The sequence below is a fragment of the Abramis brama genome (assembly GCF_963993115.1).
Source record: "Abramis brama genome assembly, chromosome: 17".
NCBI classification, from domain to species: Eukaryota; Metazoa; Chordata; class Actinopteri; order Cypriniformes; family Leuciscidae; genus Abramis; species Abramis brama.
Window position 1 is genome coordinate 31,102,903 of NC_139979.1, and position 72,089 is coordinate 31,174,991.

The following is a 72,089-nucleotide window of genomic DNA, read 5'->3' on the forward strand; positions in this document are numbered from 1 at the left end:
CTTGTATTTACAGTGTCTATTTGTTATATCATAACTATATTTAGTTATTTAAATTAATGTACTCGTGGCGTGTTTATAGTTTGTTATGCCAAGAACGTTTTTATTTACTTGTAGCCTACATTCCCCCGAAAAGAATGTACCACCTGGCTGGAAAACTTCACAACTCTGCTGCTGGTAACGTGTGTGGTCCTCGACGCCCCCCGTTCGCGTGTAATGGTACAGTCCGGTGAATAGCGTTCAGTGTGGATTCAGGGAGCGGCGGGGGAGACTCATTTACCGCGAGCAGCGCGAGCGTTGCGGGACGCTGAGATGACGAGCCCCGAGAATAACTCAACAAACGCGGCGAAAACACGTTTATAGGTTTGTAGATCTACTGTGCCCTTTTTAACATATCAAGACCTTTAATAACAAATCGGTATTGTTTTGGACAGGAATCGCTCGCAGGATTGGGCACTACTTTTGGTGGAACTCATGAAAAGAAGAGAAACATATTTGGAACTTGAAGAAACGTGCGGTTTTGATGCACATGAACTAAACACATCTCATCTCTTTTGCTTTGTACTGGAACTGAGGAGGTAAGGAAGCTCATCCTGAATGAAAGAACAAAGAAAAATGTGAGACTTTACGTTCAACGGTCGTTTGAGAAGCGCGTTCGCGTTCCTTTCATCTCTGTGGAGAGAATTGCTTTCACGCAGTTTGATTTATATCGCTTCAAAATGTCCGATGTTGGATTATTGCGTTTGCTTCAACTTCAGGGGAAACAAAAGAATATGTGTAACCTGACTCTCTGTGTTTTACTCATCCTGACGTGTTCCTGCTCATCTTTATCTTTATCTTTATGTCCTGCCCATTGCTCGTGCGAAAGCACAGTGGTGAACTGTGTTAGCCAAAACTTGAGCTCCATCCCACAACCCCTTCCAGAAAACATCACCACACTTAACCTCAGTGGAAACAATATAAGGATTCTGAACAATGAATCTTTCCCCAAGCCTTTGGAGCATTTAACACACCTTTATGTGTCTGGAAGCCAAATGGAGCAATTGGACTCTATGGTGTTTAAAAACTTGCCAAGTCTGCGTTTACTAGACCTCAGCAACAACAGGATTTCAGAGTTTAACGATGGGGCTTTACCTCAAGACAACAAGATTGAGTTTTTAAACCTCAGCAAATCCTTATACAATCACTCCTACATGGGTGTGTTTGCAAATCTTTTCAAACGCAGCCTATCTAAAGTTTCCCATCTTGATTTGTCCAGTAATGACCTGGTGTTCCTTCCGGAGGGCATATTCACAGATTTGTCAGACTTAACTGTTTTAGATTTGAGGAACAACACCCTCGTTTCATTCGGGAATGATACATTTGTGAATCCTGCACTTAAAGAGTTGGACTTAAGAGACAACGCGTTAAAAGTCCTGTCAAACGTGACCCTGGCAGAGCTCAGTTTGATCCCTGATTTGCAAGTCAGTCTCTCAGGAAACCCCTGGCGCTGTGATTGCGACATCGAGGACATGCTGATTTGGTTAGAGAGACATGACTTTGTGGTGGACAAGTTAAACTTGACCTGTTCTTACCCAAAAGAACTGAAAAATGCACCACTTTTACATCTAGAACAACCACATATCCCGTGCTGGAGCAACAATGGAGATGTGGATCGTGCTCTGGAGCCCTCATATGTGTTTTTGGGGATGGTTCTTGCCCTCATTGGGGTCATTTTCCTCGTGGTCCTTTACCTTAACAGGAAAGGGATCAAGAAGTGGATTTACAATATCCGAGACGCGTGCAGAGATCATATGGAGGGATACCATTACAGATACGAGATCAACTCAGACCCACGGCTAGCCAACCTCAGCCTCAACTCCGATGTGTGACGAGACATTCTTGGGAAACTGGCTTGCACAACTGGCACGCAATGATCTGACTCTAGCTTTGCATGAATACATATATAACTGTAGAGGTTTGCTGTGACATGCATTCTTTTCTGTCGGATAGGACAGTAACTGGATTCTGCAAGGATCAACCCTGTTACGCTCGCCTTCAGCTCAATCATATATGCTGGTGTGTTGCTATAATGTTGTCCAGTGATGCATGAATCAAGAACATTTACAATTCATATTTCCCTTTTTTATACAATGGATGGGACTGTGGATGGGTTTGTCTTTTCTGATGAAATATGAAATTCTGATTACAGAGTAACCGGCAAAATGTCTGAACAAACTGTAATTGTTTAATGTTATTTTTATAGCTTAATTCATTTATTCTGCAAAAAAAAAAAAAAAAATACTGCCATGCATGTATTTAAGTATTTTTTCATTGATGTAAAATCATGGCAATATCCACTTTTTTATGATGAGTTATTTGGTTTTATATTTACATTTGTTGACTGGACATAGATCAACTTTTTTCTCGGGATGCCCTGTTGAATTAAAGGTCTTGCACTGATCTTTTTTCTCCAGTCCAGTGATTTTTAGGTTTAGAAAGGTGCGTAAAGCTAATAACACTTCATAACCACTACTTGATTACATTATCTGGTAAATTGATTATAGGTCTATCACATATACCCAGTTTCACATTGAAGACTGTTTTAAAGTATTTGCAAAACTGTTTATTATCCTTCAGGCCGTGAGGATAGACCACAGTAAAACAGGACCTTACATCTATTCAAGGTGCTGAAGCTGAAGAGATTTGCATAACAATCAAAAACATCTGTTTGTGAGAGGCCTGCGGATCCTCGCATTATATTAAAATGACAAACATTATTGCAACGGTATTACCGTCATTCATGCAACGGTAATCATGCCTGATCATTTCCAGAAACAGAACTAATAACCAGCATTTATTAGCTTGTTATTTGTGATGTTTATGCTTGTGAAGCACTGCACATGAATTAGCATGACATTAAAATGGACTTCTTAATGCACATACCCTGGTCTTGTTGGGCATGTTATTTTTGAAAAATTATTATTATTTTTGTCATTTTTATCAGTGTAATCATTTTGCCATCTCTGATACACAATTTTTATTCAGTCGACATCAGAAAACTATGAAGCCCCTTAGGGCTGTTTTTGTAACAAAAAAACAACAACATTATATATATATATATATATATATATATATATATATATATATATATATATATATATGAAGAGTTCAGATGCAAAAGCCTCTAAGTGCCATCTGAAATTTTCTTCTAGAATGATCATTTTTATAAAGCTTGTATATTTAAGTTAAGTAATTTCACTTAAATGACAATATGTAATTTGCATTGCCATTTAAGTGAAATTATTGAACTTAAACATACGAGCTTGATAAAAAATGATCATTCTTGAAGAAAATTTCAGATGGCACTTAGAGGCTTTTGCATCTGAACTCATATATATATATATATATATATATATATATATATATATATAAAAAATGAGATAGGATGCATCAAACATGTATATATATATATATATATATATATATATATATATATATATATATATATATATATGTTTGATGCATCCTATCTCATTTTTTTACCGTCACCTTGTCCCTCCCCTCGAAACCACCTCATTCCAATCTTTTAAACAATGTAAAAGTCAGGATTCAATTAATTTCTGATGGAAAAAAAAAAAATCTTATTTAATTAGTTGCATTTGCTAATATGTTGGACTACACAATTAAAAACAGCATTGCACATTGACTTGAGACACAAGCTATGTTGGAATCATTGGCTTTTCTGTCCATAACATGCAGGCAGTGGTTTGATATTCAACAATATGAAAATATGCTAAAGTATGTGACGCATTAATGTTTGAAGTACAAAAATACAACTGAAACTATGTAAACAGAACTAGCCTATAATGTGACAGATGGTGTGATTTCAGTGTATAACACTGGTAGCAGAACCTGAGCTGTGTGCCATATGAGCTACTTGTGTGGTCCACACAAACAACAGCAGAAATATACATTTTATTCCCATTCATCATTTTACCCAAACAATTCTCTGCTCTCACTTATCTTTGAATGATGGGGCGAGAAAATTCATTGTGATGTAGCTTGTGTTCAATAACATGAAATATTTATTAACAAAGTCCTTGTTTTGTCTAGTTTTATATTGATTCGAATTGTAACCATATTCCTGATTTGGATGTCGTGACATGAACTCTGATCAGGTCCATGAAGTTAACCGTCCAATACACATTTAGCATTCAAGGAATGCAGTGTATCAGTATGTGTGTTAACTGGCAATTGCACCATTGACCTTGGCATTGCAATTGCCATTTGATCTATGCAGGCAAACATCTTCCAGAGTAAGGTAAAGTTCATCTCTTTCAATGCCACATTTGAAAATAACTCCACTTGAAAGTACTTGCATAGTATGTTTGTGGCCTAGCGTAGCATTAATGACACTACCATACAACTTTCCAGCTGTTTGATGGATTGTTGACATCGTTTGTCTGAGCAAGAGCTTGATGGCTGCATCAAATGTGTCTCTTTGTGTTCAGTGTAATCTGGCAGCCGATGACACTCCAAGGATTCGTCTCTCTTTCCCCGGAGGAAAGGGCTTGGTCGCCCCTCTCCAGGGAAGGAACAGGTGCTTGCTATCTCACGTTTCCACGGTGACAATCTCGAACTTATGAACTCTCTGTGCGGCAGGTGACTCTCGGCAGACTTTTAATAACGAGTTTGAGTTACGTAGCTCAGACATGCTTGGTAGAGCAGGCGTAATTTGGATGGAGCCATAAAAGCTGGTGTACAAGAGAACCTTTCACTGCTTTCACTTTGCTATCCTCTTAATAACCCCTAGTAACTAGACTCCAAATAGATGAAAGTAGCATGGCATATATCAGCATTATTCCCCCTACTTTGTCTTTTGACACTGTAGTAGAATCTGCTTCTCTTCCCATCACTCCCAGCTGCTTTTGTCCTCACTGTGCTGTAATCTGTTTTCCAATCGATGCGCTTAATGTCCGTTTAGTTTGAATGTTTAACCAGGAATACATAGCCTACAGCACTTGATTCACATTCCCTTTTATTTTTCCATTCTAGGGCTTGCCTAGGCTCGCAAAGCGGGGACATGGCACAGAGTCTGGCCCATAGTGCAGCTTATTCATGCCCACTGGAAGAGGACGTCATCTGACTGATATGTAAAGTCTGGACCTATCAAAATACCCACTTTTTTGGGCTTGGCCACTTGAGTTCACGTGACCGGAAGTAAGGCTGCGCTTAAAAGCATTGCTAAGTTATGAAACGCATGCTGTTGCTGATGTAGAAAAGTTCATGCATTCACGCCTTCAAGACTAGATTACTGTAATGCATTACTGGTGGGATGTCCTGTAGGCTCCATAAACAAAATGCAGCTGTTAAACTCCTTGACACAAAATTTGAGCATATTACCCAAATTTTATCGTCACTTCATTAGCTACCTGCTTTGTTCTGAAGAATGATGTTGTTTTGGTTGTTTGCTGATATTTTATTGATCCTTTACAGGAAATTACATTGTCATGGCAGTTTCAACACACTCACACACGCACACAAAATCACAGCACCACACATAACAAACAAGTCATTTCTGGCTCTGTAATGATCTGCAACATAAAAATGAAAAAGAAATATATATAAAAATTAATGAGAAATGAGCTCTAACGTACTAAGATAAGAATGTCCAAATGATGTTATCATAGCACATTAAACTATCTGATAGCCGCCGAGAGAAAGGACTTCCTGCTGCGCTCAGACTTGCACTTTGGTGCGATCAGTGCGTGACTGAAGGTGCTGTTGGTAATCACCTGAGGGCCTGGAGTGGATGTGAGGAATCGTTCATTATTGATCTCCGCTTAGAGAGTATTCTTCGCTCCGCCACCTGCTGGACCGTGTTGAATTTAGTCCCTACAACAGAGACAGTCTTCTTAATCAGTTTGTTGATTCGGTTTCTATCTCCTGTACGGGCACACGGGCACACTCTCCCCAGCACACCACAGCACTGGCCACCACTGTCTGCTAGACGTTAGGGATGGGCATTTTCTTGCACTTAAATGCATTTCATGAATAAAGTGACTCCAGGCATCACTACAGTGCGTTTCAAATCCAGTTTCACTTTATTTCGCCGGTCTGGAAGGCGTGCTGTCTAATGCTAACCAATCAGACCTCAGGAACCACTCCAAATGCTGCAATAACCAATCAGAAAAAATGAGAAATGTATTTTTTAAAGTTAGGGCGATCATCGTTTTCATGATCGATCGTCACTGTCACGAACGAGCGAGTACTCGAGTACTCTTACCCATCCCTAGTAGATGTTGCATAGTAGGGGACGACAGATGTTGAATGACCTCAGCCTCTGTAAGAAATGAAGTCGGCTTTGACCCTTCTTGTACACCGTCTCCATGTGGCTCTTCCAGTCCAGCTTGTTGTCGAGCTGCACACCAAAGTGTGCTCACTGTGGCTGGAGACCATCTCCACCTCGGTGCCCTGGATGGTGATCGGAATTGATTGTCCTCCTCCTCCTAATATCCACAACCATCTCCTTAGTTTTTGAGATGTTAAGGTGGAGATGGTTGTGTGTTGCTCCAGACCATAAAGTCCTTAAAGAGCATCTTGCAGGTTAGAAGACCCAACAAGTCAATGTATAGAAAAATAATGTAGGAACTAGATTTTCTTTAAAAAAAAAAATTATAAATGCGCTACAGTGGCTTCTGGAGTCGTTTTTGTGAGAAAATTTTACTTCCGCATCTGAAAATGGGCGTGACGGGCGTGACGTAGCACGAGGGAGAGCGGTCGATTCAAACAACAGGGAAAAGTGGATCGCAATGACATTTCGGACGCTTGAGGAAATTGTTGACGGACCACAGCCATACAATTATGAGCCTGCTAGGCTGCCAAGAGAGCAGGGACAGGCCTGGATTAATGTTAGACAGAACATATTGGAACTTACAATAACAGAAACTAAGCTTTGATCAGGCGTTTGTCATGCTCATTAATATCCGCCCAGACTAACGTTAGGTGATATAACTTAGCGGTTTCTCATCGAGAGACAGAGATATTTATTCCGGATACATTTTTTGTTCCATAGGTGCTTGTGTTGGAAATGCGAGGCAATGTTTACAGCTGAGGAAAGTCAGTGTTGCAGGGAAGTGGATGCATACTGGGCCTTAGTGGAAAATGCCAAACTTCCATGGTTGCAGTTAGTGTTACTACAGTAAAGACATGGTGAATGTTGCTGATCTGTGGACACTGGATAGTTCGTTCATTCATTGCATGTTCATGTTTATTCCTGGTTTCCACGTCAGCGTTGTTTGATCCGTTAAAAATGGAGAAATGTGAATATTTCTCACTAGATCTTGCAGCGATGTTATTACTAATGTGGCGAATTCAAATGCTTTATTTACTGGATCTCGCAGTTACAGTGTTGCTTGATCAGGCTCGCGCTGCACTGGTCCAAACTGATAAACGGTCCACACAAACACAATAACGAGTAGCTCAGTTTCGTTCCGCTTACATTGCGTTTGCCAGTTGATGTTGTGCTCGCGCCTACATCCGGCGGGAGAACCCGAAGATGCGTGCACTGAAGGAACCGCACCAGCTCTGAGTCTCACCCGGTTCTTACTTCGGTATCCCATGCTGAACTCCATCATATCGCCGGGACGATAATCCTCCGATCTGAAGTGAACGCTACACACGACCGCGTTTTCCGAAGCCGACGCGGAAGAGAAATCCCGTCTCTTCACCTGCACAAACCCAGGCACGAAAGATAGCACCGTCCTTTTTCTTGTTAGGAAACCGGTGTACTCGATGTCCTGACAGGCTGGAGTTTTTGCAAGCTCCACAAACACATAAATTTACCATGACGATGATAAATTGAAATACAAAAACTAGTGAAAACACACTGACTCACGACCGCTCTTACTGAATACCAACCTATTCTGCACTGAGCTGCGGCAGAGCACAGCACACGTCTCCCTCGTGTGACGTAAAATGACGCGATGTTGAAAAAAAGCGGTTTGTACGAGCAGTCAACTTTATCTACTAAATTGGTGTCCTTATGTCGTTTTAAAAAATTTTAAATCCTGCATTATCTTTTCATATGGTATTTTCATACACGGTTATATATTCATTTAGATTTTTTTTTACCTGCAAGATGCTCTTTAATTGTTTTCCTGTACTCCTCCTCACCTCCCTTAATTACTGATGAATAGATTATAAAATACTATGAAGCACTTAGTAAGTCTAGCTTCTCACTGTTTGATCTTCTATCATGCCATAATCTGGCACACTCATTACGGTTGCAAAACCTCTGTGGATCTTCTCTGAAATAACCTGCCTAGAAATGTTTGTTACCCACTCTCTGTAACGATGCATGCAGGGAAGCTGAAGACAGAAGACTCAGGTTCTCACAAAACACTAATAAGTTTAATTCATACTCAAAAAGCAAGCAAACAGGCAGTGCAAACACATCTAAACATAACAGAGTGTGAAGGCAAGGGTGAGGCTTAAATGACAAACTGAAACGAGCTAATAAATGACACACAGCTGAAACCAATGAACTAATAATGACGGAAACCATGGAAACTGAACAAAGGAACATGAACAAAACAGGGAAACAGATCAAAAACAAACATAACCCTGACACTCTCACAGTTTATAGCGTAGACTAATGACTAGTATAGATTTAATAATATCATTCTAGCCTTTACTGACCACTGCCTGCGTCTTTAACTTTAAAGACGTTAAATTAATAATTTCCTTTGCATGTTTTGAGGGTTTTTGTTCTTTTCTTCATAGTTGCATTTGCTGTGTTTACTAGAGGTAGTAGTTGACATGTAGTTGAAAAGTTATAATTATTTTATTACTTATGATTACTACTTAGTTCGTATAATTATTAGAATGTCTAAAATCGAAATAAAGTGTAATCAGGGATTATTATTTAAGCTGCTTTGAAAATATATTGTGAAAAGCTTAAAAAAAATTTCATTGATTTGTCTCAAATGCATATTAGCATATATACTGACATACTCATAGAGCATCACTAGACCTAATTCTAGATCCCATGTCGCTAATTATGACATTAAGGGAAAAGCTCCTCCTGCTTAATGTGGAGTTATGATGCATTTTACAGTGCCAGTTCATCCCTCCCTGCTGAGTTTAATTAAATGACCATTACAATAAATGAATACAAATACGTGTCGACAGCCATGCCATTCTATTGAGGCAAGATTCCTGGGCTCCACAGGGATAACAGGAGAACAAAATGAGACATGTGCCTGCAGAAAGGAATGAATGGCCTTCATTTATTCTGGTGAAACACTGTTCTCAACCCTTAAAATAATATCTTGAAGTTTCCAGGAAAGGTCAGCCATTACTGTGAACAGAGGAGAACTGAAATTCCAATCTGAATGGGTTTGGGTCATAATTGGAAGGCATACTTACTTTTTCAGTCAAAGTGAGTGGTATGTCGTTACCATTTCCACTTTCTAGCCTTTTATACCTGCAGAAAATAAAGTCAGAGGACCTATTACCACTTAAAGATACTGTATGTATGTTTTTTTTTTTTTTTTTTTTTTACTGTACTAAAGGATAAAAATACCATACACTGAAAAAAATTATTCATTGAATTTAATAATTGTTTTTATGGTAAGTGGTTGCACACAATTGATTTTAGCTACATTTAAACAAATGCATTAAGTTGAACTAAAATTGATTAAGTTCAACTTAATGCATTTGTTTAAATGTAGTTAAAATCAATTGTGTGATCAATCAAGACAGTTTCAATCAATCAAAAGAATCAATAATTTTTTTTTTATTAAATTCAACAAATAATTTTTTTCAGTGTATGTTTGCAGATATTTAGGAAACATGTTAAGTTCACATACACGTTTCTCCAAAAACAATACTACAGCCAGATATTTTACTTCGATATGTGCGTTCTGTGTCGGGTTGTCTGTTTTTGTCAACGCTATCTCACGACCAATTCGTACGAGTGAGTAAAAGGTGGCTAATTCCTACGATTTGTCTAAACCCTGATAGGTAGGTTTAGGGGTGGGGTCAAGTGTAGGTCATTCGTACGAATTCATACGAATTGGGCAACTCGTAAAATATGTAAGATTTAGCAAAAATTTTATGAATTTGTACGAGTGAGAATTGCAGTGAGATCAGGTTGGGTCTGTGTGATCCCGCCCACTGCCAATTTACCCAATAGTATTTCGACACGCCAGTTGGCGAAAAACGCAACATCAAACTGGGCCACAGATCACAGATCACAGATTCTACCTGACCTTTTTTAAAAAGCCTCTGCATCCATCTAAAAATCTCTAGGAATGGGAGTATATTAAAACACGGCCAAATCAACTCATCAACTTACGTAAGTCCCTGTGCCTTCCTTTGTCAATTGTGGGGACGGGGTAAACAACCCTCAAATATTTTTGAATTTGGACTGCAGTACCCATTTCAACCGATAGCTGTCAATATTCCATAATGCACCTTTAAATATGTGTTTGGCTGCAAGTTAAAAATAAGGAGATATGGAGAGAAAACATTGAAATTGTGTTGCTCTAAATGTTGAAAATGTGTTATTTTATGGTAGCCTAGAAATCTAGACGCACCCTAGCGGCAGCAAAATGTATTTTGCAGCCAGGGTAGTCTAGCAACTCTCCATTGACTTTCGAGCTGCAAAAACCTAAATTGGGTCAGGCCAATCACGTCGTGTATAGAGTAGGCGGGGCGGGCTTAACATAATGACGACAGAGTTGCGACGGTTCCCTGCTACTTGAAAACAAAGAATGTTGGCTGCTGCTAGAGAACTGTCTTTCGAATCGGCTTTGGCCGCGACTCTGGAGGACTTGGAGTTAAGTTTTTCTTTGAGAAAAGAGCAAAGAACGGATTTGTGTCCTTAAATGCTTGTTTTTTGGGGTCGACAGATTATAAAAACTTATTTCTGGGTTTTTTAGCATTGTAAACACAGCAGCTTTTGCCCTCAAAGATGGCGTCTCCGGGGAGGTCACGTGACATTAATTGGCCTGTGGGAACTATGTATAAGCAGAGCTGAACTGTTGGCACAAGCCCAGCCCAGCTCATCGCACAAGAGCCCTCAACCCACTTTCAAGTACTGTGCTGATAGCGACATGCTGCAGCCACATTTCTGGGGGACGTCATGTTATGGTATTTAAGATTTCTATTTTTAATTGATCTCGATTACAAGATGCCTACATGTTAACCTTTAAAGTGTAGTTGTGCAGTGCATAAAGTTTCAGGGAGAAACAGTTTCCTTTGGAGGTGCATTCATACACAAACGCTACTGGATATCTTTAAGTATTATAAAGTATTATAACGGAAACAGCTATAATCGAACTGCAGTCTTTATCTGTCTTTCTAAATAGTCACTTTAACACAAATCATTTATCAATATGGATGTGAGCGATGGCTACATCAAATCTCACGTCAGGTTTCAGCTCATGTATGCAAGCTTTTGAGTTAGCGTGATTGCCTGCAGCATAGTAAATCTGGAGAGTTGTAATGAGCATTTTGTTAATTTAGATTGTTTTCCTGACCGGCAACCAACGCTTGTTTATCCGTTAAACAACAATACTAGAATGTCAAATGAAAATTAAATTCAATTAGAATAGAGGTGTCTGTGACCCATTAAAAAAAAAAACACAAAAACATTTTATTTAAACAACATGCTCCACAAACAAGTTCACAGAAACTGAGAAGGCAGAAAGTGCATTGTTTTCTTTATCTCTTTATATTATTAAATCTAACTGATCATGCAAGCGCCTCACACGTGCACACACAACATACCAGTTCTACCTTTGCTAACTTGACATTTCAGCGAGTTTATCATCAAACCAAATAGTCCAGTCATTTTATGAAAAAAGGTTGAACAAATTGCAACAGAAGCAAACTCAACTGATTTTGTATCCTCAATATGTCCTGAGTAAGGAAAAAAAGTCCCGAAGAATCCCGGGGGAAAGTTTAGAAAAAGACCCAAATATATCCTATTCATACGCCTATTCATTATTTTTCTTACGTGAATAGGGTAAAAATTTTAACCTTTAGATATCACCATGAAAATTACTGAGTTGATTACTTACATCAAGACAAACAAAAATGTATTACAAGTTTTTTGAAATTGTTTGTTAACATGGACAAACGGTGCATAATCTAATGACGTATGTGCCAATTTGCATAAATACCACAACAGATCTAAACATTGGGTCTAGCCAGGTGAAAATGTCTTGTTGAATCTTGTTGACAAATAACAGTAAAATACTTAATGTTAAGGTCTGAATGGAACCCATTTAGGCTACCCATGAACATTAATAAATAGAGGCAGGAAGAAGAACTTTAGAAACCAGCCTTTCAAGGTTGAAGGTTCAAGGTTGACCCCCATTTTGGCTTAAAATGACTGGACTAAAAATGCAGTTAACTAAACATAAATGTTACACTGCTCAAATTAAAAGGTAATTGTACAGGTTGCCCAACCAAACACATATTTTGGATGAATCACACAACAAGTCTATATTTGGGGAATATTTTGCTAACTTTGCTTTTGTCCAGTGTATGCGGTAGAATACTTTAAATTGAATAATTGTATGTCTATTGTGGCTATTATATTAATCAGCTCCATATTGGATTCTAGCAATCAAGGGATTAGTGCTTTCAGTTTAAACACATTGTAAGGGTTCTGCCAGTAGTGGGCGCTCGTGCAACGTAAACAATGACGTACATCCGAGTGAACGAGACATTGGGAAGTTTGCGAGGGAAGGGCATAAACAATTGGACGTGAATTTTTAGGGCATGACGATTTAAATGACGATTTAAATGATTTTTTTGAGCCGCCACATTTATCAACGTACAATCATTCAAGTTTCAAGTTAAATTATTTATATAGCACCATTAAAACAGCAACAGCTGACCAATGTGTTTTACAACATCAGATAAAATAAATAAAAGGCAAAGGGAAAAAAAAATTATTGATGAGAATTCTTTCAAATTTCTGAAAGAGAAAAAAAATCAAAAGACAATTAAATCAAATTTAAACATCATAAAAAAGAAAGAAAAAGGAAGTAAAACAATAAAATTCCCAAATAAAATCAGGGACAAAGTAGGCTATAACAAAAAATGGAAAATCAAAATGACCAACAAAAGTCAAATGTAAAAATGTATCATCAAGGGACATTAAAAGCAATAGAAAAATTTGTTTTAAGTAAAGATTCAAAAATCTGTAATGTAGGTGCAGACCTGATGTTAGCTGGCAAACTGTCCCAGAGATCATTCATACAATGGGATTGGCAACATACAAATGTTTCATGAATCACACGTGAACCCGTCGTAAGATGATTTCTGTGTTCGAATCTGCGCTTTTTACGTTAATTTGATAAATGAGGCCCATTGCATCACCCTCTTTTTGAGTAAACTCTAGTTTGAATAATGTGTATATGTACTGGATGAAGCTTCATTTTCTCTGTCTGTCCTACTTCGAAAAAAACAGACTGATGTGATTTCAGATAGACTAAAATGTTTACAGCTCAGAACTCGGAAGACTGGTGGAAATATTTTGCATGAGTCATATGGACTAATTAAAGTAAATATGGTCTCTTTGGAGTTTGACAATAAATTAGCATCCACTGTCTTTTATGAAAAAGAGCAGCTTGCGCATTCTGACTTGAAAAGAACATAATTTGCTATTGCAACAACATGAGGCAGAGTAAATATTAATTTTGGGGAAACCGTCTTTTTAATTAGTAAATGGGAAGTGAATACACAGCATCTTTACAGCCAGGGGGTATCTTTTTTAAGTTTGACATGGATCAGATAGTGTGACTAAGCATGGGTTTGTTCTCTGCTATATACAGCCCTATTTGGACAGGACTAGTTTTCCATGAGGAGATAAATCATCTACTGTTTTTTCTTTTTCTTTTTTCATATTTCCTTTTCACTTACTCCTCTGAGAAATCTAATCCTGTCCAGAAAGTGTCACGTATGCTCTCCGTCTGCCCGTCTTTAACAGTCCAGTCATCTCATACGAAACTACTTTCCCAGCATCCTTTCTGTCCCTCACTGTTACTCTGGTAAAAAGGAAAGAAACACTGTTATTCTATATTCGTCTGCTCATCATTACTCTGACTGCTCCATTACTTACCTGTTTAACCCTTTAGAACCTAAAGAAAACATAAGATGTTAGCAAAAATGTTCTTTTGCAAGTTCAATGAGTAATTTTTTCTCAAAACAAAACAAATGGCTTTCAATAAATGAGTTATTGACAATTACTGTGTGTGGTGAGTTTGTAAATATAACATTTTTAATATAATACATGTATACAAGTGGGGTTTTTTTTCATACACACACACACATAAATTGGCCCCCCTAAATTTGGAATCATATCGTTCCAAACTATTTTCTGAAACTGGGTGTAATGTGCAGTTTTTCCTGTGGTGGTAGTGATGAAAAGAGTAATTTATTGTGCTATAGCCTTTTAAACTCCGCGAAGAGGAATTACTCTGACCAATGAAGAGAAGCGAAACCACATAAAGAGGCTGCGGCACGGGAGTAGTAGTGATGGCCGTTCATGAATGATTCGTCACCCTGTCTGCGTTTCGTTCAGACTTTTAAAACACAGAATATTAAGCAAATGCACTTGATTATAGCCTACATTAATAAGCTCTCTTAGACAAGTTGTGTTGTGTGTAACTTTACTTATGCGCAGCAGTGATAGATCAGATAATTTTACTGACTTGATTTGATGACTGAATTTCGTTAAGCAAAACGAAATGGCTAATCTTTAAGTCATTTCGTTCATTTGAGCGGAGTTAAAATGCAATTTTTCAATAGCTAATTTCTCAGAACATGTCCTCATACATAATCTTTAATCATGTTACGAATTATGAAGTCATTGTAATGCAGCCAAAGATAAATTATGACTAACTGTTCATGAGTGACCCACCAATATCACAGAGACAGTGTTTCACATCTTCAGCATACCAAGGAGATACCGGAGAAAAGATACAGGTAAAATTAAATATTTAGTCATGTTCACGTATTGTGAGAAATAATATGAATCTATCCAATTGTACTTATGCTGTCACGGAGTCACTCACACCATCCACTCAGACATCAGCACCAGATCCGCCCACTCGTTCATCATCACCGGAATTCTAATCACCTGCACCTGTTCACCCTCATCAGCCTCACCATATCAAGCCTGCACTCCCTTCACTGTCTGGTCTCACGTTACATAGACTCGTCCTGCTCTCACCATAGATTACCAGCATTCCCGTACCTGATCTTCATCTATGTCTGTGTCTGCGGATCCTCATTACCTCCCTGTGTCTTTGTTCCCGGATCTACATCATCATCAACCTCACGTCCTTCATCTTCATTTTGCGTTACAGTCTGCTAAGTCCTACGTGTCTTCTAGTAATACCATCCTTCACCTGTTGTGTTCTGTTTTGCTCCTGCTCTGTCAATAAACTCTGTTTATTTTACATCCACCGTCTGTTCCCTTCTGTGTCGTGACAGAAGACCAGACCCACCATGCAGAGCACCGCGAGCACGAGCACGGATCCGTTTGCCGAACTGGTTCAAGCAGTTCAGCAATCACTGTCACCACCTTCTTCTGCTGCTGCCTCTGCCAGTCCCATGGCCCATCCAAAGACGTTCACCGGCGAGGCTGAGCATTGCAGCAGATTTCTCCTTCAATGCTCACTGTACTATGAAATGCAGCCACATCTCTACCCCACGGATCGCGCAAGGGTGTATACTGTAACCTTTCGTACATTGGCAGCCTCTAGTGGATGGAACGAAACCGCTCTTCTCACCGCCTTTCGACATGGCTTGAATGCTGACATTCGCCAACTGATGGTCATTTATGATGATGCCATAGGGATCGAGAATTTCATCCAAAAAACCATCCGGGTGTCACAACGACTGTCAGCCTGCTCACCGCACCAATCCACGCTGCATCCTCCGCCCGCTGCAACATCTGTCGCTCTTCCAGCACCTGAGCCGATGCAGCTCAACTCCAAGCATCTCACTCTTGCGGAGCGTCAGCGGAGGATTAACAACCATCTCTGTCTATACTTTGGGGGAGAAGGACACGTTCTACAGAACTGTCCCATCCGATCACCACGCCTAGTGGTGAGTACAGTCCATCTTCCACCTAAAATTGCTCCTCTAACCCGTACTACCGTATATGTTCTGATCCGTCAAACCTCTGTTTCAGCATAAGCCCTCATCGACTCCAGCTCAGCAGGGAACTTTATATCTCTCAACCTCCTCCATAGGCTCAACGTAGAGATTCTACGTAGAGAAAACCTAGAGATTAATTCCATTCTGGGGAAACCGCTGAGCCGTGGTCGCATCTGTCACTTCTCCCTCACTCTGACGCTCCGCATAGGATGTCTGCATACAGAGGAAATCTCGTTTATGGTGCTGGAAGGATCCACCGCTGACATCATCCTGGGATGCCCGTGGATGCAACAACATGAGCCACGTGTGGACTGGAATTCAGGGGAGATCCTCCAGTGGGGAGAATCCTGCTTCCAACATTGTCTGTCTGCAGTCGTCAAGAGCTGTTCTGTTCCTCTTCAACCTAGTTCCAATCCGAACCCTGTCATCTCACAATGTTCAACCTCCATCGAAAGCCCAGAGACAGAACGCAAAGTGGAGATCCTCCCTGAATACCGGGCATTCCAGGATGTGTTCAGCAAGCGATTGGTAACTCAACTACCACCACATCGGCCATGGGACTGCGACATCGACCTTTCCCAATGGCCAACAGCCATATCACCCTCTAGCCCAAGACTGGTTGCCCACTGAAGCTAAGCAGGGTTGAGCCTGGTCAGTACCTGGATGGGAGACCTCCTGAGAAAACTAGGTTGCTGCTGGAAGAGGTGTTAGTGAGGCCAGCAGGGGGCGCTCACCCTGTGGTCTGTGTGGGTCCTAACGCCCCAGTAGAGTGATGGTATAGTATACTGTCAAAGAGCACCGTCCTTCGGATGAGACATTAAACTGAGGTCCTGACTCTCTGTGTTCATTAAAAATCCCATGGCACTTCTCGTAAATGAGTAGGGGTGTATCCCCGGTGTCCTGGCCACATTCCCTCCAATGGCTCTTGCCAATCATGGCCTCCTAATAATCCCCATCCATTGAATTGGCTCTATCACTCTCTGTTGTGAGCGCACTGGCGCCATTGTACTATGGCTGTCGTTGCATCATCCAAGTGGATGCTGCACACTGGTGGTGGTTGAGGAGAGACCCGACATGATTGTAAAGCGCTTTAGGTGTACAGTAGTACATATGAAAAGCGCTATATAAATGCCTCATTCATTCATTCAAGGGAAGGGTGTACCCGCTGTCCATCCCGGAGCAGAAGGCCGTGGAGGAGTACATCAGAGAGGCTCTCCAACAGGAGTTCATTCATCCTTCGACATCCCCTGCCGCTTCCAGTTTTTTCTTCGTGGGCAAGAAGGACGGAGGCTTGCGGCCTGGTATCGATTGCCGGATCCTGAATTCACAAACCATCAAGTTTAGTTATCCCCTTCCTCTGGTCCCAGCAGCATTGGAACAGCTGCGTGGGGTTCGCATTTTCTCAAAGCTTGATCTTCAAAGTGCCTGTAACTTGATCCGCATCCACAAGGGAGACGAGTGGAAGACCACCTTCGTGACCCCCTCATGGCACTATGAATATCAGGTTTTGCCATATGGGCTGTCCAACTCACCTGCCGTCTTCCAGAACTACATGAACAAGGTATTTAGAGACTTCCTCAACCAGTTCGTCATCGTCTACTAAATCATCGTCTGATTTACTCCAAAACCCTGTCGGAACATCATCAACATGTGAAACAAGTTCTCCAGCGCCTTCAGGATCACCCACTTTACCTCAAGCTAGAGAAATGCGAGTTCCACACTTCCTCTGTCCACTTCCTGGGGTATATCATTGACCAACATGGTTTCCAAATGGACCAGAGGAAGGTAGAATCCATCCAGAACTGGCCACAACCCACCACCATTAAAGAGTTGCAGAGATTCCTGGGATTCGCCAATTTTTACCATTGTTTCATCAAGAATTACAGCTTAATCAGTTCACCTCTCACCTCTCTCCTGAAAAACCAGCCCAAGTCTCTGTCCTGGACACCTCTTGCCCTCCTTTCCTTCGAAGACCTTAAGACAGCATTTGTCTCTGCTCCAGTCCTCTGCCATCCTAACCCTGAGCTGCCATTTGTCGTCGAGGTCGATGCATTCACCACTCGGAGCAGTGCTGTCGTAGCGGCAGGGTGATCCCCTATGCCTCCATCCATGTACCTTCTACTCTAAGAAGCTGTCCCCGGCGGAGCAGAATTACGACATTGGGAATCGTGAGCTCCTCACCATAAAGCTCGCTCTAGAGGAATGGAGACACTGGCTGGAGGGAGCAACTCACTAATTTGAAGTCATTACTGACCACAGAAATCTTGAGTATTTAAGAGAAGCTAAACTACTCAACCCTCGTCAAGCCAGATGGGCTCTATTCTTCACGAGATTCGACTTTGTATCACCTACCGACCTGGAAGCAAGAACTGTAAGGCAGACACACTCTCTCGTCTTCATCATCCGGATCCTGAGCCCGCAACACCTGAACCCATTCTCCCTCCAGCCATGATTGTCAGCCCCATCCAATGGGCACTCGATGACCAAATCCATCAACTCACCTGCCGTCTTCCAGAACTACATGAACAAGGTATTTAGAGACTTCCTCAACCAGTTCGTCATCGTCTACTAAATCATCTTCTGATTTACTCCAAAACCCTGTCGGAACATCATCAACATGTGAAACAAGTTCTCCAGCGCCTTCAGGATCACCCACTTTACCTCAAGCTAGAGAAATGCGAGTTCCACACTTCCTCTGTCCACTTCCTGGGGTATATCATTGACCAACATGGTTTCCAAATGGACCAGAGGAAGGTAGAATCCATCCAGAACTGGCCACAACCCACCACCATTAAAGAGTTGCAGAGATTCCTGGGATTCGCCAATTTTTACCATTGTTTCATCAAGAATTACAGCTTAATCAGTTCACCTCTCACCTCTCTCCTGAAAAACCAGCCCAAGTCTCTGTCCTGGACACCTCTTGCCCTCCTTTCCTTCGAAGACCTTAAGACAGCATTTGTCTCCGCTCCAGTCCTCTGCCATCCTAACCCTGAGCTGCCATTTGTCGTCGAGGTCGATGCATTCACCACTCGGAGCAGTGCTGTCGTAGCGTCGTAGTGTCGTAGTGGTGAAATCAAGATGGCGCCGATGTCAATGGCATGCCGTCTGCCCGTGTATAGTCTGTTTTTTATCACTGTTTTCGTTCTACTTATGACTTTGTTTATACATGACTCTAGCACTGCACTGGTGTATGATCGTTCTACACTTTTAAATATCCGAAATATATTTGAGAAACATTCCAAAGAAGCTCAGCAGGAAATCCAGTCCTATGTTAAAAAACCGCCGCTAAGGATTCCTACGTGGTTGCAGCATGATCCCTGGTCCCCTTTGCCGAAAAAAAGACGCCGTCGCCGTGGAAAGCGAGGAGGAAGATTGATCAGACTAAAAGCATACCTGATCTCCTTCCCGGGAGGGCCGCGACTTGCGGATGTGCCACTGTGGGGCTGGAGCGGCAGTCGGGTGCTGTGGTGGCGTGTGGAGAGCGCGGTGTCTCGATGGATTCGGCCTGTTGTGCCGGAGGGGCCTGTGGCGAATCATCTTCGGCGTGCACGATATTTCCACTGGAATGGAATTGACGCGCAGAATCTTCGCCCGGTCCCATTTGGACGCGGACAGCCGTTGGAGATTATGGACGTTGAGAGATCAGCTATAAGGTTGGCTTTGATGAATGTACGCTCTCTGAAAAACAAGTCTTTTATCCTAAACGAGTTTATTAGAACTCGGGATCTAGATTTTGCTTTTATTACGGAAACTTGGATGAACACTGACAATACATACGTTTTGGGAGAAGCCGTACCAAATAACTTCTCAGTTTTTAATTCTCCTCGACAAATAGGAAGGGGTGGAGGACTGGCTTCTATTTTTAAGAACAAATTTATTTGTACCGTACTTCAATTTGAGCAGTTTTCAAGCTTCGAACTTCAAGCTTTTGAAATTCAATCAACGACACCTGTCCTTTGTGCGGTTATTTACCGACCACCGAGAGCAAATAAGGACTGTATTTCAGAACTGGCTGCTTTCTTATCTGACATTGTTTTAAAATACGATCATATTCTAGTAATGGGGGATTTGAATATTCATGTATGTTGTCCATCAAACCCTTTAGCAAAAGATTTCATAAATCTTATTGATTCCTTTGGGTTCCAACAAATGGTGAATGGCCCTACACACAATCATGGCCACACTTTGGACTTGATATTATCATTTGGCTTAGTTGTCAATGACATTATCATTGAGGATTTTGTGTTATCTGACCATAATCCGATTTTATGTACACTGTAAAGAGGTTGCTGTAAATTTTACAGTAAGTTACTGGCAGCTGGATGCCAGTAAGTTACTGTAAAATGTTTTACAGTATCATTACTGTATTTTCACTTACAGTATACTGTATCATTTACTGTACTTGCATTTACAGTATTATTACCGTATTTTCATTTACAGTATTAGTATTGAGTTTTTTTTTTCTTGTTTTTTTTTAAATTTTCATCATTTAAATTTTCTTTTTTTAATTTATGTTTACCCCACCCCCCAAAAAATCACAATAACTCACAAACATTTGTCCTTATAATATTCTTTTTAATCGTTGAACATTTTGTTTTAGAAGTACAAATTACAAATCTTGACCTTTAGGAGCCACTAGCTGAAGAAAAAAAAAAGGCAACATCTCCAAAGTCCATAGAATTAATCTCCTGGTGACCATTTGTATCTGTAGCATGGCAAAAACGTACACACACTGAAAAGCAAAACAGGCCTTAAAACAATAAAATACAGTCAAAGTCAGTGTTGTGTTGTTACATTTCAGTAATTTTGTCAGTCAAAGTTGACAAGCTCTCTGATGAGAAACACTGAGGGTTTCAGGCTGATGCAACCTGCAAACACAAGCAGCGAAAAATATATAATTTTTTCAGACCGGTGTTGGCAGAATTTTCCCTAACCCTCAAACTTGATGCTGCATGTACTTTGGCGTTAATAAAAGCACTACATCTGATTCTGAATCCACCTACAGTAGTGGTGGGGGAAAAATCGATTCTGTTCAGTGTCGCGATATTTTGCGCACGCAATTATATTGATACAGTAGCGCAAAGTATTCCAATAAAGGTTATAAGGCTGTGACGGTGGCAGTTTTTTTTACCACTGCAGTGGTTGGGGGTTATTATGAAAATTGAAATAAAAAAATGTAGTTTATTCGAGCAAAAAAGTCTTTATTTGAGCAATTCCGTCAAAGAAGCAACACAAAGCCTGTAAAGCATTCAAATACATATCAGTAAATATTAGAAACTTACATAATAGAAAAGATAAATCTATAAAAAAAAAAAACTTTCGTTTAATACTTCCACACAAAGACACGTGATTCCACATGAAGCCATACCGCTCTGTGCTTTGAGAGGGATGACACGAGGAGGAAAGAGACCATCGATCTATTTTCTGATATCTTCATGTTTTCTACTTGTTGTAAAAGGTATGAAAAGTGAATTTAATCTTCCACAAGGGCAAGACATTTAAGCTATGTTTGAAATTGCGCTGCCAGAGAGAGCGAAACTAAAAATCAAATAAACTTGACGCGCCGTACATGTCTAATAACAAGCAAAAACTGTGTTGAAATGAATCTGACGTGCAAGTAAAAATGTAGGCTATCTGTCCTACAACGTTTTTCTACTTTACCACAGTAAAGAATGTGAATGTAATAGGCCTAAATAAAAGCAAACCAAGGAAGAAACGTTTATAATCCCCTTCGAAAATCGAGACGTAAGTGAAGATTTTGGGAAAAAAACAAGGTATTACATGCAGGGATGAGTCACAATTTTTGGATATTCGATTAGTTTATTTAATTATAGAATTATAGTATATCGAATAGGTTGTGTAATTATTCTCTAAAATAAAATCTCCATGTTTTTGGTGCTAATGCGGTGGTGACGCGTTCATATAATTACGTTCTGTAATAAGGTCCTGTGTCCTGAATGTTCAAGGACAAAGTTTTTGCACTAGCCTCCAGTAAATGTGTAGAAGATGTTCACAGATTTAATGTGACATTTGAAGTGAGTTGAGCAGTCTTATTTTTTGTAATGTCTTTGAATAATATGGGGGACATGAATCGCAATATATCGCAGAATCGAATCGCAATACTTGCAGTATCGCAATGTTAGGAAGCGCAATAATATTGAATTGTGGCCCAAATATCGCAATACTATTGAATCATCAAATCTTTGCCAATTTCCACCCCTAACCTACAGGGATGGTTACCCCATAATACATTACATTAAAATCATTAAAGCTTCATTCTTTTTCAATACATTCCTGTAGCTTAGATTTCCAGGGAATGGATAATTTAAATTAAACTTAATACAATGTAAGTTGCTTTGGATAAAAGTGACTTCCAAATGCATGCATGTAAATGTAATGTAATGTAAAAAAAAAAAAATATATATATATATATATATATATATATATATTGGTTTACCTGATTCTGCATTCGACAAAATAGACAGCTAATGCTGAAGAGTCGTCTGTTAGCAGTTGTAACTGGATGATGATTCTGCCCTTCATTGTCAGCATCCATGTTTTTGCTTTGAGAACAGACTCTCCTGAAACAGACAAAGTCACAGCAGCATTTTAGTGTTATAGTTTACAGAAAAAAAATAAAATACAATAACAGAACTTATTACTAACAACAATAACATGTGGGGTGAAGATGAGGTAAGATATAATGTTGTATGGTGTTTATAGTTTTTAATCAATTAAACAACATTAAAAATATTAGTTAGCAAAACTTTGCTATATTGATAATGGTATATTGCTAACCCTTTCCTCCTCCTTCTCCTCTTCCTTCTCCAACGTCAACCCGTTCTGTGTATTAGTGGAGAGCGTCAGCAGTGATGTACAGTCCGGAGGGAATGGCCGCTGCAAATTCAAAATAAAGAACAGAAAAGAACATGTTTGCCTGCTTAACTAATGCATACTTCAGCTAATTTAGTTGATGTCATCTTACTCACCTGTAGATGTTATCACCATTACGAAGGCAATCACAAAAAAGACTCCAAAATACACCTCCGACATTTCAGACGACATAATTCAGACCACAAACTTGAAAATAAAACAAAATATGAAATTAACAATGGTGTTGGATAAAGGGTTAGTTTACTCAAAATTGTAAATTCTGTCACCATTTACTCACCCTCAACTTGTTCATAACTTCCATTAAATTATTTAATGTGCTGTATACAAAAGAAGATATTTTAAAGAACATGAGCAACCAAACAGTTACTGGTCCCCATTGACATCCAAAGTATTTTTTCTATTATAGAAGTCCATGCGGACCAGCCACTATTTACCAACATTATTCAAAAAAATCTTATTTTAAGTTCAGACGAAAGAACTTCATGCAGGTTTAGAACACATTGTGGGCGAGTAAATGATGACATACATAATTTTCTGTTTAAGGTGTACTACGTTATCCCTTTAACTTAGTTTTACTCAGTATTTACGTTGTACATCTGCCAAAAAGTTGTGAAAGAGGAGACAGAACATACCAAAGTTATTATGCTTCTCTGTTTAATAAGTTTACTTCGGCTAATTTAGGTGAAGTTGACCATAACGTTACATACCAGTTGATGTTATCACAATGAAAAGGCTCCAACACACTCCATCGTTGCAGATGGCATTATCCAGATCACAAACCTGAAAATAAATCATATAGGCCTACGTGAAAATATTGTTTAAAACCCGCACTTTAACAAGGGTTTCGTCTATCTCACTTTACCTCAGTATTTCACGTTGAGTTCGCTGTTAGCTCGGTTAACGTTACCGACGACTCCGCCCGCCTGATGAGCTAACTTGCGTTAAAGAGGCAGAGGAACACACAACCATTATTTTTTATAGTTTTAACTAAAGAATATTTCGGCTAATATAGGTGAACTTAACTTACTCACCAGTTAATATTATCACCGTGACAGCGACCCGGCCGACAGTCAGGAAAAAAGACAGTAATAAAGGCACCAAAAAACCATTCTGACGACAGTCAGGAAAAAAAGGCACTAAAACCATTCAGACGAAAACAAAACGATACATCATGTTAGTTTGCTGTTAACATAAGTAAAAACATTTGAAAATGTTTGTTTTACATAAAATAGAAATTATATAGGCTACTAACCTTTTTGGTGAGATACATGATCTTTTGTCTGTGCATTAACTGCCACTTCACTCCTCAAAAAAACACTTGAAAAGAAATCCCTCTTGCCATTGGTCAGTTTTTCGCGGGCAAGTTCACTACTGTAAATTGATTTACAGTAGTGAAGAATTACAGTAGTGACCCTATATTTTCCCATAATCCTTTGCTGTTTACAGTAACATACTGTATACATATTTTACAGTATCTTACTGTACATATTACAGTAAAATACTGTTCAAATTACAGAAATCCATTACAGTGTACTGTTTCTCTTCCTTGTCAGCCGAGAAAATTTTGTGCAGCTAAAAGATTGTATCGTCCTCTAATACCTAATTCACATGTTGATTTTAATGTGTCTTTTGTGGAGAAGCTGCAGTATAGGAAAGTGGACCTATTATCTCCACATCTTGGTGTAGAAGAAACTATTAATAGTTTTAATATTATATGCACAGAAACACTAGACTGTATTGCACCTTTGAGACAGGTGAGCAAAAAAAAAAAGTCTCCCCCTTGGTATAATGAACATGTTAAATCGGTGCGAAGAGAGTGTAGAAGATGTGAACGTAAATGGAAGAAAGACAAACTACAAATTTCGTATGAAATGTTAAGAGACTCCTTAGTTAAATTCCAACAGGCTGTGAAAACTGTTAGGTTCAGATTTTTCTCAGACATAATTGAGAAGAATCGTCAAAACCCAAGAGTCCTTTTTTCTACAATTGATGTATTTCTAAACCCTAGATTAGAGGTCCCTGGAGTTATACCTATGGATTTATGTGAGAATCTTTTGGAGTTCTTTGTCGGACGTATATCGGACATCCGAGGGAATATACAACAGTGTTCATATGAGCCTATGGATATACCTGTAACTCATGCTGTGTTGTCTGATTTTGAGCCTATTTCCTTATCCACACTTTTAGATATTGTTTGTAAATTAAAGCCGACAGTCTCTCCACAAGATATTGTTCCTACATTACTATTTAAGAAAGTTTTTGAACTGATTGGTCCATTTATATTATCAATAATTAATAAGAGTCTATTGTCTGGAATTGTTCCAACTTATTGTAAACATGCTATAGTGCATCCGTTGCTGAAAAATGCAAACTTAGATAAGAGTGTACTGTGCAATTATAGACCAATCTCAAAGCTTCCTTATCTAGCTAAGATCCTGGAGAAAACAGTCTTTATCCAACTTGAGTCTTTCCTTACTGACAATACTATCGGTGAAGTTTTTCAGTCGGGGTTCAAAAAACAACATAGTACAGAATCTGCATTATTAAAAGTATTTAATGACGTTTTTATGGCCACAGACAATGGGGATGTAACCTTACTTCTACTATTAGATCTTACAGCAGCGTTTGACACAATTGACCACAATATTTTAATTTCACGCTTAGAAAACTATGTAGGTATCCGAGGTATTGTCTTAAATTGGATTAAGTCCTACTTCCAAAATAGAAGTTTTTCAGTGCAAATGGGAGAATGTACATCAAGCTCAGCGCCTTTATCATGCGGTATTCCACAAGGATCTATTTTAGCACCAGTCTTCTTTTCTCTTTATATGCTTCCTTTAGGTCAGATCATGAGTAAATATGACGTCTCTTTTCACTGCTACGCAGATGATACTCAGTTGTATCTACCCTTAAAACCAACTGTCCCTGCTGCTGTTGAAAGGCTGGCAGAGTGTCTTGGGGAGATAAAAAGGTGGATGTCTGCAAATTTTTTGTGTCTAAATGAATCAAAAACTGAAATGATTTTATTTGGTCCCTCAGAGTCCACGGACACATCTAATATTAAATTAGGCACACTATCCCCTTATCTGAGGCATCAAGTAAAAAACTTGGGTATAATCTGCGATAGTGCACTGAAATTTGATAAACAGATAAATCAAGTAGTCAAAATGAGTTTTTTCCAGTTAAGATTAATCACTAAAATTAAGTCCTTTGTAACACGGAAGGACCTGGAAAAGATAGTTCAAGCATTTATTTTCTCAAGATTGGACTATGGTAATGCATTGTATTATGGTATTCAACACAAAAGTTTAAACAGACTGCAACTAGTCCAAAATGCGGCCGCAAGGTTATTAACAGGCACTCGGAAAAATGAGCATATTACCCCTGCATTAAGAGAACTACATTGGTTGCCGGTTTTCTATAGGATTCATTTTAAGATACTTTTATTTGTTTTTAAGGCCCTACATGGTAGTGCTCCGACATATATAGCTGATTTAATCCAGGTGAATAAACCAAAGAGAGCACTGCGCTCCGAGTCATTAAACCTCTTGGTAGTCCCGCGGACGTATAGGAAAATGAGAGGAGATCGCTCTTTTGCAGCCGCTGCTCCCAAGCTGTGGAATAGTTTACCTCCTTATATCAGAGAATGTTCCTCTCTTACAGAGTTCAAACGACATCTGAAAGCTTACTTTTTCACTTTGGCATTTGATCATTCATGAGTGCTGTGCTAGTGGTGTAATAGGTAATTATATCAGTGCCGCTTAGATTATGAGGTTGTCTATGGCAATATTTAGAATTTAAATGTGTTTTTATGATTGTTATCTTACTCTTTGTACAGCACTGTGGTCAACTTCTGTTGTATTATTGTGTGCTTTATAAATAAATTGAACATTGAACATTGAACACATCAAGCCACTTTGACCGAACCTGCTCCGCCGGGAGGCCCTGAGGGACGTATCTTTGTACCATCGACCTATCGTCTGTCCCTCATGGACTCAGAGCCAGCAAACCCTCTCGCTCCTCAGCCAATGCTACTGGTGGCCCTCTATGGCCCAGGATATCTCCCGATACGTCAGAGGATGCTCAGTCTGTTCCATCCGCAACACTCCCCGTCGACTCCCAGAAGGTAAACTCACACCATTACTTATACCCAACCGTCCCTGGTCCCATCTGGGCATCGATTTTATGACCGACCTTCCATCTTCAAACTCCCATACCTGCATCTTCGGCATAGTCGACCGGTTCTCCAAATACTGTAAGCTCATCCCCCTAAAAGGACTTCCTACCACCTTTGAAGCCGCAGAAATATTATTTCAACACATCTTTCGTCACTTTGGTCTCCCAGAAGATATTGTCTCCGACAGAGGCCCTCAGTTTATCTCCCGTGTCTGGCAAGCCTTCTTCAAACTTCTCGGTATCACCATCAGTCTCTCATCCAGTTATCATCCCCAAACCAACGACCAGACAGAGCGGAGGATCCAAGAAATCGGTAGGTACCTGAGGTCATACTTTATTGGCACTGATCCTCAACAAAGTCGTCTCCATACCGGCGTGATGTCTCCGTCTTCCAACCAGATGGAACTGGATAATATTCTGAATGTTCTGATCCAATCTGACTTCTGACCTGTAATGCTGCCTGAATCATAATCATACACCGTTCGCTCGTTGGCCAGAGGAGAACTGGCCCCCGCCTGACCCAGCATGAAATGCTTGAATGTAGACAGGTAGAATGTAGTCCATATTTGTGTAGCCTATTACTGTCTGAACAGGGTAGGTTTTAGTTAAAAAACTAAGCATAGCATTAAAACAATGTAAATCAATGTTCACGCATCTTCCCTGCTGCCGTAGCAGTTTCAAATTATATAAAACTAGTATGTTTGCATAGCGTTCTTCTTAAAATCTTTACACATTTTGACCTATGTGATGTCTGATTTTATGTTTATATTTGTCAAATCAGTTTTTTACGCATTTTGTTTACTATATGGTACACTTGAATGATCAGTAATGAGTAGTGTAGCTATCAGTGTACAACAAGTTTTGGTAATAACATAAAACATCCATCAGTGTGTCTAGATGGACCCCGCTTTTGTACTTTTACTCAAGTAAAATTAAAAAGGAATACTTCATATTTTTACTGGAGTAATATACTTATATTATAAATATACTTAAGTACTCAAATACTTAATTTGTGTACTTTGTCCACCACTGATATATATAAATGCATAATGGTGATTAGTGTTCCCTTTAGTTGTGCACTTGGCAATTGACACAGAAAAAAACAATAAGTAAAATTGACTTAATTCTATATGAAATTTACTTGACAAATCTTTGTGCAAAAATTTGCAAGAGAAAAATTAAGTAAACTCTCAACTAAGTAAAAAAAAAAAAAAAGTAACTTTAAATTGGCCAGTAAAAGGTTGTTGAGTAATTTGTACTTAGTTGAAGTTTCCTTTGCAATACTTTCAGTGCACCTTCATTATGGGCTTTGACCTTTTTGCCAACTCTCATGGGAAAAATAATCTGGAATCCCATCTGAGATTCCATAAGAGGAAAATTAAATCAAAGAGATTCTGATCCTGGAAACTGCGCAGAGCACTCACTGTATCATCATACAATAGCTTCACATTAATACATTTCTTTCTTGCTAACACTTTATTGGTCAATATGTTAGAATTGGCATGAAACAGAAGTTATAGTATTCTTTTCTTCCCTATTGTGACGTATATCTGAGTCAAACGGCTTCTCGAACCAGAAATAATGTAGGGCAGGGGTCATGGGACTTGATTTTGATGACTGTGGTTTGCTATTGCTGCAATGCAAAAGCACCTTTAGATAACCAGAGGCCCCTGGGCTACATCATTACAGTAAGGCAAGTTTATTTATATAGCACATTTCATACACAATGGTAATTCTAAGTGCTTTACACAGAAATGAAGTAAAATAATCACAACATAAAAGGAATTAAGTAGGCCGACCTACCCCGAATAAAAATGCTACTAGGCCATTATTCAATGCATAGACTTTTCAATTTGTGCTCATGCATGAACAAATTCAAATGACATAACTTTAGAAACTTTTTTTTCTTGTTTTTATAGCTTTGTTGTTGTTTTTTACTAAAGCCATTTTTGAGAATTTGAGTGTCAAAATATCCTGATATACTGTATGTATGAGCATTCAACTGGATCCATCAACTGTAACCAAAGTGTCAATGACTAAAGAATTATCAAAGATGGTGACGTAAATGAAACTGTAAGGTCTTATCACATTTGAAACGACAAAAAAGATGCGGAAGTTCATCCGTCAAATTAACCGACTGCAGCTTTGATACCTGAATAAAAGCGGAGCATTTTGAGTCATGTGCAGACCACAAGTCTGACAGGTGGAAGACAGGAACTTGATCTAAAACATTTAGGCCCTGTTTACACCTGGTATTAAGATGCATTTGGTTGATCGGATAACAAGTGTACAACACTAAACACAGGTGTAAACGGGGTCTACAATGTTTTGAGCTTCCAGAGGTAGACGAAAACATATTAGACCAGATTGCTTTTGTAGTGTAAACGCTCATGTGTTCGAACAGCCGTGAAAGACCATCTACTCTCCGTCTACTGACCTAATGCGTGAACATTATGGGAAGAACGCTAGCCAGATGGGATTTGAACTTTTGTCGGCTGAAGACCCAAGTTTGGTTTGAAGATGAAAAACGTGCCAAGCACAATATTCTCTCACCATTCCTGATTTCTAACACACACTCACAGCGTTCGGCTGGTCTTGCGGCTGTCAGAGCAGAAACAAAAGCAGCTGTCCTTTTTGTTTTCTTCCGTCGTCTCTGGGCACGTTCATATGTAAATTATGCAAACTTTTTTGTCCATTAGATCGAAAGACCTGAAAAAAAACATTTAACCCTCCCATAGACCCTATACAAAAATATTTTTTTATTCACATTAACCTATATTAATAAATTCAGTTTGCTGTTAGTCCATGATACTTAATACATTAACTAGTGATGAACTATTAACGGTAACACTTTATTTTAGTGTTTTAGTGTCATTATTACATGCAGTTATACTATAGTAATAACTATAAATTATGCATAATTACATGCAACTAACCCTAAAACAAACCAAAACCTAATCCTAAGCCTATAGTAAGTACATGTAATTACTTAATATTACTCAGTACTTACAGTTTTTCTCAATTAATTTGACACATTTCTCAAAATTAATGTAGTGCTCTCAAAACAATTAACACAGCAAACTAAACACACTTTTATGTTGGCAAAACATTTCAGTATTCAATGCATAATAAAGAACTGCACTTTATTCTAGTAATGCATTTAAAAACATAAATAGTAACATCAAAACTACAAGTGTGTAGTACTCTGTTGATTTGATCAATTCTGTTGTAGATAATAATACATGTTTTTCGTGTTCTTTAATCATGTTCTTCAAAGTTCTTTAATGACGAGTTTAGTTGTATAATGATGAGTCCCCCCCCCCCAAAAAAATAAATAAATAAATAAATAAATATACTGCAATCATTAAATTAATGACCTTTATAGATCTTGCCTCTCATTTACATCTGGTCAAAGACTTTCATCAATATCACAGCATATATTTTCATGAGTCGTGCATCGTGGGGAAAAAAAGCCATGAATTCTGGATCCATCCTTGTGCCTCAACTTCACCACAGGCCTCTTCCATCGCTTGAAGAAGACTTACTTGGTTGTAAGGGTTGTGATCATATACTTTCCATCTCCAATTGGAGAACATGCTGGAAGGAACATCATCCTGAAACGTGGGTGATGCTCAAACCACTCTGATGCTGAATGGTGAAATCGTAAACTCTTCCTCTAAAACCTCTCCAAAACCTCTCACTCTTACACCTCTTCCTTTTCCCATTCTTCTTTTTTTTTTGCCATTTTTCTTTTCCCTTTTTACAGTTTTTGTAATTGAGATAGCTGTGTAAACAATTAGGAAATTTGCATTTCCTGTGTCGTGATTATTACTAACTCAGCAGATATTTATTTGTGGCTAATTGAGAACATTCCAAGTGCAACTGAGAATTTAACAAATAACAGTTTTTGGTTTGTTGTGTTTGGAAAAATGGTGCACAAATTATTGTGATTTTTGTAAAACCAATAAAAAGAGCTGCAATTGTTTTTTCCTGACATATTAAAGTTTTGGTTGGCTGTATGAACTGGCTGTATGAGAAAATGATGCATGTGATTTGTAATTCACAGGAAATGAATGGAATTTTACAACCTGTTTAGGACAATTACGAAGTGTTCAGATTACTGTATTAACTGTTTTGAGAACAGTGACCAGTTTTGGAGAAATGAGTCAAATCGGTTGAGAAAAACTGTAAATGTATAATTACAGTGTATAGATACCTGAAAGATACCTTAAAATAAAGTGTAACCCTAATGAAAGTGTTAGCCTACCTCAATGCTTGATTATATACATAATGTAAAAGCGATTACATAATTATGTTTTTTTTTTCATGGGTTTTGTGTGCTGTGGTGCATATGCATCTATGACCTTCCATAACCCCTCATCCAGACAGTAGACACCATTTTAGTAAATTTACAGAGATCCTAATCCCGTCCCAAATCACTATGGAATAAGGAAATAACTGTAGCTCAAATGTTGAGTTGTGCTGCGACAGCTGTGCTGTTAAGTTTGACAATCTGAAGTGACTATGAGCTTGTGGAAAGAGAACATTGTCATCAATCTGTCCACTTACTGCTTGTAAAGGTAGCATCTGAGATAGAAAGCAGATTCATTAGGAGTATTGGAGGATATGTTTTCATTCTAAGGCTCTGATGATTCAAAATCACTATTAAAGGGGTGGTTCAGGATTTTCGACATCGGACCTCATTTTCAAGTGAGCCTGGTTGTTATTCATCAGTGGAGACAATTTTCAAAAAAATTAATCCAGTCCTTACTTTTGGATAGTTCGCCTATAGGCTAGCGCGAGTCAACAGTGCACGTTAGCCTGCCATTAAAAACAGTTTTACCCACTCCACAGTACACCAAAAGCAAATAAATGATAACGCCAGACTATCGATGTAAATGTCTATTGAGAGAATAATGTTAGAAATCAAACTACCCTTTCATCACATTGCATTAGTTATAATGTGTTCCCTGTATTTATACGCAGTCTACAGTAGCGGCGGAGTTGTATTTGGTTACCTCAGAAGTTTTGCATTTCAGCGCATTCCAAAGTTCAAGTTTGGTGAACTCTGTCCTGCGAATGCGTATCATGTAAAGTCGTGTGACCTCTTAGCTGAATAAAAAATTGTATGTTTTTTTTTTTTGCAGTAAAGTCCAGTAGATTTTATATTTTTACTATTTGGATATATTATTATTTGTCATATGTTGAATTTATGTTTATAAAAAAGGCTTCGCAGAGTGTGACTTGATCACAACCGTTGCAGTGTCCGTAGAAATTTTGCATCCTCAAAGTCTAGTGTGGCTCGGCATTAGATGATAAGGTTCTATATACAGTGGGGAGAACAAGTATTTGATACACTGCCGATTTTGCAGGTTTTCCTACTTACAAAGCATGTAGAAGTCTGTAATTTGTATCATAGGTACACTTCAACTGTGAGAGACGTAATCTAAAACAAAAATCCAGAAAATCACATTGTATGATTTTTAAATAATTAATTTGCATTTTATTGCATGACATAAGTATTTGATCACCTACCAACCAGTAAGAATTCCAGCTCTCACAGACCTGTTAGTTTTTCTTTAAGAAGCCCTCCTGTTCTCCACTCATTACCTGTATTAACTGCACCTGTTTGAACTCGTTACCTGTATAAAAGACACCTATCCACTCACTCAATCAAACAGACTCCAACCTCTCCACAATGGCCAAGACCAGAGAGCTGTGTAAGGACATCAGGGATACAATTGTAGACCTGCTCAAGGCTGGGATGGGCTACAGGACAATAGGCAAGCAGCTTGGTTAGAAGGCAACAACTGTTGGCGCAATTATTAGAAAATGGAAGAAGTTCAAGATGATGGTCAATCTCCCTCGGTCTGGGGCACCATGCAAGATCTCACCTCGTGGGGCATCAATGATCATGAGGAAGGTGAGGGATCAGCCCAGAACTACACGGCAGGACCTGGTCAATGACCTGAAGAGAGCTGGGACCACAGTCTCAAAGAAAACCATTAGTAACACACTACGCCGTCATGGATTAAAATCCTGCAGCGCACGCAAGGTTCCCCTGCTCAAGCCAGCACATGTCCAGGCCCGTCTGAAGTTTGCCAATGACCATCTGGATGATCCAGAGGAGGAATGGGAGAAGGTCATGTGGTCTAATGAGACAAAAATAGAGCTTTTTGGTCTAAACTCCACTCACCGTGTTTGGAGGAAGAAGAAGGATGAGTACAACCCCAAGAACACCATCCTAACCATGAAATATGGAGGTGGAAACATAATTCTTTGGGGATGCTTTTCTGCAAAGGGGACAGGACGACTGCACCGTATTGAGGGGAGGATGGATGGGGCCATGTATCGCAAGATGGCTACCTCTCACTGCTCGCATCAAGTTCAAGGCATTGACGCTTGCTTACAGATCTATCACAGGCTCAGCTCCCTCCTACTTTCACTCACTCCTACGAGTCTACATCCCTACCAGAAGCCTACGATCGGCCAACGAGCGACGTCTCGTGGTTCCATCCCAGAAAGCCACAAAATCACTTTCCAGAACATTCTCATTCACAGTTCCATGCTGGTGGAACGATCTCCCCACCCTCATCCGGAATGCAGAATCCCTGACAACCTTCAAAAAACATCTGAAAACCCATCTCTTCCGTGAACACTTAACCACATAAAAAAAAAAAAAAAAAACTCCCCTTTCCCTCTAAACCTCACTTATCGGGCTTATGCTACTCTGAATAATGCCTGAACTTTGTATCTTGAGCACTTCTTGCGCTGCTTTTTGTTTTTTGCCTCTTCATGATGACTCGCTTAATCTAGTCCTACTTTGTAAGTCGCTTTGGATAAAAGCGTCTGCTAAATGACTAAATGTAAATGTAAGATCTTGGCCAACCTCCTTCCCTCAGTAAGAGCATTGAAGATGGGTCGTGGCTGGGTCTTCCAGCATGACAACGACCCGAAACACACAGCCAGGGCAACTAAGGAGTGGCTCCGTAAGAAGCATCTCAAGGTCCTGGAGTGGCCTAGCCAGTCTCCAGACCTGAACCCAATAGAAAATCTTTGGAGGGAGCTGAAAGTCCGTATTGCCCAGCGACAGCCCCAAAACCTGAAGGATCTGGAGAAGGTCTGTATGGAGGAGTGTGCAAACCTGGTCAAGAACTACAGGAAACGTATGATCTCTGTAATTGCAAACAAAGGTTTCTGTACCAAACATTAAGTTCTGCTTTTCTGATGTATCAAATACTTATGTTATGCAATAAAATGCAAATTAATTACTTAAATCATACAATGTGATTTTCTGGATTTTTGTTTTAGATTCCGTCACTCACAGTTGAAGTGTACCTATGATAAAAATTACAGACTTCTACATGCTTTGTAAGTTGGAAAACCTGCAAAATCGGCAGTGTATCAAATACTTGTTCTCCCCACTGTAGAACCTTAAAGGATTCTGTCAGGCGCTTCATATATGTAGAAACTTTTAGGGGTTTTCCATCATGAGATCATTTTATGGATTTAGTTTGAATTAATATCTTGGTTTAATTACATTTTAGGAATTATTTTTTTGCTCATAAACCTATTTTATCAATAGAAGGGGAAAATAACCTGTTAAACATAAGTATTATGCAGACATTTTTCCTTATGTAGAACCTTTTTGTCATAAAGCGTTCTTTAATATTGAGTCAGGAACCCTAGGGGTTCTGTACTGAACCACACTGAACCTTTGCCTTCACCTTCTAAGGCCTCATCCTAACTGAAATGAAACCTTATTTTGAACACTGCAGTGGCGTCATGCTAATCCTCATGTGGAGTGTACTCGACTCAATTGATTTCAAGAGCATGTTGCTAAGCTAATGATGCAGGACTCTAATGAGCATAAAAATACACAAATATTAGGAAAACATGCTGTTATAATTAGTTACATTCTGGTATCGCCTTCTACATAAATTATATACATTTGCTGCCTAATGTCCATGACACACACCGCTTAAAAAAAATCTTGATGCTTGTTACTATGTAACTTGTTACAGAAATTTCTGCTATAGTTTTAACTTCCTTTTCCATCAGTAAGAAATTCAAAGTTAAAAAAAAATCTAAAGGTTTCAGTGTTACTGAGCTAAAATATTTTACACTGTAGACTTTTCTTTGTTGTTTTTTGAGTTCAAGTTGCTATTCATTTGGGAACATGTTGGCAGGGGCAGGGGACAGGTCAAGGGAAAAAGAAAGTCTATTTCATGCCTCATTATGCTACAGCATAAATGGATGATAAACACTGAATATTGCTTTTACCATAAAAGTGGAAATAATTGTACTGAGGAACAGCTCTGTGTGACAGTCCTAAGCCCACATTCACCACCATCCAACACACACACACACACACACACACATGTCTGGTTCACTATCTTTGTGGGGACTCTCCATAGACATAATGGTTTTTATACTGTACAAACTGTATATTCTGTCCCCTTACACTAACCCTACCCCTAAACCTACCCATCACAGGAAACATTCTGCATTTTTACTTTCTCAAAACAACTCATCCTGTGTGATTTATAAGCCTTTTGAAAAGTGGGGAACGCTGGCTGGTCCCCACAATGTAGGTGATCTCAGGTTTTACTATTCTTATGGGGACATTTGGTCCCCACAGTGTAATATAAACAAGGGCACACATACACACACACACACACACACACACACACACACACACACACACACACACACACACATTGGGTTTTCATGTTATCTGGGGACATTCCATAGACATAATGGTTTTTACACTGTATAAACTGTATATTCTCTCCCCTCACCCTAAACCTATGCCTAAACACAACCCTCACAGAAAATGTTCTGCATTTTTAGATTTAAAAAAACAACATCCCATCATTCTGTATGATTTATAAGCTGGACAAGGACAAGGATTTTGGATATTGCCATCTTTGTGGGGACATTTTGTCCCCATAACATAGAGTATACCTGAACCAGATTGTTGACAGCCACAGAGAGACAGATAAGTCCACAAATAAGTCCATATCCTTTCATGTCCAAACAAGAGCAGGCTCATATTATGTTCTGAAAGTCATAGAAAGCCAAAAGTATTCTTAAGGGCCGTTAAACCTAGTCAAAGCAAATGGTCTCATATTAATTATTCATGTAATTAGTAATAGTAATTAAATTTTGATTTTGATTTGTGAATGCATAGCGAATTAAGAACATATACTGGACATACATATTTCTCACTGGCCAGAGAAATGTAAATGATGTATATTGCTTTCCATTAAAAATATATTGTAGCCATGACAAAGTAATGTTAATGGAATTTGCCTCCCTCAGAAGGTTGGCATCATTGCTCATGGGCATGGCATTAAGTAAATGCCATGCAGTCGCTTTGGATCCGCTGCTAAATGACGTCCTGACATGCTAACAAAAGATTGTCTGCATAAGAATGATCCTGCTTAGTAGTGTTTTCCCCTTAGGTCCACTTTTTATCTTAGTCAAACAACTCATAATGAAGCTTTCTATGACCATATTCCACTCTCTCTTTGAATTAAAGTTGCCATGAAATCAAAAATTACCTTGTTTATTTTCCTAATGCATGTTAGTACCAGTTAAATAAACGTAGCCACTATGTTAAGAATGAGTCTTAAAAGCTAGTTTGACCAGCTAGTAGTTAGTCACGTCCTACTTTTCAGGTTCATAATAGACCAAACTAGTTTTTTTTGTAACCAACTTCTAAAAACTAGAACCAGACTTGAAGAAAAAAAAACTTGTGACTAACTTTTAAGACCAGTCTAAGCAGTTTATGCAACCGACCACAGCTGCTGGTCTTATAAATAATTCATCTATGCATTTACCTGGTTTTATATAATTTGTTTTGTTTTTCTTTGAAATCTTAAAATGAATGAAATTAATCAAGTCTTGTCCTGTTTGTATCTTTTTCATTAGCTGTTTTACTCAGAAATCCATCACGATATAGAAGTAAAGTCGGTTGCAAAATCCATTTCAAGCCGACATTTAGCATTTTTGCATTTAACAGACGCCATGATGGGTTTTGCCTGTGTGTAAAAGAGCACAAATGACCAGCAGCCAATCAGCGCAAGAGGAAAGGGTTTGGGAAGTGGGAACAACAACAACAAAAAGAAAACATCTAACTGCACATCTCCCCAAGCACTGTCTCGTCCACATTTTTCACCTCTTTTTTTCTTATGTTTTCCTGTTCTGTGCAAAAAAACATCCGCAAGCCTTTCTTTCCTGTTGTCTGTTGGCATGTTGTCAAGAGTCAACTCTCACGCTGCCGTTTGTGTGAGAATGTATTCGGAAACAGTCAGGGAGAGGAATGATTATTATAATTGACTATAATTGAATGCACCAAGTCTGTGATTAGTTGTGTAGTGTCTGCATCAACATGACAGATAACAAGAGATTGTGAGTCTGTATATGTGTGCATTGTCACGGTTCAGGGTGTATCAGCGGCTTCCCCTGTTGTCTGTGTCTGTCCTGTCATGTTCTGTAGCCCGTGGCCTGGGAAATCAACATTGCCTTAAGCTTCTCTAATGGCTGCTAAAGATTGTGCAATTTTAGCAATCCTATAAGATCATTACAAATCACACTGTACGACATAGATCTAATCAACTTGGGTACGACATGTATGTAGATTGTACGATGATGACACCTATTGAATCGTAGGCTACAACGCAATTTTGTTTAGAAGTATAAAACGTCATCAGCATTCGCCAGTGGCGAACAAATAGAGCAAGGTGAATCGACCTTTGGCAATTGTGTTTTTTTTATGTGCGCTGAAAAAAAAAGAGAAGTGAAAGAGGAGAATATGGACACGGTCATGGCTAGGGAAAAGAGGCCAGTTTGGCATGCCAATCTTGCAAACTGAGCTTGAGGTAAGAAGTTTTAAGTTTTAGCGCCATTTCATGTTGTATTTTTATTGACTAGTCAGTGGAAGTAGTTCGTAGAAGCAAACACACTGTGCGATGATCATGCTAAAGTTCTGACACTGTCAGAAAACAGGCTAACAGATTGCATGCTAACTTTGGTCGCAAGACCATCTTTGAATCTCTCTCACTGTATGACGTAGGACCACCATTTATGAGCCACGATCACAGAAATCGCCACAATTGGTCATCATATGGGACAGCCCAAAATCATACAATGTGTACCGGGCATTAGTAGCGCTGGTGTGTGCAGATCATGGGCTGATTGCCCTCACCTGTCGCTGATTCCATTTTCTCTTTATCTCCGCTGTGTCTGCCCCTTGTTGTCAGTAGATCACATGTGCTTCTCAGGTGTCAGTTAGGGCCCTATCATACACCCGGAGTAATGCAGCGGCAGGCTGCGACGCAAGTGTTTTTTGCTAGTTTCAGCTCGACGCAGTTATCATTTTCACGTCCTGCACCACGTTGTTTAAATAGCAAATGTATTTGCGCCTATTTATGCGTCCATGGGTCTGAAAACGAGGTGTGTTCAGGCGCATTGTTGGCGCGTTGCTATTGCTATTTTGAGGCAACTGAAATAGACTGAGCCATTGACCAACTGAAACCTTGTCTTAAGTCAATGGCGCAATATTTTTTATTTTATTTAAAGCGCACGTTAGTAATGTGCACCTATAGGCGGGTCCACAACACCAGTACACTTTGTCCCATAGAGGGTCTGTTTGCGCATTAACCTCGCGCTCGAGCAGATCCGTTCTCTCGCAAGAGAAGTGTTCAGTCTTTCCGCTTCGTCATGTAAACAGTGGGGGCAAGCGCAACTGGCTTTTAAAGGGAATGGGAGATGAGACTCTGATTGTTTTTTTGCACGTTATGCCTAAAACACACCCATTACTCATTAAGAGAATAGGGACAACCTTTTTAGACCATGCGCCGGGAGCACCGACCATTTTTCCTGTCGTTAAACTAGCAAAAGTGGATTCGGACACGCTCTCAATGCACTTGCTCCCTGCACTTAGATTGTTAAAATAGGGCCCTCTGTGTTTTTGGACTGATTTGTGTCTTACCTTTTGTTTGCTGCTGTGCCCAGAACATTTAGACGAGGAGTTTCTCGTTCACTTGCTGTACTCGGTCTTGTCTTTTTCCCCGTCCCGTTGGACACTGCATCTTGGATGGTCTCCACAAACTGTGTGTCCGCTGGTTGTTGTTACAGATAGCACTGGAGCTCCCATACTATCTTTTATATTCTCCATGAGTGTCTGTATAAGTGGAACTACTGTTGTCAACTAATGTTAACAAATGAAACCTTATTCTAAAGTGTTATGCAAAAAAATACTCTTTTGAACTGTGAATTATATTTCTAAAATTTGTTGTTTTAGGGTAAATTTGATTCTCATGATATGAGCCCTTAACACAAGCCATTTATTATAAAGAAATGTTACTGACCCAGTCGTTTACTGTATTTGCTAGGCAAGGGTTAATTTTGGCCCTGCTTATAATCAGTAACTACTGAGTGTAAAGAACACATTTTCTGCAATTGAGAAATGAGTGGTGGTTCAATCATAAAGAAAGGAGGGCTCTGGAGCGTCACGGCACACATTATTAAGTTTCTGGTAATGAGATGTGCATCAGTGGTGCATGCGAGACAGAGTAATGACTGGAGGCGGCCCACACAGAGACACACACTCTTATATTACCACTTATATTTCAAGATATGTATTTTCTTCTTATTAAAATACTCAGCGGAGCTTAAAGTGGCAGCGTGACTGAGCTTCCCCAAGATGTGAACAGTGTGTCCTGGTCTCTGTCGTCTCCTCCTGCCCCAGGGACACACACACACACGCACACACACACAGGTTTACACACCCTGACCCTGTCGACAGGGAGATAAAGCAGTGTTCTTTGGGATGCACAATATGTGGGAGATACTTAACAAACCTCTTTTAATTACTTAAATGTACCGCTTGCGGTCTGTTCTCAGGAGAGATGAACAAACAAGTTCCACTGTGACTCTTTAAAGAGAAGCTTGTACACACACCTGTATACATGTGTTTATACTATAGTGAAAGTATACAATTAAATGAATTGATCAGGGGTGTGTTTCCCAAAAGCATTGTTAGCCAACTGTGTATGTCAAATACTGCAACATACTGTAATATGATTAAAACATGAACGACTTTCTGTCGTTTTTGCAAATTAACTATAATAATGTTAAATACTTAAGCATAAATTATTACTCCACAACCTGCATGTTGTCACATGTGTGCTCTGATTTGTTTAGCTTCTGTGTTCCTGTTTTCCTTAGTTCCTTGTTAATCTCCTTGGTTCTTAATTAGTTAACACCTGTTCTGTTTCAGGCAATTATCCTCTTTATCCTCTGTATTTAAGCCCCCAGTTTCCCGTGTTTCATTGTTTTGCATTGTCTAGTTTCTTTAGTTAAAAGCGTTGTTAAATGGGGTGGTCCTAACCTACTGAGGATTGTTGTCACCTATACGTTTAAGCCATGTGGGTAAACTTACAGCTAATTTTTTTACAGGAAGAAGAGTCAGTGTTGTTCCACTCAATGTTAATGGCTTCAAGCAGTTCATGGGTAGTTGAAAAATGTCTCCCAGTTCATTTAAGTTTAATGTGAGACCAAATATTCACTATAGGGTTTAAATCTGGACTCTGACCAGGCCAAAACATGAGCCTGATGGACTTGTTCTCAAGACACTTCTTGGTTGTCTTTGCAATTTGGGCAAGAGCATTGTCTTGTTGAAAAATAACATATGATCATTCCTCTTTAGATAACAACTTTTCAATTTTGAGAAGCAAGCCATTCTGAAATATTCTCCTGTACTCCAAAGCATTAAATGACTTTTCACAGTGAAGCTGCTCACCAATACTAGCAGCGGTTAATAATTGGACCAATAATTTGTGGTTAAGACAATTAAAAGCTTAGTGCATAGCTTTTTTGGGCTTGCCCCCCTTTTTTTTGCCCAGGAGTGTAGTAAACACAATAAAACCACACTGAAAAAAATGATTAGTTGAATTTAATAAATTTTTTTATGGTAAGTGGTTGCACACAATGGATTTTAGCTACATTTAAACAAATGCATTAAGTTGAACTAAAATTGATTAAGTTCAACTTAATGCATTTGTTTAAATGTAGCTAAAATCAATTGTGTGCAACCACTTACCATAATTTTTTTTATTAAATTCAATGAATCTTTTATTTCAGTCAAGTATTTTTCATAAATGTCCTGTCAGGGCTAGTTGTCACACGTTTATATGTTCCCATTTATTTATTTTTAATTTAATTTAATTTAATTTAATTTTATTATTTATTTATTATTTATTTTTTATTGCATGTTGGCTGAAACAATTGTTTGATATTTTTAATTCATTTAATATTTAATATATTACCCTTTATGTATTTGGGGTTTCCTTTATTGTTATACATAATCCATTGTGACAACATGCCCCACTATAAGCACGTAGTGTATGTTAAATTGTTCCTTTTATTTCCTGGGCCTTTTATTTCCACAACTTTAATGCTTGTGCCTAACAGAAATGTATCTCCAAAGCTACTGTAGTCAGATTTACAGTCATTTTACCGTGGAATAAAATACTGAAGCTTGCTGGATATTTGTTGCCAGTAAGTTACTGTTGATTTTACGTACAATTTTTTACAGTGTAGCAACTGTGACAGCTGCCGTTGATGAGTGACAGTAACGTTTGTACTGGACTTTTTTGAAAGTTATTTTAAACTGTCTGAAAACAAAAAAGGGTTCACAACCTGTCTAAATATGTTCACCATGGTCCATTTCTGAATATTATAAAGAGTATAAACTACATTTAATTGCCTTTTAGTAAGATATGTCATTAGATTAGGTATCATTAGATATTTCAGTAAGCTGGAACCCAATACTTGTGTTTAAAAGTGTAATTCGTAATTTCTCTCTCCAGAATATTCCTGTCGTCACTGGTGCGTAATGAACTCTGGGATAGGCAAGGCTGCGAAGGATCCATCTGTTGTATCCTTCATTTCACGGTAAACGAAGGACGCATTTGGAGGAGCCTCCGAATTGGGACAGCCTTTGTCGCGCCGCAGTGAAATGTTGAAATAACGTGTTTCAAACGACAGAGGTGCAAACGGTTTCGGGAAACTAGTTAGACTGTCAGGGATATTCGGTCATGTGCTCGTTTAGTTTCATTTTCATGGACTTTTAGTTTGCTTCTCATTATTTCCTGTTGTCTTTGTTCATGTTTCCCGCCATCATTAGTTGCTATGGATTTTCATTTGATTATTTCACCTGTTAGTCTTTTAGTTCATTATCTGTGTATATTTAAGTTCCTCGTTTCTCTGCCTTGATTGTCTGTTATTGGTTTTGTTAGTGAAACTAGAACACACTGTGACGCTACCTGTGAACTATCTGAGTTTGTTTTATTAAAATACCTTTATTTTTGAAATCTTCTTCATCTCTTCATCATCTGTGGACTTTATATACAGATAATCGTGACATTGACCAGCTAGTTAGTTTCAATGATGCATCATACAATGGTTACAGTGAGTTGCATAGTTGTATGGGAAAAGCACCCCAGTTTAGTTGAATCACAAGCAGGCTTACGGAAAGGAATTGATAAAGAAAGGAAAATTGTCCTTTTTGTAAAAAGAAATTTACATTTAACTCTGTTTCATACAACAACATTTAACTGCTTCAAAAGGCAAAAAAGAACAGGGTCCCACTTTCTGGTTTGGGCGTAATGTGAAATAAACCAATCAGAGCAACATCTCACATTCCCTTTAAAAGCAGGCGCGTTTGTTCCATGGCGGATTGCTATTATAACGGCGGATTTGCCAGGCGCACGCCAGGAGCAATTCATAGCCGAGGAGACCGACGTTCTCGTCAGGGCCGTAAAACACAGAGAAGTGACATTGTATGGGGATGGGAGAAACACACCCAAATTAGCTTCGGTTAAACAGGCGTATAATAATTTGGGTAAATGTGTAAGCTAGATTTGTGCCTATTTTTTCACATCTTCATGGACATCACAATGATTTCCCTCATGTGGAATATTTTTCCTTGTAATTATGTATGGTTTGCAAAAATGTCAACTGCTGTGTCTGTGTAGATGAAATAAGCAAAGTGTATGCGCGTTGTGCCGCCCCCGGGAGTGCAAGTTCATTCCCTAATGTACCGACGTGCGCCTGTCGAGGGAAAAGTCAGCTGTGCGTCGGGTGCAAAATAGGAATGATACATGCGTCAGTGTACAAAGTCAATTGTGCTGGGTGCAAGAAAGGGCCCAAGAGTACAGTGTACTTATTTTTTTATGTAAGTACATAGTAGTTAAGGACACCTAATATAAAGTGTGACATTTATGGTCACTACAAAATGTCATTTTTTGGAAAAGAGAAGTTTGAAGCAAAAAATCCAAAAATCCAAAATTGAGTTTTACCAGAGCAAGTCCTTTAAAATGCTTTCCCAGTAAATTTCTATGTCACACTGATCTAAGAGCCGATTAAAACAATGGGTTTCAAAATGGTTTGCAATACAATCTTGTTAGAATGCTTTTAAGCAGGACCCACGCTGACACTGAAACATGGTACTGTACGCCTTAGCATTACGACTAATGACTTCTCTCAGAACAAATCATGAGATGGACTCATTCATTACTTTGCACTTGTTCAAGATTACTGTACTGAGAAAATGGATATTCTGCTCTCTCAAATATTGGGTCTCATTCACTAACCAGTGTAAGCACGCGTTTGTGTGTGATATTTGCGTATGGATGTTTTCACAATCTCCAATAACTTCAATAAAAATTGGTGTAGGATTTACTTCAAAACCATTTAAACTCCGAAATGGCTAGAAAATTTCACATGTAATTACAAAGAAACTGCAAGTAACACAATTAATTAAAAGTGAATTTTCAAATTTTCAAATTTGAAATTGTTTTTTCTTCTAGAAACCTAAAGTTCGAAAAATCATTTTTACAGTGTACAATTTATTCTAAATTTATGAAAAATGAACACACAAAAATCACATACTAAACATATTTTTCATATACACATATTTTTTTTTTTTACATATGTATTTAATCTTAATCTTAATCTTAATTAATCTTAAATAGATTGCAAGTGGCAACTCATTTATGATACTCAAAATTCATTAAGAGTACAACAAGGTTAAGAACAAATTCATGTCCATTCTAATTCAATGAACACATAGAGTACAATATTGTTATCTTAACAAACAGTGTTATATTTTCAGTTTTCATATTCAGGTTTAATTTTTAGTAATTGTCATTAAATATTGTTTTTTAATAAATATTGCTATTCCAATTAATAATTGTAATGCTTCAATCTATTTCAGTTTATTGCCAAGGCAAACTTTTTGTTTAGTTTAAGTTTTTCAACTAATGGTTATATTTTATTCTGTTTCAGCTTTATTTAAATTAACTGAAATATTTTTTATAGTTTTTTTATTTTTAGTTAACAATAATAAAAGCAATTAGCAACTTTTGAAATAAATGAGTCTCCACTGTAAATCAGTCATTGGATTTTTTCTGTGTAGACAGCAAGGCAGCTCACTATAGGTTTGAAAAACAGTACACATTGTTCTGTCTTTTAAAAATAAAAACTTGACATAACATCTCTTCAGACGATAAAACCCTGTTTGTAGTTCCCTGTCCTGTTTGCACAGCTTGTCTTGAAGTGTTCTGGGCCTGTAAGTCTCACAAACGTTTGACATGCATGTGGGTGAGCAAGGTGAGCCACGCCAGACTACCGCTCCATGCAATTTGAGCATGTTTTGATATATTATCAGCCATCATCTGGTTACAATCACACTCCCCTGCTGTAAAGTGGTGAGTGCTTCTCTTCTCGTCTTATAATTTACCTCCATCTGTGTGGCACAAAAGTTCAAAATCAGAACTTAAAACTTCCTTGTAAGTACAAAAATAACCTTTATTGAAATGGCTTTTCCAGTGTTAGAAAACCAAATTCATTGACATCAATTTTAATGGCTATTCTGTGCTCTGAAACTTGCCCCAACCAGTCATGGTGAGAAGGAGGATATTAAAAGAGGAATTCACCGCTGGCAAGATGGGCTTTTTATAAAACTTCTATGCAGTAGAAATAAAATTGGTGCTAGTGGACTAGTCATGAAAAGGGAAAAAGGGCTGTGTTCCCTTTTGCCAAAAAAAGCACATAATTCACTTTTGATTATGCCGCCGCCACTCTGTTAATCCAACTGTGCATATATGGAAATACAAAAATTTGGATCTGTAGTTTAAACAAAAGTCCTGGAGCTGTCAAAAGTCTGCCGGATGACACAAAATAACACACTTTTGCTGACAAATAAATGGGAATGTCTGGGTGCAGGTAGCATGGAGTAGCAAGAGTACACATTGTTCATTTACATATACTATTACATTAACATTATCATTTACATTATCATTTACATATACTTGACATTGTAACAATACAAACCTGGTTAAAAATCAGTGAACTTATCCTTTAATAAACCCTAGAAGAACCAACAATTAGAATAAAATGTATAGGAAAATCTGCAACCCATTTAATACTGCTATCCATTTGATTTGAAAACAAGCTCAGGCGGAAATCCACAATATGAGGACCATACTCTTTGCACTTAAACTATGTAGTATGTACGCTACCTTTGTAATGGGGCAAACGAAGATGATGGTGAAGAGAACAAGTGCAATTTTTTTTACAACGAACCAGAATCCAAAACAAAACAAAGGAAGCAATGAAAACAAGACACATACAAAGGAGCCAATTAAAACATCACACATGAAACAAGTAAAAACCAAACATAGACACCCCCTCAAAGGGTGGCCCCAGATGCTCTAACAAGACACAAAAATTCCAGGCGGGAAGAGGAGTGGAAGCAGTCTAGGGGGCATGATGGCTGGGATAGGGCAGGGGGCATGATGACTCCTTGGCTGGGATAGGGCAGGCAGAGAGTTCCTAGATGGCCTCCTTGGCTGGGATAGGGCAGGCAGAGAGTTACTAGATGGCCTCCTTGGCTGGGATAGGGCAGGCAAAGAGTTCCTAGATGGCCTCCTTGGCTGGGATAGGGCAGGCAGAGAGTTCCTAGATGGCCTCCTTGGCTGGGATAGGGCAGGCAGAGAGTTCAGGAAGGGATGCCGCCATCTCAGGAGGAGCTGTAGCGGATGACCCCACCTCGGGAGGAGCTGTAGCAGGCAGCACCGCCTCTGGGGAAGTGTGTGTGGCCCACACACACAGAATAGCAGTGGCCAGAGAGATGATCTCTGGGACCACCAGACATGGATGTGCTTAAACCACCAGACTTTGAAGTGCTGAGACAACCTGATTTGGGACCACCAGACTTGACCTGCTCGCTGCTCGCACACACTTCTGTAGGGGAATCATCACACTAGAGATCTGTCCAGACTCTGATCCCGTAACCAAGGAGATCTGTGGTTTGCATCCGCCGGAAATTGGGATGTATAAAAAAATCTTCAGGGTATTGTTGAGCGGCTGTGACAAGGCTCTAATGACAGAACTAATGAAACATGAAACAAAGGAACCAATGAAAACAAGACACATACAAAGGAACCACATGACAAGATCTCATGAGGGGAACAGGGAATCACAGGACATGAAACATGACTATGACAAAATTTCAAAATAAGAAACATGAAAACATGAATGTTAACCAAAAAACACAGACGTGACAACCGACCAGTGTATAAATGTTGTTTTATCCACATCAGAGTCAGATAGCACCTCTCTTTTGGCTACATAAGGAAAGCAGCACAATTGACTTTTTAACAACACTTTGTATTTTATGGGAAAAGACAAGCTCAACTAAATGAACTATCATTATTTATAACAAAACTTCACTGAAGCTTTCTCACTGCAATATCTTCTAACCCAATTTCATACTTTTGAATTATGACCCGAAGTGAAAACATCCATTATTAATGCCTTTACTATCACTATTCCAGAATATTATGAATATTACTGCATCAATTCAGTCTTTCATGTATTCTGTAGCAGATCAATTTGAACCATCAGTATTGGACGCCGCAAAGATAAACTGCATCTCATCTCTGTGTTTGTTAGAAGCACATTTTGTGAATAAGAGGCTGTTTTCTGTAGTCTTTAACACACTAGGCTGAGATTTAAATGGTTATATAATACATATCTCATTAAAATCTAAAACTCTTTGGTTGTGTTGACAAATGAATATTTTGTCAAATGGCTGATTGACTGATTCCCCCAACCACCCGCAAACAAAAACGTCTTGGTTCTGCAAGCTAAATGACACATTTTGGCTTAAAATGGCAAAATTCACCAAAAAGCGATAACTTTTTGGGCACTGTTAATTTTTTTTTACCCACAATAATGGTGAAACTTAACTGTCAAATATAAAAATATTTATTTTTGTTATTTGAAAGTTGCATTTAAAATCTATTTGACTCAAAAATCTGATGGGACATGTGCGGGTTTGAATGAGCATGACACCTCTGCATGGCTGGGTGTACATTAAAGGGGTCCTATTATGCCCTTTAAGCAAGTCTTGATTTTGTTTTGGGGTGTACTAGAATATCCTTTTAATGCTTGATTTTTCAAAAAAACACATTACTTTTCATATATTTTACATTTTTATAGCTACTCTCTCCCCAGTCTGTCCCAAACACGTTGTTTAGTTCCGGTTTCTATGAAGCCTCTCCTTACGAAATACAAAATGGGCTGTGATTGGTTAGTTGGCACAGTGTGTTGTGCTTGGTAGCACTTAGCGTGTGTTCAGGAAATGTCCCACCCTTCCATAACCGCAAACTCTGTTCTAGTGTAATTATAAAGGATGGCGGCAATTTCAAACCCGATTCAGACCCTGACAATGTTAACAAACAAGAGAAGCATCCAGAACGGATTTTACAGGACGTTTCAGAGTGGTATGTTTTTCTTGTACATTATAGGTATGATTTTATCCACCATTTAATCATGATATTTGTCTGAGAACTATGGTTATACAAACAGTAATCAATCTCAAAAACATGGTTAATTTTCCTAAGGGGAGGTGAACATAAAACTTCAAGTAAGACAAATTCACAAGTTGTGATCCATAGACAACAGATTGTCCCAACAAATTGGAAACTGCTTCATTTTAGGAGAAGCTTTTGACTGTAAAATTTGCAGAGCACAGATAAACATTGGGATTATAATGTTCAAGAACTTTCAAATAAATTTGACCTATTATAAGTTCGTCAGCCTTAGGAAGGTCAAACAAATGAGTTGTGGAAATAACAGCGTCTCTTTGGCATTGCAGCAGATCTGCGTATCCCGTGGGCGGAGATTATTTAAATGAGGAACATTATGACTTCATAAGATTTGGAAAAAAATGTGTTGTAGTCCAAACGAGCCGTTCGTTGTACTGTAGTTCTTGAAAATAGAATTTTGTTAAATAAAATATCTCCCATTGGAGTGGACTTTGAGCTTTGTAACCTTGCAGATCATTCAATGGAAAATATCTCTTCAGAGAGGGTGGAAATAGTCGTACAAGTCTTAGTAATGACTGGCACAAAAACTTTAGGGGGAAATAAATTAAATGAGAAATACAGACGTATATGACTCCATTAAAGTTTATAGATGGCAAATGTAATTTGTGATAACAGAGACAGGCCCATCCGAAGCTTGCTATAATTAAACAGTAAATGTTGGCATATGTAACAGGAAATGCAATATTGCTAAAGTGCCGTGAAACCTGAGTGAGCAGTCTAGATAGCAGATGTGTGGCGCTCAACTGTAACACTTACCTTCATCATGCCGCTGATAGAGCCAATTACTTGTTCTCTGGTTACGGTGGCTTTCTAAGTGGGGGGCATTTCTGATAAGAGCTTATTGATATGTTTACTTATAGTGAGTGATTTGACTCAAATTAAATACATGAGTTCATTTTTTTTTTTGTCCAAAAAGGACAAGAAAACCCAATAAAAGCATAAATCCATACGAATCTTGCAGCATTTCCAAATCTTCTGAAGTCATGAGTGAAGAACAGACCCAAATTTAAGTCATTATTCACTGATAGTCTTCTCCTCTTTCAAAGGTCTCAGATTTCACGCAATGAAAAATGCAAAATTGTGCAACAAAGAAATTATGAACAGATGCATAAACAATGGAATGTTAAACAACTGATCATGTTGCAGTACATTTTTTCTTGAGCTTTTTGTTTTTTTCTATACATTTTGTTGTTGTTGCATATAAAATAAAACCTCTAGGTAAATTTGTTAGGTAAATACTTTAGCCAAGTTAAGCGTTTTGTTCTTCCCTTATTTTTAAAATATTAAAAAATATGTAAAACATTCTCCTCATACTTTGATGGTTTCATCAAATTTGTATGGCTATTAAAAACAAATACACCCTGCGGACATCCCTTTTTGGCCACTACTGTATGCCACCTCTAAATAGACCGAAAATTCTGTTTGTGTAAACTAACCTTTTTCAAAAAATATTAAAAAATATTTTTGAAATTATGCATCATTTAGCAATGAAAATACATTTATTTTATTTCTTTATTTTTCTTCAAATACTGATTTCTTAAAAGCACTAAATTAATCATGGAATCGTTAAAGAACCGGAATCATTACAATTCAAATATCTTTAGATGTGAAGGGGAAAAAAAACTTGGCTGTGTTTCCCAAAAGTTTTGTGAGCCCAAGTTGATCTTGAAGACTATTGCCGCCAATGTTCTCTATGATCAACTTAGCTCACAATGCTTTTGAGAAACGCAGCCCTGATTGTTTTAAATGTGGCCTGTCATCCCTGTTCATTCATCTCCACTATTCTCCATTGTGCGGATTTGCTCTATACCTTCAGCAGTTCACTGTGTTAAATGGATACGGACCATTTTACACAAAGACGAGAGAAACAAAACCTTCCGTTGGCAAATGTGGCAGGTGAATGGTCTAATTAGGGAATGCGGCAGAAAGGAAGAGAGAGAAAAGTGAGAGTTACAGAAGCAGCCATAAATTACAGAATGGAGAGTGGAGAAAGCCACATCTGGTTTTGTTAAACGATATTACATGTTAACTGAACAACATTCAACAACTGAATGCACTCCTGACAAGAAAACTTGACTAATAGAATTGACAAAAACACAACAAAATTACTAAAACTTTAACTAAAATTAAAATGAAAACCAAAAATGTTAAATATAATTAAAAATATTAATAAACACTAATAGTATCTCAATAATACTAAAATAACACTGGTTGTGGCAACTGCATTGACATTAAATCTGTTATTAATGCAGTGATGTAGTAAGTGTATATGTAACACTAATAATTATAAACAGCTAATTTATTAAAAGATATGAAACGGAAGTTGCAATAGTCTTTTCTTCTCTATCGTGACGTATATTCGAGTAAAACGGCTTCTGGAATGAGAAAAAAATGTAGGGCGGGACCAGATTTTGTCCTCTGGATTTGATTGGATTGTAGGAAGTTGGGCGTTGCTAACTAAATAAAGGCAGATCTGAATGCCAGTTTGCAGTGAGTTGTGGAGGATGTTTAGTCCCACTCTCCGAGACACACGTCATGAAGAGAACAAATATCGTTTGAGGGGAGGATAACGTGTTTGATTAAAGATTACCAGTGTATATGAATTAGCCTATAAAAAAATAATGATGCACTGATAAATCATTTATAATAAATAAAGAATTATAAAGAATTGTCGATTTTGATTTCATGGTGACTTTAAGAAACATTTCAGGTGTTTCTTTCTCTGATCAAAAAAATTGAAAATACACTGTCTGAGAAAAGCAGAATCTCTCAGTAAAGGCTCGGACTGTGAGTGACCACAGTGAAGCCGAAGAGAAGCAAAGACAACACTTTCAGTGTTCATTCATTCATGACTTTAAATGTGTTGGCCACAGAACCCACGTACAGGCACAAATGCAGAAACATTGGGAGAATACGACCCCACGGCCACATCCGCTCGGTCTTATTTGATTTCATGCAGAGCTCTCATGAAATAATCAAATGAGTGAGATATTGCTGCTGTGTCCTCGGGCTCTGTGTTCTACACACAAAACAACACTCATTTATTTCTATAAGAGAAAGAGGAGGGACAATAGAGATAATTCAGTGGTGAACTATGAGGACGCACTCATTTTTCTGAAGATATTAAATCACACACAGCCGCTCGCAGAAAGCATTCGGGCCCTTAACCATTTCTCTCATTTACTGAATTACAGATCTGCAAGTGAAACGCTGTGTTCGTGATGTTCGTGTTTCGAAGCAATAAAGAGACTCAACATTTATTTGTATCTTTTATTTTCTGCTAGAGAAATTTTTTAATAACCTTAAACAACTGAAAGACATTGTTGTCATGAGTGCCATTCATTTAATGTTTTGTAGCATAAGAAACTGCGAAAAGTAATATGTATGTTTACTTTGCAAGCTGTTCAAGTGTGTTTTGCTCAAGGTTGTTTGAATGGATCATTGAGATATAATGTGTTTGAGAGTCTTAAGAGATGGTGTTTGATTGTGTTGTTACTCTCATTTCTTGTCTGCAGTGGTCTTGGACTGGGCAGAAAGCCACAAGGCAGGAGCACTTGACTGCTTTAAATTGGGCTATTTATCTTGGCCGCGTGGTGGCAAACGGATTGGCTCCTGCCTTACTGTCCATCTATCATTACGAATTCCCTCGGTGGAGGTCAAAACTGCAATTCTATAGAGCCCTTGAGTTTTGAAGAGAGCAAGATCTTTTTGGAAATTAAGATGCACTATAGTGTATATACTACAGGCTCCCTGTCTTATGGAAAAGACTGCATTAATACATAAGAGTACATTTCAAGAAAGTTATTTACTAGGGATGTCAATTAAACACATTAAAGTGGTCATGGCATGGATTTTTTTTTTTTATGTTATTAATATGTTCATTGAGGTTCACTTATAACATTAATGTTTTTTGCACATGTATATATATATATGTGAAAAAATAATTTCAACCCTCATCTCTGAGCCTCTGTCTGAAATGATCAGTTTTTTGAGGTTTGTCAGTAAACGGCCACTGTTATGATTGGCTTATGCCATTGCATAATAAACAGTATCAACGCTCACTCGCTATTGCAGGATTTCACCTGACGGTACATATAAGCATATTATAATCTAGGCTATCTGTTCCGTGAGAGCAGAACGAACGAGCCTTTATTGACGTTTTTAAATCTAAAAACTCCAAAAAGCAACGAAATTGTCAGACATCCATTAGTGCATGTTCACAGAGGAAAACAACTGAAATACAGCGCTGGTTGTTCTCTTGAACGATACTCGACGACGACAACGGAATCCTAAGCCGTGGGCGAAGTAATGGGTGTATTAAATTCTATGAAATAATCCCGAAAAAAAGCACAAAACACTGCAGAGATGGCAAGTTCAGCAGCTAACATTTGCTGAGGTGAAGTGACGGCTAGTAACAGACAAACGGCTAGCATTGACATCAGCGGCAATCCACCTGTCACTCAAGTGGCCACACCCTTAATTATGCAGAACTTTAAATATTAATCAACTAAACGGATGAGTTATAAAAAAATTCACCCCCCTCACAGTTGTCATGACGGGCAAAATTAGCTATATAGACCAAAGCCACATACAGACACCAGGCTGTAAACACGTTTTTTTGTGCTGTAAAATTTGGCATTTTAACATGGGGGAGATATAGATTTGACTCACTTTTGACACCAGCCTCAAGCGGCCAGTCAAAGAGAGAGACGGGGAGGTTGCCGCTTGGTGTAAACGCGTCTTTACATTGACTTAACATTGAAATCACTCGCGCCAGACGCTCTATTCGCGTTTGGTGTGAATGCAGCATGAGGGTGAGGGCGAGAGTGAAAAAGAGTGCCTGCGAGTGCGAGTGCGAGTGAGGTCTGCGGTCATGGCCATTAGTTGATTTACTTGTTTTTATGTAGGTAATATGTTGTCAAATATGTTTAAAGTTAAATAAACAACCTATACAAGTAGTTATGTCTCTTTGAATTAATTTGTCCAGTTATTGACAAAATGCTCAACCAGATGTTCGAATAGTTCGAATATCAGGCTATGTGTTTTGTTTTAGAGGGAATATTCGAACGTCATTTTTGAGCAATTCTGACAGCCCTAATGAGTATTACATGCACACAGTGTTGCCTTGCGCTTGCGCGCTAGTGACCGACAACACAGAAACGAAGAGACAGCTAGCTGCCCTGCTGGAGTTATGTCGTATGCCGGTGGAGCTATGTGGCGACATATAATACATAATGGTTTATTTAAAAAAAAAAAGGAGCTTTACACACAACCTTATCAGAGCTATAATGATAATGACCTGTATTGTTATATATTTATGTAGTCTTGATTTGGGTGTGTACAGTGGTTTTACATTTAAAAGGGTTGTAAATCTAGTTCAAGTAAATTTTAGCACGCCGTAGTCAACTTTTATCAGGTAATTTCACAACAACAAAAATGTGGCTAGTAAAAATGCTGTGTGGCTAGTAACTTTGGAAAACCACTAGCCACATTGGCTAGTGAGCAAAAAAGTTCATGTCAAGCCCTGGATGCGATGCTCGCATCCGCTGTAGGCAAATGTCAGCAGTTAAACGACTTGACACCAGTGGGCGGGGCCTATGCTGCAATGATGTATAACAATATATTGTAAAATGTAATGTATTCCTGTGAGCAAAGCTGAATTTTCAGCATCATTACTCCAGTCTTCAGTGTCACATGATCCTTTAGAAATCATTCTAATATGCTGATTTGATGCTCAAGAAACATTTCTTATTATTATCAATTTTGAAAACAGTTGTGCTGCTTCATTTTTGTGGAAACCATGATCAATTTTTTCAGGATTCTTTGATGAATAGAAAGTTCAGAAGAGAAGCATTTATTTGAAATTTAAATATTTTGTAACATTATAAATGTCTTAACTGCCACTTTTGATTTAGTACTTTGAATGACAGTGTATTTTGAAAAGGGACTGAAATTGATTTTGAGTCAGTAAAGCCATTAACCGCTTAGCTCTCCCACTCTGACTCTTTGATTCTCCAAATGTAAATGTTCATTGCAGAATTCATCAAATGTAAATGAGGCTGGAAATCGACTAAAAATGGCTAAAACATTGGTCAGATCAGTTTGATTGCAAAATGAACTATAGGCCTGTGACTGTTTTCAGTGAATATTAAGACTGTACATATGATTTATTGACTTTTAAATGCAATGGATATGTACACTGAACAAAATTATAAACGCAACACTTTTGTTTTTGCCCCCATTTTTCATGAGCTGAACTCAAAGATCTAAGACTTCTTCTGTACACAAAAGGTCTATTTCTCTCAAATATTGTTCATAAATCTGTCTAAATCTGTGTTAGTGAGCACTTCTCCTTTGCCGAGATAATCCATCCACCTCACAGGTGTGGCATATCAAGATGCTGATTAGACAGCATGATTATTGCACAGGTGTGCCTTAGGCTGGCCACAATAAAAGGCCACTCTAAAATGTGCAGTTTTATCACACAGCACAATCCCACAGATGTTGCAAGTTTTGAGGGAGCGTGCAATTGGCATGCTGACTGCAGGAATGTCCACCAGAGCTGTTGCCCGTAAATTGAATGTTCATTTCTCTACCATAAGTTGTCTCCAAAGGCGTTTCAGAGAATTTGGTAGTACATCCAACCGGCCTCACAACCGCAGACCACGTGTAACCACACCAGCCCAAGACCTCCACATCCAGCATCTTCACCTCCAAGATCGTCTGAGACCAGCCACCCGGACAGCTGCTGCAACAATCGGTTTGCATAACCAAAGAATTTCTGCACAAACTGTCAGAAACCGTCTCAGGGAAGCTCATCTGCATGCTCGTTGTCCTCATCGGGGTCTCGACCTGACTGCAATTCGTCGTCGTAACCGACTTTATTTATTTATTTATTTATTTATTTATTTATTTATTTAGAAAAAAACAGGGACAGCGTACAATAAACATTAACCTCAAGGGGAGAGATGCATAGTACCAGGTTTTAGCTCAAGAGCTAATTTCCACCCGTAGTCCCTGGGCAGGCTGATGTTATAATAAAATACATCATACATCATACATACATGAATAATGAAATTTACATTGACCAAATAAATAATAAGAGTCTTCATATGCACAACAATCAGATCTTCACACCTTTCATTTACTCAGGTCTACTCTTATAGAACACATACTTACACACACACACATACACATACATACATACCTCTGGTCACATGTGGGTGCAAATTTGATTTGACAAGAGCCATTTCTTTGCCAGGCGTGAGAACGTATAAAAGTTTGTGCTTCTTATCAGCTCTGTAGGTAACATATTCCACTGACGAGCGGCCACACAAGAAAAGGCAGAGTTTCCAAATGCTGTCCTGTGTTTAAGGATCCTACATTCGCCTCGCGCTGTAGATCTAGTGGCTCGAACTGTTGTTTCAGAGCCCAAAGATATAAACTCTTTTAGTGGAGGAGCAGCGGTATCATGAAGGATCTTATACATCAAACACAGATTTGTGTGGATCATCAGATTTTCAAAGCTGAGAAATTTGTGTTTTACGAGGATATGACAGTGATGGAATCGTCTGCCTTTCTTATCGTGAATCTTTAGAGAACTTTTATATAATGACTCAAGTGGCCTGAGGACAGATTTACAAGCCTGTGACCAACTTGTCATACAATAAAGAAAATGTGGAACAATCATTGCATTTAGATTGTAAGGGAATTTCGAATGTATCTGAACTGTGCCATATTAAATTTGATTGTATTTGATAATTTTTTTATGTGCCTTTTAAAGCCTAAATTTGGTTCCAATATAACACCTAAATATTTTACCTGATCTGGATTTGAAATGATTTGTCCATCAATTAAAATCTTAGGACAATTTTGTATTTTATAACGATTTGTAAAAAACATCGATACAGTCTTATCTAGATTTAAGGTGAGGCATGATTTTTTCAGCCACAAATAAACTTTCTTCATCTCTTTGGTCAGTTTTTGAGCGACTTCTTCCGCAGTTTTACCATGTGCATATAGCACCGTATCATCAGCATACATAGTAATTTTACTCTTACACACAGTGTAGGGCAGGTCATTTATGTATAGTGTAAACAGCAGGGGGCCCAGAATGGAACCTTGTGGCACACCCATGCTGCAAGATCTTAAGGATGATTTTATATTATCGACCGCAACACATTGTTGTCTGTCATTAAGGTAAGATTGAATCCATGCTATTGTATTTGTGTCAAGAGAAAAATCAGATAGTTTGCTGATGAGAAGCTGGTGATTAACGGTATCGAAGGCCTTTCTCAAGTCCAGAAAGACCGCCTCTACCACACCTCCACCATCAAGACTGGATTTGATGTCTTCTAGTAAGTAGCAGCAAGCAGACTCTGTGGAGTATCTTTTCCTGAACCCAAACTGGCAGGGATGTAATGCACCAGTGTGGTCGAGATGCTTCACTAGCTGCTCTGCCACCACCTTCTCAAAGACCTTGTTGATGGCTGGTAGGATACTAATAGGTCGATAGTTTGACACACAGAGCTTGTCTCCTGACTTGAAAATCGGCTTGACTACTGCTTCTTAACGCCAAAGGAAAATTGATTTCATTTATAGATTGATTCACAGCTGTTGTTAGTACAGGAGTTATAGTAAAACAAAGGATATTTTTGGACTTGATACATCCCTTCTAAAAGAACACAAAATTACTCTAACTCCTGTACTAACAATAGCTGTGAATCAATCTATAAATGAAATCAATTTTCCTTGATTTTGAGCTGTAAATGCTCCTGATATATTTTTTCCCTTCCCAATAGTTTATCCATACTCCTCCACAAATTTTTACAATGACCTTTTGCCTCTTTGATTAAGTTTAGAAAAAAATTTGCTTTTGCTTTTCGAAGCAGCATGGTAACTTTATTTCTCAGAGATTTGTAAATTTAATAATCAGTGGTTAATTTAGTTTTAAGAGAAACCTTGAGAGCTTTATCCCTCTGTTTCATTGTGTCCCAAAGGGATTCATTAAACCACGGAAGCCTCTTTTTATTTGATTTTCTATGTTTGAGCTGTGTATATTTATCAGTTTTATTCTTTATAGCAGTTATAATATTATTGCATGTATGTACACAGCTTTCTCTATCAATTTTGGAGGTCCAGTCAATTTCATTTAAATCATTTTTAAGGAGCTCTTGATTTCTTTTAGGCTATTAGAACAAAATTATGATCAGACAGTCCCGTTATTAGGTTGTATGTTTTAATTACCCTGTCTGGTTTATTTGTGAATATTAAATCTATCAAAGTTTGAGACATTTTTGTTATTCTAGTAGGCTTTTTAATCAGTTGTATCATTTGTATTGAGTTTGCAATATCTTTTAGGTGTTTCCTCTTGCCTTTATCAAGCCAATTTATGTTGAGGTTGCCCATGAGCAATATTTCCTTTCGGTCATATGTTTTTAGAATTTTTGTTAAACCAGTATAGAAATTGCTTGTTGCATTTGGTGGTCTATATACACAAAGTACAATAAATGACATTTGGGGCGATAGTCTAACACCAACACACTCTATAGTTTGATCTGGAATGTCTGTTTGGTGACTGTCAATACTGTTTTTTACGTAAATCAAGACCCCGCCCCCTTTTCCCTTTCCTCTGTCCCGTCTGTATACTTTGTATCCAGGAATCATAAATGCCGATACAGGAGTTGTAGCTGTAATCCAAGTCTCAGAAAGACACAGGTAATGTAGATTTGATCCCAACAGTAGATATTCCAACTGTTCCGTTTTAGACATTACGCTACGTATGTTAATATGTCCTCCGAATATTCCTTTTGGCTTTGTCAATGGGTTCCATAGAACCGACACATGGTTTACTGTCTGAAATAGTTTCATCTGGCTTTGTTTTGAAACAACTATAGTCTGCATAGCGTTTAATTTACCACTTTCATTTGCTGGCTTAAGTGCGTGTAGTGCCTGGAGGTTACCTTGTTGCAATGTGTTGGTAAACATAGATGCGCGTAGATGCGCACTGTTAGCAATGGTACCCGATAGCATCTGCGCTGTGTTGAAAGCATGCGGGGTGTAGATCAGAGCAGTCTCCGCCACCTGCAGTGGTTGTTGTAGATCCATCGGCCCTGGGTTCACTTGAATATCCCCGCATAAAAGTAGGATAATGCAGAGAAGAGTTGTATGGCCCCGGTAGACTGTTGTTTGAGCCATTCTCCGTGCTCTCGGCTTGTATTGCTCATTTGGAGCATTCGCACGCCCATCATCAAGAACTTTGGAGAAGATGACATACTGGCTCCACGAGTCGAGGGGTGTAGCAGACCTAGGTGTGCCACTTACTTGTGAGATTGATCGTTCACTGGCAGCAGTCCAACTCCCACACATTTGCATAGTGATGATCGTCGTCAAGTAGAGCGATACAATAAGCACATTTAACGCCTTGGCTTTGATTGGCTTTGATGGCCAAGATATCCAGGTTTTGGGGGCAGATGTTAAATCGGGCGGTTTTCCAGATGTCTTTAGAAAAGGAAGAGCATCAGCACCTGCCAAGCTGCTACCTCCTGCCGCCATGTTGCTTTTTTTCAAATGTAGTGCTTGTTTTGACTTGAGTGGGCAAATGCTCACATTCGATGGCGTCTGGCACTTTGAATCCCGGTTTTCACTGTACAGGGCAGATGGCAGACAGTGTGTATGGTGTCGTGTGGGTGAGCGGTTTGCTGATGTCAATGTTGTGGATCGAGTGGCCCATGGTGGCGGTGGGGTTATGGTATGGGCAGGCGTATGTTATGGACAACGAACACAGGTGCATTTTAAAGATGCATTTTGATATTGTGACGAGATCCTGAGGCCCATTGTTGTGCCATTCATCCATGACCATCACCTCATGTTGCAGCATGATAATGCACTGCCCCATGTTACAAGGATCTGTACACAATTCCTGGAAGCTGAAAACATCCCAGTTCTTGCATGGCCATCGTACTCACCGGACATGTCACCCATTGAGCATGTTTGGGATGCTCTGGATCGGCGTATACGACAGCGTGTTCCAGGTCCTGCCAATATCCAGCAACTTCGCACAGCCATTGAAGAGGAGTGGACCAACATTCCACAGGCCACAATCAACAACCTGATCAACTCTATGTGAAGGAGATGTGTTGCACTGCGTGAGGCAAATGGTGGTCACACCAGATACTGACTGGTTTTCGGAACAAAAGTGTTGCGTTTATAATTTTGTTAAGTGTATATTCGATGCATGAAATTATTTGTCTTCAGTCTCTATCTATATGATTTTTTAGAATGTATGTGATTAATTCAATGCAATCATTTTAATTAATTAATCTGAATATTATGTATTATATATTCTGATCCTGAGTTATGTCCTCAGGAATCATTTTAAAAGCTTAGCTAACTCTTTAAGATCTTATATGATTTTAAAGCCCTCTCTTGCTCTCATATTCTTTTTAATCAAGTTTATTTGTTTTCTTTTTTAAATAAAATTCACACAGAGACTGTGGGTCTGCAGGTGGAAATTCGTTTGAATTAAGGACACTATTGGACAGGAATGTTTTATTTGCTACAACAATCTTAACAGCTATAAACATGAATTTTACTGACACATTATCAAGGTTGCATTTCAATGCAAAATAAACTCTTTATATGAGACAGTATGTGCTGCTCACTGCTCTGTCCTTCAGAGGTAGTGTGTAGAAATGATCACTTTCAAATGCAGTTTGCCTCAGGACTAATTCTAATGATAGCGAATGGGGTCGAACTCAGATTCTGTTCAGAGCTCAGTTTGAAGGACTCTTCTAATATAACCTGTAATGTACTAATCACTCTTTCTGCAGGACTCTTTTTACACTACTTCAGGGCTAAACGTTTGATGTTCCTTCTTTGACAGCTCTTTCATTTTCTTTGTTAGCTGTTTTCTCTGGATGCATGGCAGACACCCGAAAGGCCTTTTAGAGACAGTTCATTAAAAAATATTAAGCACCCGAGCCAAAAAGTTCTGCAAAGTTGATTCGTATTTATTTGCAAAAGTAAGTGTAAAGTTCTCACTATGTGCTTCTGCGACTCCCCCGATGGCGACACACTGCTTGCACTGCAGGTTTGTTTCATTATGACATCTGTTAAAGAAAAAAATTCCTCAAACCGCTGCATAGCAAGGTTGTATTCGCTAGCAGACTTTGCCCGTAGGCTTGGCCTTTCTGTAGGTTCAGCGCTGGCAGTCCTAATGAGACACGAGGGACTCGACGCTTAGAACCAGAAACTTCTCCATCATGAGAGAGAAGGGCTGGAGACTTTCGTACAGGATCTGATTGATGAACAGGACAAAATGACAATGCAGCTGGAAAGTGCAATCTAAGAAGACTAAATCTGAGCTATCTTCACTGGAGAACATTCCCGACTCCAGAGGAACCAGGGGCACAGCAGAGTTAAATTTCGGCCCACTGTCATTATATGTTAAAGAACGTGTTAAAAACTTGGGTGTTTATATTGAAAGCTCCCTGAAGTTGAATGCACAGATAAATCATGTGGTAAAATCTGGCTAAGATGAAATCATGTCTGATGTATAAGAGACTTGAAATTGCAATCTATGCTCTTATATCATCAAGACTTGATTATTGTAATTCTTTATATAAGGGTATTAGTCAAGCATCTATTCTACGACTGCAAAAGGTTCAAAACGCTGCAGCGAGATTATTAACGAATATTAAAAAACGTGAACACATCACTCCGTCCTTGGTCTCTTTACATTGGCTCCCTGTACAATATAGGATTGATTTTAAACTTCTTTTATTGGTGTATAAATCTCTTCATGGCCTTGCACTGACTTATTTATCAGATCTGTTAATGGAGTATCAGACAGGAAGAACTTTGAGATCATCAACTCAAAATTTGCTGAAAATTCCCAAGGACCAAGTTAAGCCAGAAAGGGGATCGTGCATTTGGGGTAGTAGCGCCAAGACTTTGGAATAGCTTATCATTACATGTTAGGAATGCTGACTCTGTACATGTCTTTAAAGTACAACTTAAGACACATTTCTTTGCCATGGCATCCTTTTGATGATAATTTTTATTATTTGTATTCTATTACTATTGTACTATTTTGTCTATCTTACTGAGATGATGTAAAGCACATTGGTCAACGTGTTGTTTTAATAGTACTATACAAATAAAAGTGACATTGACATTGACAGAAGCACAAACAGGAACACATAAGCTCTGTTCCAAAACCTAGTGAGCTGCCTTCCTAGATAGCATGTTAAAGCATCACAGACAGACCAAACAAAGCTTGTTTAAAGGGTGTGTTCACACTTGTAGTTCGGTTTGCTTGGTTCGCTTGGTCTGGACCAAAAAAAAACATTTAGTCATGGTCCGCTTAATCTTCATATTGGCATTTTAACACCAAAGCTAAAGATATCCTACCTAAAGACATAGGGATACATTCACAACCTGATTGGTCGGCTTTTATTACGTATTTATTACGTACATTTCACAACAGAACTTACTGAACATCCAAAACAATACTGTGTTCTGGGATAAATGCGTTCGCTGTATGTGTGTTGCTACATTTGATGGTATTTTGACCTGCTAAGAACTAGTGAAGAGCTTATAAAATGTGTAAAGGAGTCAAAACAGCGTCAGGAATCCCTCCGTCACACAAACCCAGATCTGCTGTGAGGAGACGCGGTTCTGATGCCTGTACTGAACTCTGACAGGCAACATCGAGACTATGACGAGAAAAAAGAGAATTTTGAGCATTTTCAGGATCACATCTTGTGACATGGTTCGTTTTTGGTTCGTTCACATGTCTTTGGTCCGTATTGTGTTCATATTTCAGTCGAACCGCACCAGAGTTCGTTAGGACCGAGACCCATCTTTTCAGCGTCTCGGTCCGCTTGTTTGGTGGCTCCAAGGTTTAGATGACAGCGTTCACACTTATTCAAATGAACTGCACTAACAGAGCAATCGCACCAGAGTTCGTTTTAATCGAACCAAACATGCCAAGTGTGAACACACTCTAAAAGTTAGATAGAAACCCAGGGACATTCAAAATGTTTACCAATCAAATAGCTTACACTTTATTTCAATGGTCCACTTTAGATGTTCTACTAACTATAAGTAACTTTGCAACTGCATGTCAAATAACTCTCATTAGAGTATTAGTAAACTGTTAGGGTTCAAGTTAGTTGCAAAGTTACTTATAGTCAGTTGAATATCTTTTGGGGAGCATCAGAATAAAGTGTTAGCAGATATTGAGCAGACAGTCTACTAATACTCTAATGAGAGTTAGTTAACATGTAGTTGCAAAGTTACTTATAGATGGTATAATGTCTAAAATGGACCATCAAAATAAAGCGTAACCCTCACAAAATACCATTCAGAAGTTTTGGGGTCGGTAAGATATAAATGTCTAAATATATAAACTCATGACTTTGAGTAACAAAGTAAAGCTTCTACCTAGTAACAGAAGGGTGTGCTGGATTATACATATGAAGAACCAATCATATTGTAGAAAAATTATGTAATGTATCATGCCATCATGCCATGCCATGCTCCTATTATATAAAAGCTGTTTTATTCTTTTTGCTGGTGGGATTCTCTCTGAAACTGGGATTAAAGCATATTCGAAGGCATTGTCTGGAGTCTGTGTAGTTAGTGGAACACTAGACCTTATTCCCAAGTGAGAGTGTTCAAAAAGGAACAAGACGTTGTTTGACTCAGTGTGAGACTCGTAGGTGGGGTTAGATACGGTCAGGTAACTATAATTGTTAGACATTATATGCGGGCAGAGTAGCTACACTTAGACGTCATCCAACACGGTCAGAGGAGAAGTCCCTGAGTATAATATTGCAGGTAAACTTCAGTCAGGTACGTAGGGGAAAATCTACCACAGTATCAAATATGATCATCAGGCTTTTGAGGAAAGTTTATTTGTTCATCTCTCAATCATCATTTTATTGCATTGCATTATATCTTTGAAACTACAGAGCTTTGATGATAAAACTAAGCATGTAAATATCATCTTACTAAGACATATTATTGGGAGATGATATTTACATGCTTAGTTTTATCATCAAAGCTCTGTAGTCAGAAAATAAAACACATTTTTGGAAATGGAACAGTTTATTTAACCTTTAGATAAAAAATAAAAATAAAAATTGATATCAGGCTTTTATGGCTCATATAATCTGATATAGTGAGAATATGGAGCTCATAAAGAGGAAAAACACATGCGTTTTATTCAGAGGTTACGAGATCTCGCGAGATTAAAACGCGACGAGATTTCTCGTCGAGGTGAAACTTTGTCTCGTGAGTTGTTGTGATGTCAGCGTGATGGAGCGTGAGGGTGAAATTAGTATTGAAGATGCCCCTGCCACTTTTAAATCATTTGTGTGCCGGGCCAATCACACACACACTCCGCGCACACACACACTTACTGTCCCTCGCTCACTCACTCACTTGCGCGCGCACACACGCACACTCACTGTTGCTCGCACTCTCACTCACTCGCGCACACTCACTCTCGCTCACACTCAACCCGTCGTGGAGGACCGTTAAAATTAAACATGCTAGTCTTTCTGTCGTGATGTCCTGAAGCATCGCAGACGCGTAGGTTGTCGCCCACTATGACACACGAAATGAAACGATCGAATCTTGCGTCCCGACGCCCGTTGTCCTTTACGAATCTCCACGAAACGGATCGTGCCAAAATCGCGCTAAAATACTGTAATCTGAACCAGGCAGGTAATAAACATTTGACCTATCGCGCAAAGAACCTATTAAAGCACTAAGACATGGGAACAGTATAGCTAACATTCACATATCACAAGTCATATCGACATCGCAATATTAAACAATGTTATCGCACATCGCAGCTTTTCCTCATATCGTGCAGCCCTAGTTACTGCCCAAAGGTCTCAACCATAGACAGTAAGTATGGTCTCAACTGCTGCCAGAAATCGTCGACATGCTTATATTCTTGAAAAAGAACATGACCATAATCTTAGTCTGTTCTGTGTAGTTAATTTATCTATTTTTCATGCTTGAAGAAAAAAAAAAATTCTGTTTGAACTTGTAGTTTTGAGAGAGCAGTAGGCTACTTTGATTATGGATACACACTTACTGTTTGCATTTAAAGTGTTATTTCAGTTATTTATATTAATTTTATTTATACTGTTTTATTTATTTTTTATGTTCGATTTGTGGAAAGGATTTAGATTTCTCATGTGAAATCGTACAGGGGAGAAGCCAGATGGTAGAGTTTATAGCAAAACATTTTGCAGTGTTTGCATGTCCTTTACTGCATAGAATTCATTAAAATAGAAGTAAAATAACATTCATTACAAGTTGATTTCAAAATGCACCTAAATTGTTTTGCATTTTGTGATTTTCAGTTGAATAAAATACTATTTTCCATTCATACATTTCATCATTGAGGATTTCTTAAAAATTGTGTAAAAATCTCGTCTTGTCTCGTTCTCGTGAACCCAATCTCGTGTCTCGTCTCGTCTCGTGGAGTAAGCGTCTCGTCACACCCCTAATATATATATATATATATATATATATCAGTATCTTCACCAAATTTCATATTTTTACTCATATATATATATATATATATATACAAAAAGTAAGATGAGATCTTTGTAAAGTAGTTTATACTGCCATAAAGATCTCATCTTACTTTTTGTATATATATATATCAGTATCTTCACCAAATTTCATATTTTTACTCAGTTTGAGCCTCTGAATAAAACGCATGTGTTTTCCTCTTTATGAGCTCCATATTCTCACTATATCAGATTATATGAGCCATAAAAGCCTGATATATCAAATTTTTTTATTTATTTTTTATCTAAAGGTTAAATAAACTGTTCCATTTCCAAAAATGTGTTTTCTTTTCTGACTATTATACCATATGTCAGGCTTTCCAGGGTTAATACGGGAGATAAAGGTTTTACACTTCTACATCCAGCCTCTTAGAGAGAGAAAAAGAACAGATGCACTGTGACTTCTGAGATCTTGTGTGCTGTGTTCACACTGGCTGTCAGATTTTCCTCGGGGAAAAAAATGGTTTTACACATTAAAAAGACACACTTTGTCAGAAGTGTAACATATGTGATGGATGCATGAGAAAACTGGTGGAAACGTGTTTCAGGAGCAAACAAACCTGCTGTAGATGCAGTATATTCAGGAATCTGTGGATTATAGCAACATATACATTTACAAAAGTTTTTAAAGAATCTGAGGCTGGTTGATGAGTGATGATGGAATCTAGACCAAGAATAAATATTTAATATTTTTGGTCACCACATAATCTCTGTACCTCAGACATAGAACATATTCACACCAAATGATGGCTATTGTTTAGACATGCAGACAATATTCATACTAAATAACCAGTAGGTGTGTCCAAAGTTTTTTCTGGTAGTGCAAAAAAAACAAACAAGAAAAACAAAACAAAAAAACAACAACAACAAAAAAACAGTATATATAAAATAACACAAATTGCATAAAAGTTCCCAAAGCATTTTGCAGGCGTCTGTTGGAAGCACTATCTTTGTCTCTAGGCTGTTATTTGTCAAAAACACAAGTGCTGTCAGAGAAACAGTGCAGTGAGTTTGCTGCCCTAACTCTATTCCTCAGTGGAACTGAACACCCCTGTGACTGATGGAGTTCTTGATGGAGTTCAGCCTGCTGGCAAATTCTGTTTCCTCTGAATTAGGCTCTGAGTGAAGCGGTGCAGGGCATTATCACAGCGCAGGGAAAAGCAGAGGTGGCAGTGGTCAACCAAACATAATGCAAACAGGACTATAAATAAGTTTGAGCATCTTTGTGCCATTCTTCAGTTAAAAAGAGACCTTCATGCTGTACATTAGAGGGGAAATCCTTTGGACGTGTTTGAACGATGACCTACACCTGGAATATAGGGCACTTGTAGGAAAGGTTATTTTCCTATTTTTGTGTTAGCTTCATGCTGATTTTGTAATTTTTGGAGCCTGGAGTAAATACAGTGAGGAAAATAAGTATTTGAACACCCTGCTATTTTGCAAGTTCTCCCACTTAGAAATCATGGAGGGGTCTGAAATTGTCATCGTAGGTGCATGTCCACTGTGAGAGACATAATCTAAAAATAAATTTATTATTTTTTAACTATTTATTTGTATGATACAGCTGCAAATAAGTATTTGAACACCTGAGAAAATGTTAATATTTGGTACAGTAGCCTTTGTTTGCAATTACAGAGGTCAAACGTTTCCTGTAGTTTTTCACCAGGTTTGCACACACTGCAGGAGGGATTTTGGCCCACTCCTCCACACAGATCTTCTCTAGATCAGTCAGGTTTCTGGGCTGTCGCTGAGAAACACGGAGTTTGAGCTCCCTCCAAAGATTCTCTATTGGGTTTAGGTCTGGAGACTGGCTAGGCCACACCAGAACCTTGATATGCTTCTTACAGAGCCACTCCTTGGTTATCCTGGCTGTGTGCTTCGGGTCATTGTCATGTTGGAAGACCCAGCCTCGACCCATCTTCAATACTCTAACTGAGGGAAGGAGGTTGTTCCCCAAAATCTCGCAATACATGGCCCCGGTCATCCTCTCCTTAATACAGTGCAGTCGTCCTGTCCCATGTGCAGAAAAACACCCCCAAAGCATGATGCTACCACCCCCATGCTTCACAGTAGGGATGGTGTTCTTGGGATGGTACTCATCATTCTTCTTCCTCCAAACACGTTTAGTGGAATTATGACCAAAAAGTTCTATTTTGGTCTCATCTGACCACATGACTTTCTCCCATGACTCCTCTGGATCATCCAAATGGTCATTGGCAAACTTAAGACGGGCCTTGACATGTGCTGGTTTAAGCAGGGGAACCTTCCGTGCCATGCATGATTTCAAACCAAGACGTCTTAGTGTATTACCAACAGTAACCTTGGAAACGGTGGTCCCAGCTCTTTTCAGGTCATTGACCAGCTCCTCCCGTGTAGTTCTGGGCTGATTTCTCACCTTTCTTAGGATCATTGAGACCCCACGAGGTGAGATCTTGCATGGAGCCCCAGTCCGAGGGAGATTGACAGTCATGTTTAGCTTCTTCCATTTTCTAATGATTGCTCCAACAGTGGACCTTTTTTCACCAAGCTGCTTGGCAATTTCCCCGTAGCCCTTTCCAGCCTTGTGGAGGTGTACAATTTTGTCTCTAGTGTCTTTGGACAGCTCTTTGGTCTTGGCCATGTTAGTAGTTGGATTCTTACTGATTGTATGGGGTGGACAGGTGTCTTTATGCAGCTAACGACCTCAAACAGGTGCATCTAATTTAGGATAATAAATGGAGTGGAGGTGGACATTTTAAAGGCAGACTAACAGGTCTTTGAGGGTCAGAATTCTAGCTGATAGACAGGTGTTCAAATACTTATTTTCCTCACTGTATATGCATCTGTTGGTCTTTAGATGAAAAAAAAAAGCAGTTCAGACATTCTGGAAAAATATACATCATCGTGTTCCATAGAAGAAACTCTGGAAGCGTAGAAAATAAACCTGTGAAATTTAGAAAAACATAGCAGCAACGTTTTAAGTATTTTCTCCTTAAAACTGCAGTGAACCAAAGACAGTCTCAAAAACACGCTTTGAAATCGCTGGTGTTTCTGACGTCACAAACTACCTTGTAACCAATCAGATCAACGTGTGATCGTCAACCAGTGGATCTCTGAGCTGTGTGAGTGAGTGGAGACAGGGCTCATCTGCATATTTAAAGAACCTATTCATAGAATTCATAGGATTCACAGTTTATAGTATGCTAGCGGTACTAATAAAATGTCAAAGATCAGATTGTGCCATTTTTCCTGCAATTAGTGAAGTATTGCTATTCCTAGGTTTGTGAAGAGCCCTGTGACGCTCACTAGGACGTGTGCTTCATTATCTCATTCACCCCTTCAGTGCCCACACCAGATAAACATCACCTCCACTATATACTAACGTCACACAGCACGATTTACCCGAGCAGGACACATTCCTGCATTGTCTTTTATTGGCCCTGGAACAACATTCCCATGACACACAACAACCTCTTATATTGAGATGATGGTGCTCAGATAATCAGAGGGAAATTATGGTCTATAAATCTTCAACCAGCCAATCAGCAAATAATGCTGTTTTTAAACTTATTTTGCAATGCATAAGTAAGCTATGTTTTACGAATGTGTATGAACAGCAAAAAAATGCTTTTCTATTTTTTGTCTTGTTTCCAGTCCAAATATCTAAACATTCTTAAATCAAGATGCATTTACTTGACAAGTGAAATTACAAAAGATATTGTTTTTGCTTAAAAACAAGCAACATTATCTGAAATTTGGGTAAAAAAAATATTTACCACATTGGCAGATCATTTTGCTTGTTTTAAGCAAAAACTCAATTTAGATTTTTTTTTTTTTTCATTTTACTTAAATGGATCTTGATTAAAGAATTTGTACACATTTGGTATTAGATATTTATTCAGCATCATTACTCCAGTCTTCAGTGTCACATGATCCTTTAGAAATCATTCTAATATGATGATTTGATGCTCAAGAATAATTTATCATTATTAATGTTGAAAACAGGTGCACTGCTTCATATCTTTGTGGATACATTGATACATTTTTTCATGATTTTTTGATGAATAGAAAGTTGAAAAGAACAGCATTTGAAACAGAAATATTTTGTAAAAATTCAAACTTTTTACTGTCACCTTTAATCAATCGTCAACTTGTTCTTACAAAATAAGTAGTATTAATTACAAAATAATAGCATTAATTTAATAAATGAAAAAATGAAACCCCAAACTTTAGTGCGTATGCCAAACTCATCACAGTTCTTCAGGCGGTTCTCCTGTAGTGTGCTTTACTCTTCAAATCTTCAAACTATTGTAAACTTGTCTTTTTCAAGCCAACGGTCAAAGTTTATCCTGTTCAACGTTCCTTTTATAGACCACATTACACAATTTACATTATCCTCACATTTTATACAGAAAGATTGTGGTCAAATTAACCTGGTCCGCATATATTATGGTTGTTTTTATGGCCTGCGCCAAAACCATTTTTTGGATTATTAACATGCATATTGTCTATTTGTACCTCTCAGTGAGAGCAACATGAAGGTTTGTGAATTTCAGAGCATGAGCATCAGGTCCTAAAGTTCTTCAGACTGCTTTAAAAATCGTCAATAAATAACATTTTCTGTAGAAAAATGTGAGTGGTGTTTGCCAGTACAAAACTCACTGCCACAGTGCCAGGGTGTTGCTATGTGGTTGCTAAGCATTCTGAGTGGTTTCTAGGGTGTTGCTATGCAGATGCGAGATAAAGGTGTGTCATGTGCATTCCACTCAAAGCAAAGCACCCTGATGACATGCAGGCGTTTTTAAGGAAAAGTGTGTTCCCACCTGTCATCAGACATTGGCATCATGATGCGTTATTAAGCACGGTGAACTCTAGGCTTATTCAGGATGCTCTATGAATACATTTACTCGGTCACGTCTGGGAACGCAGTGTTTCCAGTCACTCGCTGCACCGCACACTCAAGAACTCTGACACCATTCCTAAGATAGACAGTGAGTCAAAGTACCGGTAACATGTTTTAAGAGTGCGTGGAATGATGTTCAATGTCCTTGTAATGAAGCATGATGGGTATTTACGACGCCAACAAAATCCCACAAAATACACAGGCCACTTCCTTCTCATATGCAGATCATTAGACTGTAGAACAAAACACAACTTCAAAGCTTTTTATTTAAAAAAAAAAACTTTAATATTTAGCATTTCCAGGCTATAAGAGCATGACACTGCGCTGATAAATTGGTCCGCTGTGTGTGTGTTCTGGAGCTCAGTTCATCACATCCGCATGTAGGCCACCTGATGAGAGAGGAGGAACAGACGAGGTTTAGAATACCATACTTGCGTTCTGCTGTTACGATACAGTACAGTATCCACACAGTGCATAAAGCATAGAGTATTTGGATGTCCTACTACATACTAAAATGTGCATTATAACTGGCATACTGTATCCCACAATGCAATGCACTCAACTAGACCTTACAATTGAAATGGAGTAAATATTAGCCATGTTTTTTTTTTAAATCCCTTTCTTAATTAATTATCTGAATTGACTACCAACTGCACTAAATTTGATTAAAAATGCAAAATAGTTCCACTCACTGAAGGTTGCAACGCATTACATTGTTTCACACAAAGAAATTGGTTCACATTTACAACCATACAAAGGTCTGATGTCGGTACAATTTTTTTGTAATGTTTTTGAAATAAGGCTGCAAAATGCAGAAAACAATAATATAGTGAAATATTATTACATTCTTTGATGAATGTAAAGTTCAAAAGAACAGGATTTATTTGAAAAAGAAATCTTTTGTAGCTTTAAAAAATTATTTACTGTCCCTTTTGATCAATTTAATGTTAAAAGTACTGAATAAAAGTATTGATTTCTTAAAAAAAATTAAAAAAAATAATCTCTCGTTTTGAACGATAGTGTATAAGCCAAAAAGTCCTCTATGATTTCTATGATTCATAAGCAGTGTTCCACAGCATTAGGCTGCAAGTTTAATCACTTCAAAAACGACATGGCAAATGACAGAAATTACTAAATCTGGGATCTTTCATTTACATAAAAAATACGAAAACTAAATAGATGACAAAAATGGCCATAATGTAAAACACGTGCCAAACAGAAAAGCGCAGCTTCGTGCCGGCCTCGAGTCCTGTGACGGACGATGTTGAACTCGCTCAAGGATTCGTCCCTCATGGCCATCAGTGCTTTACACTGCACATCATAAAACAGGCTGTCAAACCAGCAGCCTCTCAGTAAGATACATCAGAGCAAGAGGTGTGTGGGTGACCACAATCTTACGTCATAGAAAACTCATACACACTATCATTCAAACATCTGCGGTCCGTAAGTTTATTATCAAAAGTTACAGTAAAGATATTCATAATGCTCCACAACATTTATATTTCTAATAAATGCTGTTATTTTAAACTTTATTCATAAAAGAATCCTGACAAAAACAGCAAAACAAAAAACATCTAGTTTTCACAAAAATATGAAGCAGCACAACTGCACTGATAACTAAAATGTACATTTGGTGGTGTGGTGGAGTGGTGCTTGCAGTGGCAAAACTCAGCACTGAGCAGATGCTAACACAATTAACATGTTGTGATACCATGATATATGATACGTTCTAGATTGATTTACCATTATTTACCATGTTTGAAGCAAGATTTACTACGATTTACCACATTCTAGAATGATTGACTATGATTAGCATGTTGCTAGAATGATGCTAGCATAATTGGCATGTTTCTAACATGATGCTAGCATGATTCACATGTTGCATGTGTCACATGCAGCATGTTTTTAGCTAAATGCTAGAATGATTAGCATGTTGCTAGCATGATTAGCATATTGCTAGCATGATTAACCTGTTGCTAACATGTTTCTAACAAGATGCCAGCATGATTAACATGTTGCTAACATGATGCTAGCGTTTTTATAATTTTGCTAGGATTATTCTAGCATGATACTAGCACATTTTGACTTGCTTTTATCATGTTTAACCCTAAGCTAATTGCAATTAACATGTAGCTATTCACAGCTAGCATGTGTAACATGTTTGGAAGTCCTGTTTGCTAGCATGAGTCAAAAGAGTCAACCCCCATCTCTATATGTTACACAAGTATCTTGAGGCGCCGCCTCCTTTGCCGGCGACTCTGCTACCACTGTGCGTCTGAACGTTTGTGTTTTATGTGTTTTTTAGGTTCTTTGGAAGTCTTTTAATTCTGGATTATTAGCGTGATCGATTCCTGATGACATGATTATAGTTTCATTCAACAATCGTACCCGTGTTTGCCTTCTGTGGCT

General features: G+C 38.5%; 2 protein-coding genes and 1 long non-coding RNA gene across 4 annotated transcripts in view; 1 reads left to right on the top strand and 2 right to left on the bottom strand.

Moving 5' to 3' along the window:
* Positions 1–239: 239 nt before the first annotated feature.
* Positions 240–2,440, top strand: tpbg (trophoblast glycoprotein). Its single transcript, XM_084089221.1, has 2 exons — positions 240–360; positions 432–2,440. The coding sequence occupies exon 2, from the start codon at positions 717–719 to the stop codon at positions 1,866–1,868; it is 1,152 nt and encodes a 383-aa protein (XP_083945347.1). The 5' UTR covers positions 240–360; positions 432–716; the 3' UTR covers positions 1,869–2,440.
* Positions 2,441–22,615: 20,175 nt separating this feature from the next.
* On the bottom strand, positions 22,616–24,573 carry LOC311067771. Its single transcript, XR_014603285.1, has 7 exons — positions 24,090–24,573; positions 23,921–23,993; positions 23,766–23,838; positions 23,608–23,654; positions 23,154–23,244; positions 22,963–23,061; positions 22,616–22,745 (listed from the first exon to the last, which is right to left on the bottom strand). It is a non-coding gene; the product is annotated as an uncharacterized lncRNA (long non-coding RNA).
* Positions 24,574–69,927: 45,354 nt separating this feature from the next.
* The window catches only part of ube3d (ubiquitin protein ligase E3D), a 31,723-nt gene continuing 29,561 nt past the window's right edge, over positions 69,928–72,089 (bottom strand). For both annotated transcript variants that reach the window (XM_084090114.1, XM_084090113.1), the window contains exon 10: positions 69,928–70,069. In XM_084090114.1, coding sequence (XP_083946240.1) covers positions 70,049–70,069 — 21 coding nt within the window. In that variant the 3' untranslated portion in view covers positions 69,928–70,048. The remainder of the gene's footprint in view (positions 70,070–72,089) is intronic.

Coding starts and splice junctions, on each gene's coding strand:
- tpbg (XM_084089221.1), top strand. CDS start 717: ATGTCCGATGTTGGATTATTGCGTTTGCTTCAACTTCAGGGGAAACAA.